The sequence below is a fragment of the Papaver somniferum genome, chromosome 7 (assembly GCF_003573695.1).
Source record: "Papaver somniferum cultivar HN1 chromosome 7, ASM357369v1, whole genome shotgun sequence".
Lineage (NCBI taxonomy): Eukaryota > Viridiplantae > Streptophyta > Magnoliopsida > Ranunculales > Papaveraceae > Papaver > Papaver somniferum.
In genome coordinates this window covers 214500871-214572798 of record NC_039364.1, presented here as the reverse complement: position 1 = coordinate 214572798, position 71928 = coordinate 214500871, and the positions used below count along the sequence as shown (strand labels likewise).

At 38.7% G+C, this 71928-nt stretch overlaps 5 protein-coding genes and 1 long non-coding RNA gene across 9 annotated transcripts; 3 read left to right on the top strand and 3 right to left on the bottom strand.

Annotated features, from left to right (window-relative positions):
* Nucleotides 1-17874: 17874 nt before the first annotated feature.
* Nucleotides 17875-23815, top strand: LOC113299533. 2 transcript variants are annotated; one of them, XM_026548565.1, is made up of 8 exons: nucleotides 17875-18175; nucleotides 18366-18785; nucleotides 19906-19985; nucleotides 20078-20473; nucleotides 20645-21962; nucleotides 22337-22434; nucleotides 22663-22804; nucleotides 22999-23815. In XM_026548565.1, the coding sequence occupies exons 1-8, from the start codon at nucleotides 17953-17955 to the stop codon at nucleotides 23703-23705; spliced, it is 3384 nt and encodes a 1127-aa protein (XP_026404350.1). In that variant the 5' UTR covers nucleotides 17875-17952; the 3' UTR covers nucleotides 23706-23815. The 2 variants fall into 2 exon arrangements, with proteins under 2 accessions (XP_026404350.1, XP_026404351.1); XM_026548566.1 differs by lacking the exon at nucleotides 17875-18175 and having other exon boundaries at nucleotides 18602-18785; nucleotides 19906-19971.
* Nucleotides 23816-31090: 7275 nt separating this feature from the next.
* On the bottom strand, nucleotides 31091-32685 carry LOC113293342. The gene is made up of 2 exons (XR_003332240.1): nucleotides 32230-32685; nucleotides 31091-31481 (listed from the first exon to the last, which is right to left on the bottom strand). It is a non-coding gene; the product is annotated as an uncharacterized LOC113293342 (long non-coding RNA).
* Nucleotides 32686-34565: 1880 nt separating this feature from the next.
* On the bottom strand, nucleotides 34566-36450 carry LOC113293341. The gene is made up of 4 exons (XM_026542000.1): nucleotides 36346-36450; nucleotides 35939-36205; nucleotides 35560-35633; nucleotides 34566-34932 (listed from the first exon to the last, which is right to left on the bottom strand). The coding sequence occupies exons 2-4, from the start codon at nucleotides 36176-36178 to the stop codon at nucleotides 34857-34859; spliced, it is 390 nt and encodes a 129-aa protein (XP_026397785.1). The 5' UTR covers nucleotides 36179-36205; nucleotides 36346-36450; the 3' UTR covers nucleotides 34566-34856.
* A 132-nt stretch (nucleotides 36451-36582) lies between these two features.
* LOC113299532 (probable splicing factor 3A subunit 1) lies at nucleotides 36583-40353 on the top strand. Of its 3 annotated transcripts, XR_003335099.1 has the most exons (5): nucleotides 36583-36749; nucleotides 36966-39074; nucleotides 39174-39527; nucleotides 39655-39727; nucleotides 39934-40353. XR_003335099.1 is itself a non-coding variant. In XM_026548564.1 (3 exons), the coding sequence occupies exons 2-3, from the start codon at nucleotides 36984-36986 to the stop codon at nucleotides 39444-39446; spliced, it is 2364 nt and encodes a 787-aa protein (XP_026404349.1). In that variant the 5' UTR covers nucleotides 36583-36749; nucleotides 36966-36983; the 3' UTR covers nucleotides 39447-39826. The 3 variants fall into 3 exon arrangements, 1 of the variants encoding a protein (XP_026404349.1); XR_003335098.1 differs by having other exon boundaries at nucleotides 39174-39727; XM_026548564.1 differs by lacking the exon at nucleotides 39934-40353 and having other exon boundaries at nucleotides 39174-39826.
* Nucleotides 40354-41526: 1173 nt separating this feature from the next.
* On the bottom strand, nucleotides 41527-42627 carry LOC113295917 (G-type lectin S-receptor-like serine/threonine-protein kinase RLK1). The gene has a single exon (XM_026544248.1). The coding sequence runs from the start codon at nucleotides 42625-42627 to the stop codon at nucleotides 41527-41529; it is 1101 nt and encodes a 366-aa protein (XP_026400033.1).
* A 4117-nt stretch (nucleotides 42628-46744) lies between these two features.
* Nucleotides 46745-48208, top strand: LOC113295916. The gene has a single exon (XM_026544247.1). It carries the CDS (start codon nucleotides 46745-46747, stop codon nucleotides 48206-48208), a length of 1464 nt encoding a protein of 487 aa, XP_026400032.1.
* Nucleotides 48209-71928: the final 23720 nt, after the last annotated feature.

Genomic DNA, 71928 nt, shown 5'->3' with positions numbered 1-71928 from the left:
TTGGTATCTTCTTCTAAATAGATCTGATGCATACAAATAGTAGGACTTATACCTTTAATGTCTGCTATGGTCCACCCTAAAGCTTCCTTGTTGTTTTGAAGGACATTCACTAGCCTACTTTCCTGATCACTATCCAAGTCGGAAGCAACAATCACAAGTAAAGTCTCAGACGGGCCTAAAAACACATACTTCAGGGTATCTGGCAATGGTTTTAGGTCCAACTTAGGAGGCTCTTCTAACGAAGGAACTAGGGTAGACTTAGAAACTGGTAGTGGTTCGAACTTAGGTTTCCATCCATTACTAGTGTCTAACAAAGGGGTTGAATATAACAAATCACTCACCTCATTAATCACATTATCATCATCGAAATCAATCCCAAAGTGAGCTAGGCATTTGTCTAATGGATCTTCTAACAAAGTGTTTGGTAATGACTCCTCGACTAATGTTCCTATCATGTTTACCTCTTCTATGCTCGAGTCATCTAGTTCAGAGGGTAGCTTACTAATATGAAAGACGTTCAGCTCAATAGTCATATTACCAAAAGACAATTTCATAATACCAGTTCGACAATTAATGATCGCATTGGATGTTGCTAAAAATGGGCGACCTAAAATCACTAGTATCTGGTTCTCTGGGTCAGGGACAGGTTGGGTATCTAGGATAACAAAATCCACTGGATAAATAAACTTGTCGACCTCAATAAGAACATCCTCGATCACACCACGAGGAATTTTAATGGACCTATCAGATAATTGAAGTATCATCTCACCAAGTCCTAGCTTAAGGTACACATGGTATGGGAGTAGGTTCACACTGGCTCCTAAGTCAAGCAACGCTTTCTCAACACGGTATTTACCTATTGTGCAAGAAATGGTAGGGGACCCTGGGTCTTTATACTTATGAGTAGTGGTATTCTGAATAATGGAACTCACGTGACTAGCTAGGAAGGCTTTCTTTTGGACATTAAGCTTACGCTTTCGTGTACACAAGTCCTTAAGAAACTTGGCATAAGCGGGAATCTGCTTAATCGCATCCAACAATGGTAGGTTGATAGTTACCTGCTTAAAAACCTCCAATATATCATTAAAGTTGGACTCCCTCTTAGTTGGAACTAGCAGCTGTGGGAATGGGGCTCTGGGAACAAAGCCGGGCTCAGCAGGACCCTCACTGGTCTCTTTGGAGACTCTATCAGTCTCCTCATTTTCGGTCTCAGAAGGGTGAACTACAACATGTTCACTATCAGGCATGGAAACCTTATTGTCAACTTTCTTTCCACTCCTAAGGGTTGTAATAGAATTCACATGATTGTTCGATTTCTCTCCTTTGGGATTAGGATCAGTATGACTAGGGAACCTTCCATCTTCTCTCTCAGTGAGAAACTTAGCTATTTGGCCGACTTGAAGTTCTAATTTAGCAAGAGACTGGGATTATTCTTCGAATCCTTCCTAGTTTCTTGTTGAAAGCTAAGGTGGCTAGCTGATAACATGTCATGGTTCTTTACTAACATAGTGAGAGCTTCTTCTAAGGTAGAGATCTTTTATCAGAAGTTTTCTGAAACGGGGGTTGACCGGAAGAGTTCTTAGCATAACCAAAACCTGGAGGAGGCTGAGAATTACTAGGCTGACCTTGATTCTGTCCCTTATACCAAGAAAAATTAGGATGGTTTCTCCAACCAGGGTTGTAGGTCTCTGAGTATGGGTCAAACTTCTGACGGTTCTCGAACCTAGCATTGTTATAGACAGCATGGGCTTTCTCTTCACTAACATGACCTTCCCAAAGTGAGTTATCGGGCTCTATTTCACAACTAGAGACTTGAGAGGCTCTATTAGGTTCAACAAGGGACCTATTTTTAGACTGCCCATTTCCAAAGCTTCTAACCTTCTAGACAAAGCAGGAAACTTAGCATCTGACGCAAAACTCGTATCTACCATATTGGTGCTACTTCTATTAACCAAGAGTCTTTTAGGGGGTTCAACACAAGATTCCCACTGTTGGGATTTCTCAGCAACAACTCCTAAGAAGGTAAAGGCATCCTCAGCACTTTTACTAGCGAACTCACCAGCGCACGTAGACTCGACCATGGCTTTGGTCGAATAGTCTAAACCATCATAAATAATCTCTACGAGTTTCATATTATCAAATCCATGGTGAGGACACTGGGATAGGAGATCATTGAATCTCTCTAAAAACCTATAAAGAGACTCTCCCTCTTGTTGCACACTAGCACTAATTTTCTGCCTAACAGCTGCAGTTTTATGCTTAGGGTAGAATTTCATATAGAAAGCAGCAATAAGTTCCTGCCATGTTTCAATGGATTCAGATGGTAGGTTGTTTAGCCAGGTCTTGGCTTTATCTTTCAAGGAAAAGGGGAACATCTTAAGTTTCAAAACTTCATCAGTAAGGTCTTTTATTCTAACTGTCCCACAAATTTCCTCAAAGTCCCTAAAATGAAAATAAGGGTTCTCATCATCTTTTCCTAAGAATATAGGGATCATCTGAAGAATACTAGGTTTTATCTCGAAATTAGCCGTATTGGCTGGCAATTTAATGCACGAAGCTTGGTTGGTCCTAGTTGGGAACATGAAATCTTTCAAAGTTTCCATCGCTGGCACAGCTGAAGTACTAGGGGTACTTTCCTCACGAAGAAACAGATTCTCAAAACTGAAGTTTCCAAAAACGGGGCTCTCAAAAGAAGAGTCTTCGAGCTCCCCGCCTTCACAGGAAGAACTACTAGGTTTGTCACTAATCAAACGACCTAGAGTGTTTGTTTTCCAAGCCCGTTCTCTAATGATCTGGGGCATACACTAGAAAAACAAAAAGAATAAAAATCCTAACAGGAAGGGAAGTTTTATGCAAACACAAACAAGGCTGACTCTACACAGCAAACCTATTGATTTGTAGCAAACAAAAAGCATGATGGATCCACTTAGATTGTTTCTAGACCAGCTTCTAATCCTTCGAAAGGGAATTCGTTACAATTTGAGAAAACCCCTCTGGAATCAATCCGAGTTAAAGTAAGTTGAATATAGGCGAGGGAATCTCAGTGGAGCTTTGATACCCAAGGCCTCACCGGCATTACAAGGCGGCGCAGTCACGCATTCAACTCACAGAAACCATCATGAACTTCGAAGTATTCTTAAAAGAGCAACCAATATTTTTCGAATGACTTTCCTATTAAGCTCGTTACCCTATCGGTCTCGTTCTAGTCAGTATTTTAAGCTTAGGTTCGCGTTTGGTATCGTTTTCCTAAGGCGGGCAAGAAGAGAACGGTGATGAAATCCGAACCCTTATCTTGTATGGACAGTCCTTGCCCTTTACTAGGAAATTAAAGCAGCCGTTTTCAGTTCCTCGACATATATTCACACGAAGGAAGACAGTAACTCGCTGACAGGGGATTCGCGAGTGTTTCGACAAACTTACCTCCCGTTCCAGACGGGGTACGAACCGTTGTAGTCGACTCGGGCCACGACTCCTATGTCATCTACGAACCCGAGGGGCCGAGACGATATCGTAATCGTCGTCCTTCTCTGCACACAGTTTATATTTAAACTACCCTTCCGTAGGGTTTAAAAAAAAAGTAAAAATAATGTCCAAGTCCAAAGTCCAAAAATAAAGTGCAAAAGAAAAGGAAAGTCTAAAAAAAATCAAAAAAAATAAAAATGTCTCTCTTTTTTTTTTATAAAATAAAAAATATCTTCTTCTTTCGCTCCTTTCGCTTTGCCTTTTACTCCAAGTCTTTAAGTATTCACCAAAACCTTTGGCAAAATTTTCTTTCGCTCCAAATTCCAAATTCTGTAAGGAAAAGACAAAAACTCAAAAACGTAAAGAAGAACAAAATAAAAAGAAAAAAAAACCTAAAAAAGAAAAAAAAAATGAAAAAAAAATCTACAAACTCTAGCCTAAAAACAAGCCCGCGTCGGCGGCGCCAAAAATTGATGTGATCTCAATAATGTTGTAGTAATAAGTTCGTTGAGGCTTGTGAAAGCAAAAGATTCTAGACTTAATAAAAACTTAAAAATAAAGAAAACTTAACAAAATATTTGATTTCAAGATATTAGGATTAACCAAGACATTGATTCCACTATTACACATGAATAAACTATGGTAAATAATTCAAAACTCTAATTATCTTTTAAGTCCCTTATTTCTTAATTCACATATAATCAGGCAAATTCTCAAATATTAATTGTATCCCCTAAGCATAGATTATCTAAAAAAAGTATAACCTATCTAATTGTATCACAACTAATGAAGAAAATTATGCAGACAATTTAAAACTCTGCAAAAGCAGTGATTGAGTGAATTATAAATTATAAATTAGAGAAAATAAAATAGTTATCATTTATTCATGCGTAAATAGCTTCCTCATTGCCTTGGTTATGGGAGAATTAGCTCATCATCATGTTGGAAACACGCTCGAAATTCATTATTATTGCTCAAAAATGGTTTACAAATGATGAAAAGGGAGAAATAATGAAAATTACAGAGAATGATATATATAAAATGTCGTTGTTGCTGTAACTTTAAGATCCACATCTCTGTGTCGCTGTTACTGTAGCATGAACGACAGATGGGCGTGGGTCGATGTTCTTCGTGTTCTTCCCAAAAGCAGCAGAAATGGTGGTTTCCTGCTACTTGATTATCTCGACTTTCTGATGCTCTGCAACTCTCCCAATCTCTCTATCAATCTTGATGATTCAGCCAATTATGATCAAAATAATCAACCATACCACGCCTGTGAAGCTCTAACAAGTCTTCCCAATCAATTTTAACCGTTGAGTCTCACTGAATCGCGCAAAATCTCCAACCCTAATTTTGGTTGTTTCACCCTTAGTTTTCCCGCCAATTATGTTCTTCCTGTTTTCGTCGAACCATGATTATGCAGCCAAATTTAACAGAGTCAAAGTACATAACCATCCCTATTAAGACCCTAGGAATATGCCCAATTGATTCTAGCCCTTTAGTCTCACTGCAACAAGCTCAAATTCGCAACCCCAATTCTGCCATTGAAACCAAATATTTCCCGCCAAATCTTAATTTTTGATATGAAGAAGATGGGTGTTGTGGACAAAAAATGGGTGCTGTGGACAAAATTGGGCTATATATAGCCGTGGGTGACCGTTAGAAAAAATGGGTCCGTATAACAACTGTCCTCCGGGGTGCTCCGAGCAACTTTTCGAGCCGAATTTTCCAACAATATTTATTTCCAAAAAATGCCTAAAAACACACATAACACCATAATAAGTACGAAAACGAGTACTAACAATACGAAACATTGAGGACAAATTAGACATATAAATGCGTCTATCAGTCGTTAACCTGGTTTAGAAGAAGAAACCAAAGGTTAAAGGAGAATCGACTCTAGCTTAGCACAACTAGTATCACACGGAAGGTGTGGGGATTAGGTTTCCCAGTTGCTAGAGTTATCCCTTATATAGTCTTTCAAATCAGGGTTTGCAATCAATGTTAGCTTGGTAACAAAGCATTTAATATTTACCGTTAGATGAAAACCGGATTAGATTCAAGCTAGTATCTTTCAACTGTTAGATCGAAAACTAGCTTGTTACACACAAATGAAATGCACGTTTCTAGTCTTGTCTAACCGTACCCAAACTTGTACATTTGTTGGTTCAATAATAGTCAAACAAATGGTTAGCCACATGATCACTTTCATATCAACCATATTCGTCTTCACCATAACTAGTTCAAGTGACTCAAATGAACTAGTTAGAGAGTTGTTAAATTGCAAGGAAATCTTATGTAACTACACAAGACACAATTGAAGCAAAAACGATTTGATTCACTCGAATCTGTTCATGAACTATATAGCCACGGTTTGCAATTTGCATTCCTTAGTTTATATAAGGATAAGTTCACAAACATCGTTTTTAGATATAACCTACTCAAGTTCGCGGACGGAGTTCACAAACTCCAGCAGAATTTTTCGGGACGAGAACTTCCGCCAGTTCGCGGACTTGGCTCACGCCACCATTCCGGTTCTCTTGATCAACAAAGTTCACAAACTTCGGTTCAAGGAAAAAAGACTAATACATATATGTGTTTCCACCACAATGTTTATATCCTCCAATGGTTATATAATCTAAAATCTCATTTCAATCATTAAAATATTCTTAGAGGACGTTGATATTCTATAGTTGTTATTCACAAACTATTTTTCGTCAAAGTAAGAAATTTTCAAAGTGATTGAAACTTGTCATGACTTTCGTCACTAGGTAAAGATGAACTTGGCTAAAGAGAAAGCTTACCAACACATATTTCGAGAAATAGATAGACGAGATAAACTCGGCTCAAAATAGCAAATGTGTATAATCTAAGTCTATATAGCAAAACGACTTTTTCCTCAAGATAGGAGATAAATAGACTTTTGAGTGATAGATAAGTTCAAGTCTCCACATACCTTTTAATCGATGAAGATCCACCGGTTCCTTGAGTAGTCTTTCGTCTTGTATGATGATTGCCTTGGAGTTCTTGAGCTCAACTACACTTTCTATCCTAGTCCGAGAGCTTAGCTGTAGTAGACTAGAAATCAAGACTTATAGTTTTGATCACTAACATTGACAAACATGCTTGAGATAGAAACGCATGCGAGTTCGACCGATCAATGCTCTAACAGTATCCATAGTCAATCACACAAGCTATCTTGTTGTCGTATTGTCTCGATCTCGTATCCATAGACAATCACACGAAGTGTGAACCGATTAGTTGTATTGTCTCGACTCAGTCCATAGACAATCACTTTCGGAGAAAGGACTTATAGGTGGAAAAGTTTTAGATTGAGGTATATTTGGGTACCCTCGTCTTTTCAATTGGTATCAGAGCAGGCAAACACAAAAATATCTAACAATTTTTTTTTGGTGCGATCCAACCTATAAGAAATTGAATCTATGTTTGATTCAGTTAACGTTATGCAAGAGTATGAATACTCAAAAGTTGAATATGTCACCACTTCGTTAACTCATAATCCAGGAGTTGCGAAAACATATGTGTCGTGCTTTGATGAAAAAGAAGATGCTGATAAAGAGTTGGTAAAACTCCTAAAGCCTATAAAATCTCTGTCTACAAAAGTGTTGATATTAAAGACGGAGTCAAATCTTCTTAAGAATGAGATCAGAGATAAAGACATTCAACTGAATATTCTAGCCAAAGAGAATATGGATCTCACTGTCAAATTAGAAGCTCTTGGTAAATCTCTTACTCAAGATAAAGAGACGCGTCCTATGACTATGACTAATGATGCTGTTGTAATTTCTTTTGATATTGAGGAAACTAAAAGTCCTTGCTCTACTTTTACGCATTGTGATAAAACCCGTTTAGTCACATCTAAAACAGATCAAGATGATGGTAGTTTGCCTAACTACATCAAGTCAGAATAGGATGAGAAACCATCTTCTATATCTATTGATGATCAGAAGAAATCTTGTCCAAAGGAAACTTTGAACCGATTCCGTGAACGTGATCTTAAGGAATACAGCTTTCAGTCACTTGACAGAAAACTTATACTTCTTCAAAATACGGTGGTAAAGATATTGAAAGAAGTTTCTTGTCTTAAAAAACTGAAATACCGTTCCTCAGTAGAAAGACAAAATATACCACTACCCGATAAGATCAACTCAAAAGAATCAGAAGATAGAGTTGATAATCGCTTCTGGGAAAAGGTTCCCCCTCACCCATAATTGCTTCGATGAAAAATGATTCCAGAAGAAAGGGAAAGAGAGAGTCTCTGCCAAAGAAAACAATCAGGAATTTCCCATAATTGTTTCAGATGGTCATACTGATGTGAATCATAAGGAAATCCTTATAATGACAAAATCTTATGAAAATCTCATTGACAGAATTAAGAGAGATTTATCTATCTCTGAAAATTCTCACATCAGTACATCTTCTCCACATGATCATATCCGAGAGTTAGAAAAGATCATTATTCTCGGAGAAGATATTTTGGGCAGAAATTCCCAAGGAGAAACATGAACTATGGTTCTGATACTCACTGTAAGCTAGAAAAATCTTACTCCGATACAACTTAGTTGTATGAAATTATGCACTCTCATCCTCTTATGTGCTCTTAATTATGGATGAGAAAAGCACAATAAAATGAAGAGCACATTTTTTTTGTGTTTGTTTATCAGAAAAATCTGTGACATTGTATGGAGGACTGTTAATCCATGCCTGTCTAAAAAGTGTTCATGTTTATCATGATCTTCCAAAAATAGGATTTATTTAGAATTTTCGAATTTTAATAAACCTTCCAGCATGAGAAGTTCGGACAAAGGAAATAGAATATATTCTTTTATATTTTCGAAATTTCCTGATATTTTTCGGTCCAAAAGTTGTCTCTTCTTAAAGAGAAACTATCTCTTGCTTGTATTCTGAAACCCTGATTAATCCCTATTTAAATAACGAGCATGCCTCCAGTAACTCGCAGTATCTCAAAGGATAATAAGGAGGAAGCTCAAAAGGTTAAGGATTGTCAAGGAATCAATACAGAAAAGAAGAAGAAAAATATATCAAAAATCATGTCTGATTATGATTCTGATAGTTCAGTTGGATCACAAGATGAGTCATGTCTCTTGGCTTACAATTTACAAGATCCAACCAAAACCAAGTGGATTCATTCTGATAGTATGATTGACTATATCCAAGGTTTTGAAGAACTAAGAACCAACCTTGTAATGACGGTTCGAATCAATATTGGCTCAAAGATGAAATTAAGGAGACAAAAGCTGATCTTGCTGATATGAAGGTTCAGGTTGAAAAACTTGAGAAATAAGAAGTGGTTGCAGACAAGTCTATTGAGACATACTTCAAAAGTTTGAACACTGAAGAAACCTCAGTGAAAAACAAGAGCACCACTAGGGATTAAGTTATTTGCTGTAATACTTAATCAAAAGAAAATAGACATCAGTTTTTTATTTCTTTCAATAATTGTTTAAGGTTTATTTTGAATAAAACTGTCTTATTTATGAATAAAAATATTATATTATAATTTTCTTGTGATAGTTTTTTATTACATAGCATGTGCTTGAATGCTTTATCTTATTGCTATGTATGTTGATGGGATGTCTGCTTTAGGCTTTCATGATCTTAATATTCGATCTCATATTGAGTGAACCCTTAAGGTTTGGGTGACTTTTTGATTTAGCGGGATTGAGTTCTAGCCCATGTTGGTAGGCTTTATCAAAGGATCATGAGGGGTTCAATATGTTAAAAAGTCACAATATGTTGAATCGTTTGGTTTAACATAAAAGCATATGTGTTTCGGGGTTTCAACTTTTGCATTGCAATAGTTAAAACCGGTTTTCAACCTTTCTCTGGTAAAGGTTGCTCTTTGTTGTTGTTCTTTTGTTTTGCGAGAGGATGACAACATAATGGGGGAGAGTTCTAGTGTGAACTTGCGCTTAATGACATATCTTTTGGGGGTCAAGAGGATGCGGAATTTGAGGTAACGAATTTGTTAGTTAATCGTTTTCCTGTTTAAGAAAAGCCTGATTTTATTGCATATATTTATTGCTTTTGCTTAAAAAAATTTCGGTACAATTGATGTTTTATTCTATTATTTGTGTATGGATGTGTGTGATTCAATTCTTTCCGGCTAAGACAAACTATTATTATCTTGCTTTATTGTTTGGTATCAATTGTTTAGACTAACGAAATTTCGGTGCAATTGCGGTACTTAATGTCTATGTTGTTTCAATTCCTTCCGGTTGAGGTAAATAATTATGCAAGTTGATTTATTTGGTTTGTATGAATTGTTTATGGCTTAACAAAAGAGTTTTCGACGAATTGTTTAGTCCAATTCGATTCTGGATAAGAGAAACTAAGTTAATTCTTATCTTAGTTAGACTTATCAAAGTGGAGGTTCGGTTATTCAAGTCTAATCGAATGCCTTAACAAGAAATGCTAGTTAACTAACCTAGTACTTTTGTCTTGTTTAAAAGTGAAAGGTATTAGTTATTGATGAGAATAACTAGAGCCTGATGAGAAAAATAAAGTTAATTCTGATCTTTATTTTGGTCTTATCAAACAAGCGGTTGTATTTGTACAATCGGTTTAGCAAAGGAACTAAGGTGCTTAATCGATTTTTGGTTTGCTAAACTATTAGGTAAAATTTCTTCGGGCAGTTGTTTCCTTGGTAACATATCAAAACAAAATTACTTTGTAGTTTCAGTTTTGATATTGATTATCAAAAATGGTGTGTGGAACCCTCATGCTTAAATCTTATAGGTTTTGCAAGTCTCTTTGTAAGATATGTAAGATCCTTTCTGTTTGTCCTTTATTTGCTCGTACCTTTGTCATTTTGTGAAAAAAAGGGGGAGAAATATATGGAGTAAACAAGTGATATTGATATTGATTTGGTATCACTAAGGAAAGGACAATGGTGTTTAAATGTTATATCTAACGAAAAGAGTAAAGCATAGACTAAGGGGCAGTAACATATCATATGATCATGGAAATAACAAAGACGTGCGGATTTAAAATCTAACTATCTTACCTTTAGGGGGGAGTATTAGCTTTGTTATTATAATATCAACAACGGCATTTAAAGGATTGAATGTATACAGGTTATAGTGTTGTTGAATTTGGGAATCAAGCATATGTGTAATGAATTCTTGTAATTTGTTTATCCATATGATGTAAGAGTTTTGTCACGAAAATTGACAAAGGGGGAGATTGTTAGAGAATAGCTCGATTGAACCCACCAAGCATTGGTATGTCAAGTTTGGTTGTCATATTTTAGTGAACCAAAACTCATTTAAAGAGTCGCTTGATTATTTACTAGAGTCAACTTCGTATAGGTTAGCTTGAAATTATTAGGATATGAGACATTACAAGTATTACGTGAAGACTTGAAGAATGTGAAGAAGTAAGAAGCTACAACGACGACATCATCCTTCCACTTGAGGTTAGTAATATTTGACTTGCACTGTTTCATTCCCTAACGTATCTTTCAAGTCGTGCATATTAAAAACATAACTGCGAAGTTGTGAATGATTATACTCTAGTTAGACATAATATTAAGGAATACAATATGAAGTATAACGTTTATATTTTGAACTCCGTATATAAGACATCGACATAATCGTATGAATGCTATTGTGATTATGTATGGGTATGAGTGAAGATTTCGTCCTAGGAAACAATGTTTTACATTGGTTTAAAGGAAGTACAATTCATAAACTTGTTTTAAGAATCGAAAGGGAAATAGCTAGGCTTATTGGTATTGTTATTCATTTCAAATCTTTGGATTACCAATATGTGTGTTTAGTATAACAGCTCATGACTTGCTTATGTTCTTGGTAAAACTATTCACAAGGCCTGACTTATGTATTGGTATGACTTTTATTAGTGAAACCGATCTTAAGTAATCACCTGAGATGGTATGATCGATTTGTTGTAATTGGTATGACCAACTCTAGACATTGGGGGATCGATCCTAGTAAGAGGTGAAACCGATCACAAAAGGGGAATCGATCCTTGTAAGAGGTGCAACAGTTTTTAGTTATTGGGAACCGATCCTATGAACATGTGCAACACGTTTTAGTTATTTGGAACCGATCCCATGAACATGTGCAACAAATAAAAGTTAGATACCATATATATGTGGGAAGCGATCCTAGTACCTAGTCAACCAAGTTTTGGTAACTGGCGTGACTAATTATAGTACCCACATGGAGGTAGAACCGAAACTTGTTTTGGTAGAACCGTGAAACCCATGATTTGTGATTTGATAGGATAATCAATCACATAGTTCTTGGAAGTCAAATGAACCAATTCTAAACTTGTTAGCAAGTGTGGAAAATCGATTCCAAGATTGTAAATATGAAAAAGGATTTACAAAGTAAAGATGTCGACATACTTTGAACACGTGCAGTAACTCTTATCATTTATTGTTCAAAGATATTCCTTAATAGCTAAAGGAAAATCCCGGATCGAAATAAATTGAGAATCTTTTAATTAAGGTTTTTAGTTTTATATGCTTTTAATTTCCAGCAGCTAAAATGCATATCTTTAGAAAATAAAAATTAGTAATGTGCATTTACTAGTTGGATATTTTCTACTGAGATTTCGGTCATTAATTGGACAGATCATTTCCAGGAATTATGAAAACCGATTTGTTATTGCATATCTTTGAGAATATTCGGTTTTGGAAATTCCTTGGTGTCCAAACTTCCTTGGTCTATAAGTATTGAAGTTTTCATTTCAAGCAAACTAATCCTCAGAGCCAGCAAAACTACCTAGTTGTGTTGTTACTGGTGGAGCCACCTATTCGGAGAGGAAAGTAACCTAATTATGCGAAATCTCTTACGGCTGCTCAGTTTAAAGACTTATTTGGGATTGAGAAGATCTATTAGTACCGTTGGTGGGAAACTAGATAATTGCAGTTTATTATTAGTTTTCGATTGATTTGTTTGACTAAGGGTTATTGAACTTTGATTGCACCTAGTTTGTTTATGCTTGAGAATTTTCTCTTCTTATATAAGATTCACTCAAACTAGATCGAAGTTTCGACGGGGATCTTTAGACTGTTTGTAGTTCTAAAGACGTCTTGTGATAATCCATTGTTAACAGACTCCGTTTTGTGTGTGATTGATCACAAGAGATTCAAGTTGATTGTGTGCAGGTGTTTATTGAAGATCTAAGAAGATTTGAAGACGAAGAAGATTTTTGATTTGGGTTCATAATTTTTGGTGTGCACAATACTTGTTTCGGCTAGAAAAGGATCCAACTATGATCGGTTTATCCCTGTGATAGATTTGATTGATTAGTTGAGTAGATCGGAATCAATACAATTCTTTGTGATTTAAAGTATTGATTGCAAAATCTTGACAATTACTTTGGTAATTGTTATTGGATAGATCTAAGGACCTGACGAAGGAGTTTATTGGGGTAAACAGAAGAGTCTTTTGTCATACTCATATCACTTGGTTGAAAAGAGTTGTCACCGAACAGATTTGTTGTTCCTTTACTGTTTGGAATAAAAAAAAAAGGAATTGTTCCAAGTGCGTGACTTATTGCAAGTTGGAGGCGCAGGGATACAGACGGAACTAGGTGAACTATAGGTTTAGTTGCTTGGTCTCAACTATACGAAGTTGGTTTAGCTTTTGTAAAACGGCTTAATCCCGAGAGTATTCAATTCTGGACAAGGTCCCGGGGCTTTTCTGCATTTGCGGTTTCCTCGTTATAAAGATACAAGATAACCCCTAAATAATTCCACAGCCGCACTCCCCACAAATACTGAGAATGAAACTAAATTGATTGAAGTTGTTGAAGACCCAATTGAGATTGTCAAGGAACATAATGATGTTGAGGTTTCGGTTGAATCAGAAATTGAAAGTTTGATAGAGGACCACAATATACTTGAGGTAAATAATTCACTAGAGATAAAAGATGAGGATCTCGAACAAGGTTTGTCTAATCCTTTGCGTAATTCTATATCTATTGATCATTTCCATCTAATTGAAGTAGTTCCCAAAAGAGTTGTTAACCCAGCTTTTAGGAAAATACCTCACTTAGGATTGGAATTGTGCGCTTCCAAAGTTTTAACGAATTATTTTGCTTCTAAGTATCCACCACTTGGTGTGTTTGATTCTAGTATTGTGCAGGTTCACCAAGCTGAGGAACCTTTTGAAGTTCCCGAATTCTATGTTCTCTATCCACTTCCGAGTGTAGAAAGGACTAAGTGTGGGGAAACTTCAATAAAGTGATAGCTTCAATATTTATATCCTGTGATAATGTTTTTATGAAGTTGTTACTAGAATTGCAGATTGTTTTCTGGGTGGACTACCAGATTTTCAGATTGTTGGTTTACGAACGATAACAAGAAGGTCAGTCTGAGGACGTTAAACTAAGCGCTGCATGGGAGACAACCCATAGGTTTTGTATTTCTATCCTTTTATTTTTAATTTTCTTCTTTTGCATATCATATTAGGATTTTCCACCTTGATTTTACTTAGGACGATTCAATTACATTGAGGACAATGTAGAGTTTAAGTATGGAGGAGTGTTTGGATATTTTGCATATTAAGTTTTTAGCCTTTTTGAGTTGATTTTTCAAAATTTTGCACAAAAAAAACTCCAACTTGTAGAGATTTTAGAGTCACTAGCATACTTCTAGGTATGTTTACATAGAGATTCTGACCGACATAACTGAACTTGGAAGTGTTAGGGAACTACGTTGGATTTCTTGTTTGTTAGAGTGCTAAATAACGGATTTAATCATGCCGATGATGCAAATGAGGAGCAGGCAGAAATGCATTATTAGAGTTGTTGATCAATCATTAGTGGAGACTACCTATTTTCAAATCAACAGAGGAACCAAACCAAATTTTCTTTATAACTGACTAAAGAGCTTTCTTTTGAGTGTGTGTCACCGTACATTAATTCCGGGTAGAATGGTGAGCTATACCCAACCTCCCACCAATAGAAGCGCTATTCTTTGATCTCTTTAGTGTTAATTTTGTCAATCATGAGGGTGACGTCTATAGATAAAAACCACCTTCTTGTAGTTTGATTTGCAGTTAGCACCATTCTCTCTCTCGCCAACAACAGGTCTATATGCATAGAAACACCATCATCATCAACAAGTGGAGCGACATCAAAATCTACAAGGAAAGTTGAAGACGTTTGAGGTTTACAAGCAACAATATTAAGAACAACAAAAATTTCATATCCAAGTAAAGCAACATACAATGAGCGGATTTATATATACATGTTGAAGACTTACATATAATGAGCATAATTCTATATCAAAATTGAAGATTTAAGTACAAGAGCGAAGAAAATCAAAAGATGAGAGTTATTGAAGTTTATGATACGAGACAATACAAGTTGTGAAGAATCAAGCGGTAAAGTACTTCACCATGGCCATTTTCATTGTTGTTTTTGTATTATTTTTCTTGTCTTAATTAAAAAAAAATAAAAAAAGTAAAAAAAAAAGACAAGAAAAATTTGTTATTTTGTTTTTATTTATTTAATAAGGCCATGGGGAAGGAAGAAAAATCTATAAGGAAGTTTCAAGCAACAAGGAGAGGAAAAGAGTTACAATTGTCAAAGTTTTATGAAGTTCAAGAGTTTATCATCAATAGTTAAAGACCGAAGACGAAGACCAAGAAGATGAAGAAGACGAGCCGAAGGAAGGAAGACTACGTTTTTATTGGATGCTGTGAGAGTGGTGTTATCATCATTGCAATCAGATGTGAAGGTGGTAAGTACTCCCATCATCGCAATAGTGGTTGATTTCCTTTCTTAGAGATCATCAAAAAAGATTTTTTATTTCCCACGATCTTGTGGGGTCTCCAGAAATAATTCGGAAGGTTTCCTTCTCACCATTCAACGTGTGTAGGATTTCTCTCTTCATTCCTACCTGCACACATGTGAGATCCATAAAAAAGCCGTCTTATTGAGTGCAATTATTATAAAATCCTTTTAAGTGAGGCAGAAGTTGAGGCGAAATGCTTCTTGATCGCTCTCAAACACGCGTTCTCTCATTATGGTGTGGTTATTTCTCACTCAACATTTAAGAATGAGAATATGTTCTTTGGTATTTCTAACTTCTTATTACTAGCATGCAGAAAGTCTATGTCCTCATAGCTCTTTGGATGCTTGGGACGCTGGGGCGCTTTGAAGTTGGAGTAGGTTTTGTGGGTATACCTCTCGTAAGCCCTCACGAGACTATAACTCGTCCACTAGCGACACCTAGGGGTTTAAAGGCATGTTGCATTTTCTAAGTGCATCCATACCCTCGACGACATGGAGTTGTTGTACTTTAGGTAGTTTTCTCGAGGACTAGCAAAATCTAAGTGTGGGATGATTTGATAAGTGCTTAATTTACATGTTTATAATGTCAATTCCATACTTGTTTTAGCTATAATTCTTGTATACTACTTGTTATTATGATTATTTTCTATTTTATGTGTCAAATCAGGTGAATCGTCCTAAGAAGAGTGAAAATGGCTGCAAAAGAGCTATAAAGTGAAGTTCTCAAAGATCCAAGTGTCTAAAGCCGAAAGAAGTGGAAGAAGTGCGACGAAAAGGAGCAAAGAAGGTCGAAGCCATAAGAAGGACTATAAGACCAAGCTCAATTCATCCAAATTCAGGATTTCTTATCACCATCTTGAAGAGAATTCAATTATCAAGATAACGGCGAAAGAATGAGGTCATTCCGAGTTCGGACGAAGAAGTTAAGGCCAAAACAGTCGAGACGAAAAACAACGATCTACAATACCACTTTCGGCATTGCTAAAGCAATACCGAAAGTGGCCATATTTCTGGCAGAGAAGATGTATTTTCGACCCCAACTTTCTACATTGCTTTGGGGTATTCGACAATGCCGACTGAGACAAAGCTATGGGTCCCTTTTGACGTATTTTGACTTCCAAATCAAGGAAACTTGGTCCCGGATGGATTCTAATACCTAGATCTCATGAGAACTATATAAGAGGACTTCCACAACAAGTAGAGGGGAACACATCTCATATTATACTTTTGTTCTTCATAAAATATTCTAAGGTTTACCCTTTAGGGGGAAACCGGGTAATTGTGTAATCATGAGTTGCTAAACTTTTGTTGATTAAGGATGAATTCAATTTTCTAGACGTGAAGCTTTATGAGTAATTCTTAGATTGATTTAAGTTTGATTTATTATAAAAGTTTGTTCGGAGTTTTAATCATCATCGTTTGTTTTCACCATATCTATTGTTTATGAGTAATTCTTAGATTGATTTAAGATGCATACTAGATTAGTCTATTGATTGTTCTATTGCTAGTAGAAGTTATGAGATAAGTAATCGTCGATTGACTCTCTACACAAGTAGACATCGCGAGACCTTGCAGAGGGATTCTGTGGAGCAATTGCGAGTGAAGATAACATCAGAAAGTGGACCTTGATCTAAGAGTTCAACTACTGGGATCAACCTAAATTCACAAAGCTTAAAGCGTTCGATTGGATTACACCTTGAGTGATCTACTACTTGGTGGTTCGTTGAATAGAATCTAGTAGTCGAGAACTTCCGTATCCAGTGATAGAAGGAGTTTTGAGGATAACACTGATCTAGCTGTTATTCTACGGTTGGTGATGAATGGTTCTAACGAAAGATAGATAAGTATTCTAACCCGGTTAACGCTTGGTAACAACGAAGGATTCCTTGATCAATCTCTTTTCTTTATTTGTTTCATTACTTTAATTCAACAATCCCCCTTTGTCTTTTATTATTTTGTTGAACTAAATAACCTATCAATTACACAGCTCTTTGTGGAAATGATCTCTTACTACCGCTATATTACCAGTTAATTAGTGGAAAATATCTTGATTAATTTGTTGTGGTTACGACACACATCAATATTTTTGCATTATTTTATGCTTTTAAAGTGTGGGGTTATTTTGTGAAGGCTTTTAAGGCTTCTCGGACTTGTCCTCAAAATCTGATAGAAAGGTAATTTATGTTATTTCGTGGCATTTGTGGAATGAGGTGAATGGTAGGATTTTTGGAGATATAAATAAAAAGGATGTTAAATTCTCTCCGTTGATGGATCAAACTATTTTGTTTTTGTTTTACGCTAGAGATATTTTTAAAGGTTATACTATAAATCAAGCGTTGTTCAATTGGTAATTTGGGATACAATTATTCACCATCAATTATTATGATAATAATTTACTTTTTTTTTTGAAGCAATAATGTGATAATTTATATTGAGGCTTGTACATTTTTTTCTTTTAAATAAACTTTTTTTTCACAGAAAAACAAAATAAAAATAATTAAAAATTGCACTCCTAAATATTACAGTGTATAATCCACATCAGCCCATAAATAGACTCGTAGTCGACAAAGTTTGCCGGATCTCATTGTGGCTCCAATTCTGTAGCAACTCTTTCTAAGTTCTAACCGAGAGTTTGGGATTTGCTTTCCCCCACGAAAATTAATAACCGATAGATCAATGTTGTATTTGAAGAGAAACCCTAATTCCACACCTGATCTTCACTTTTCATGGCGATTTCTGCTCATTACTTTGTTCCTAATCCTATTTGCGTCTCCCGGATACGGCCTTTTAGAAGATTCTGGACGAAATCAAAGTCTCCAATGGCAAGTACTCACCAAGATGAATTTCTCATCTCAAATACGACTTCATCCTCATATTCTGCTCCTAATAACAGTTCCCTGTAAGTCATTTTGTTCTTTCCCTGTAAAATATACTTCCTAGTTGCATTTTCAAGTTCCCATACTCGAATTTGTCTGAAATTTCGTCTTAATTCAATTTTATTGTTCAAATATTAGTTGATTGATGAGATTGAGATGACATATTAGCTGTTATTCATTGTTCTTTGCATTTGATACTATTTTATTTGATAGGGTGTGGTGAGTCTCGAGCCCTAATGAAGGAAGTAGCTCATTTGGTGGCTAGTAAGCCAATGGATTTTGGTTTGCTAGAGCTAATGGTTATATATAGAAATACTGAGAAAGTGCTTGCAGATGCCATTGGTGCTACTGAGAGCACGTCTGTTATCATTTATCAGCATTCAGTATCATATAAATATCAGGGAAGACTTCGTGCTCAGAGTATACTACATTCTGTTTCCCATCTTATGTCGCTGCGGCAAGAAGATATACCCCTGAAATTGCTTAGTACTCCTGAGGATCTAACGTCATTTTCCGAGTCTACCGATAAGGCTGTGTTTCTCTTTGAATTTTGTGGATGGACGCGCATGTTGTTAAACAAAGGAAAACATAATGGAAGTGGAAATGCTTTTGGGCAGGATATTTCAGACAATGGTAGGTACCTTTCTGCAGCATTACTCTTTATGCTGATTATCCATCAATTGTATTTCCAGTATCTTACAACTGATTCTGCATCAGCACATTTACATCTCTCAGCAGTCTTACTAGTTTAAGATGCATTGAACAATGCCATTCTTTCATGCATGCGGTTTCAAAAAATGCATAACATTATGTTGTGCTTTTACATTGATATCGAGGCAATACAACTAAAAGAAATTAAAACTTAAAATAATCGAAGTTCAACTGTAGTACAGCCAGTGATTGAGTTAACTTTGCGGTTGTAAGGCAGCTTGAGCTGTATTTCCCCTCGATCTTCAGTCCAGGTAGTATTTTAGCCAACCATACTTTGTCTCGCTTCTTCGAACCTTTAACATGTAAAGAAAACACTCCTCATCACCCCATTGGAGTTGGAGTTACCCTTTGGTCGGCATTCTCTTAGTCTCCTACCACTCAATTAACTTTCTTTTGGTTAGGACTGTACTTGCAAGCTAGAAATCCCGAGAGGCCGAACAACGGGCAGAAGCTATTACACACATAGGTGTGAGGGATGCTAGTGGGTCCCACCTGCAACAAATCTCTGCCCTTTGTTAGAACCTGCAGGAATATCTGTTTGCTCCCTGGTGTTATCCGAATTCGTTCTACGAGCAAAATGAAACTTTTCCCTTTGGAAAAACGAAATGAATTTTTATGGGTTTTTGATAGACGAGCAAAATGAAACTACTCCCTTTGGGCTTTTCTGGTTTTGCTTTAGCTCGAGCTATTATTCTTTGGTGTCTGGTCACATCCATACATGTGTGATTTTAGCAGGATAAGCAAAGAAATCATGAGTTTTATATTCATAAGATTGGTGGAATACAGTAAATGATATTCTTTATGAAGATATAAAGTTATTCTTTTTCATGTGAATCAATTGCTCATTTAACTGTACTGAATATCGATTCGCGTTTTACTTGAATTTGTCTTTAGTTACTCTCAAAATTCTACTTCAGAAACACATTAGATACAATTCTTCATATGCTGAAACTTTCAATTATTTGTATTTCAATGCTTTTGTATACTGACATGAGATGAAACTGTTAACATTTAAGATATTGACTTCGATTTCTTACCTCAGATATCTTTTTTGGAGAAAATGTTGATGGAAAAACGAATCAAACACTTACGTCAAGCTGGAAGAAAAGTGAGAAGTTTGATGTTAGTATATAAATTTGAATTGATGTGAAATTGAGATTAGAAGATTCAAGCTGTTGGAATTTGATTAACAGTTCATGTTGACTTAAAAACAGGGAATGGGAAATGAAAAGCTAACTTGTGGGATGGAAAGTGGGCTTAGCGGAACTCCTTGGTTGGGGGATCTGACATTTACAAACAAAACTGCACCATCAGAGGCTGTGAATACGCGACTTGATCTGGGGGTATCCTGTACACTTGAAGAGTTTCAGCGGTATGGGTTGTTCTTCTCACAGTTGAAAACAGCTGCTAGGGAGTTTTTTCTGCCTCCTGAGAAGCAAAGGTTTGCTCTAATTTCAGAAAGATCTCTACTATCATCACTGGGTGTTGAAGATCCTCGCTCATGGCTCGTAATGCTCAACTATGCTGGATGTCCAAATTGTTCAAAGATACTTAAGGATGAAGATGACGTCAAAAATGAGCTGCAAATGCATCAATCATTCATAACTGAGGTGGGATTTCTTGTTCTAATCATTCACTGTTTGTAGTTGACTATATTCTGAAGCTTTAGAAGTTTTACTTTTATTTCTTTTTCAATTTGCAACACATATTGTGAGTTTCTGAAAAGTTTTCTCAGCATTTGTGCTTGGCTTAACATTGCCATGACTTCTCTGTCTATGTAGCTGGAAGGTGAGGGGCACGATACTGATCCTGGTTTACCTGCCAACAAACCATCAGTTATTCTTTTTGTAGATAGATCGTCTGAATCGCCAGAGACTACACGAAAGAGCAAAGAAGCTCTTGATGCGTTTAGAAAATTAGCAATAAACAACAGTGCTACTCATAAATTCTCAGCCCTAGCTTCTCAAGGGAAGAAGGGTATGGGTACTTCAAACCCGTCTGACCATTCAGCAACAATATCATCACTAGTAACTCAAGTCGACAATCTGAAGAAGAAAGTTTCTGTTATGATTATAAATGAGGGAGGAACTGCTACTTTAGATGATATCTCTGTAGGTGAGCAAAGCAAGTCTATCCAGAAAATTTTGAAGTACCTGCTTCAGCAAAAGAAGGAAGCAAAATTAAGCGTGCTTGCAGAAAAAGTAGGTTTTCAGCTTCTATCTGAGGATTTGAATGTTGATCTAGCAAATATGTTGCCATCCCAGATAGAGAATAATCAGTCAGAGGAGTCACACGAACCTCCTACCGAAGCTATTTCTGAAATTAGTCTTAACCTGGATGATGGTAGCTCAGTAACTGATGCAATTAGATCCGCAGAGGATCTTAAAAACAAGCCTGGAGTTACTGAAAGTGAAGTTAGTACTCATACCTATGAAAAAAAAATCATTCTGAAGAATACGGATTTAAGTCCTCTTTTACCAAAGCAGGGGGTTGTCTCTGACACTCCTGGTGTCACAGAGGATATGACAGAGGAGGGACAAAGTTCATCACGGGTAGATAATATGAAAAAACATCAAATCACCCCCTTTACAGGCTTGTTTTACTTTTCTGATGGTGATTACCAGTTACCTAGATCCCTTACTGGTGAAACAAAAGTTCCGTCATTGGTTATACTTGATCCCGTTTCTCAGCAACATTATGTATACCCTGAAGAAGCGAGTTTTAGCTATTCTTCTTTAGTTGATTTTCTTGATGGGTTTCTTAACAGAACTCTTCCTCCGTATCAGCGTTCAGAATCTGTTCTTAAAGCTTCGAGGGAAGCCACCCGACCTCCATTCATAAATCTGGATTTCCATGAAGCAGATTCAATACCCCGAGTCACGGCAAACAAGTTCTCTGAGATGGTTTTAGGTTTTAATCACACTGACACCGACAATGTTAGCCTTGCTTGGAAGAAGGATGTGTTGGTGTTGTTTAGCAACAGTTGGTGTGCATTTTGCCAAAGAATGGAACTTGTGGTTCGTGAGGTATCCCGTGCCTTCGAAAACTATATGAAGATGTTGAAGAGTGAGACTAGGAACCATGGGTCTATTATCGATGGTATGTAACTCCCCGATATATTTTGGTTTTTCCATATCTGTTGTTTATGTTTTGGCCTTATTTGCATTTGTCTCAACATCATAAATATTAACAATATCTATTTTCAACCGGAATTTGGAAACCCACTGAAAAGATCACAACCATCCACGATAGGGTTGTCAAATGTGAAGCAGTTGAGATAATCAGGTTTGTATCTTGGGTGTTATCAATGGTGATATAATGTGATTTAGTTAGTCTCACCACTTCGAGAATAAGTCAGCCTGTGTATGTATCGAATTAGTGAACGGAAATTACCAAAAATTTCTCTTATAAACTAAACAAGCGAATTAGTATGAACTTTCTGTATCTGTTTTTAATGGTTATAATTATGGCAGAAAACAGGGAAGAGGTTGCAACATATGAGCTTCCATTGGTTTACTTGATGGATTGCACATTGAATGACTGTAGCTCGCTCTTAAAACCGATGGGTCAGGTAACTCTTCCAAAGACACCTACTTGATTATCTTTTCTTTTGATATGTCACATGTTCTGATGCATTCTGCTTCTTAGTACTGTGACATTTTGTATATTTAGAGTCGGAGCTTATCAAATGGCTGTTTGAATTTGCAGGAAACTAGTGAGCTACTTGACTATCACAGAGCTACGTTTTTCACGTCGATAATTACTACTTCTAACTAAGCTCTGTTCCTGACTTGTGTAGAGGGAGCTCTATCCAGCTCTGATACTATTCCCAGCTCTGAGGAAGACCGCTGTTTCTTATCAAGGAGATGCTTCAGTAGCTGATATAATAAAGTTTGTAGCTGATCATGGAAGCAATTCTCATCATCTCAGCAGAGGCAAAGGTACACTAATATACTATTTGAATCCTCTCTTCTTATTTTATCTGACCAAGTTCTATTATTTTATTTTTTTGTAAGCATGGAATAAAATGTCCCTGTTAATCTGGTGTTGTAGGTTTTCATTGAGATCACTTGGTTACGATGTTGATTAGACTGGATTCTTTATTCCCTGACAGCTTATTTGCTCGTTTCTGTAGGTTTTATATGGACACAAGGCCAGGAACCAGGCACGAATGAGGTTCCATTAATAGACTTAGCCTCAATTCCCAACTTAGGCCTGATGGAAAAAAGTGAATCCCATGAAGTCTTGCTGAATAACAGGATACCAGCGAGAAATGTTGAACTCAGCCAATCTGTTGGATCTCATCCATCTGTTGAACTACACAGTGGCGCTATCCTTATTTCCACCGACAAGCTTCTGAATGCACCCCCATTTGAGCAATCCAAGATTCTCATCGTTCAGGCAGATCAACAGACAGGATTTCATGGTCTGATCATCAACAAGCACATCAACTGGGATTCTTTGCAAGGGTTAGAAACAGGATTTGATCTAGTAAAACAGGCCCAATTATCATTTGGTGGTCCACTAGTGGCACCTGAAATGCCTCTGGTCAGCTTGTCGCGAAAGTCAACTCCCCCCAACAAAGTTGGATACAAGGAGATATTCCCAAGTGTGTACTTTCTCAATCATTTGGCGACTCTTAGAGAAATCGAAGGCCTGAAGGTCGGGAATTTGTCATCTAGTGATTGTTGGTTTTTCTTAGGTTATTCAAGTTGGGGCTGGGACCAACTTTTTGATGAAATTGCTGAAGGAGCTTGGTATATAAGCGATGATCCAGTGGGTGAGTTCAAATGGCCTGACAGTTTACCTACGTTAAATGTTGAAGTAGACACCCAAGTTTGATGAGCTGGCTTCAGCAAAAGAAACATTTTGTTGGTTTTAAAATCTTAAGAATGTGTACAATATTAGTTGTTGGTTACAAAGCAGAAGGGAATGACTACCAGATTTTTGGTCAGAGCAAAGAGTTTAGCGTGAACCAACTATATTTGCCACTAGCTAGTAGCTGGTCATATCAGAATGAGAAATTTTTTTTTAAAAAATACGAAATAGAAATCCAGATTTTCTGGTGCAAACCAAGGGCAAGTAGTTATGGAACCTCCAAAGAGTGGAGAACAAGTACTGGCGTTAATATCTGCTTGTCTAGTTCAAGATCCTTAGTTGAGAGTTACCTCGAGATCAAATTTCCTAGTTGATAACAGAGAATAAGTATTCTGTTATAATCTGCTTGTCTAGTTCAAGATCCTTGGTCGAGAGTTACCTCGAGATCAAATTTCCTAGTTGATAACAGACGTTGCTGGGAACAGAAGTTGCAACGATTCTGCAGCAAGTTTGTGCTGTGATTTGGTTCTGTACCGAAATTTGGTTGCTGAAGTCTAGGGTAGTGAAGTTGAACATGGACATGACAAGTTAAGCTCGGACAGACACCAATAAACGAGGAAACGGAGGTGGAGGCGCAATGACTTCGAGCAGCATGCCCACTGGTTCGATTGTTATTGTGCCTCAAAATGATAACTAATAAGGGGAAAACCGCTTTTACTAAAGGGAAAGTTAATTTTGGGGCTATTTAAAAATTTTAATTTTAAAAAGAGAGAAAAAAGCTTTCCGTATAATCACTTAAGGGCACATTAATTATATGCCCTTGATTTTGATGCCCTTCAAATATACCCTTATCCCAAAATAACCATACCCTCCCTTTTTTAGAAGTTAGAAACCCGAAATAATACATTACGAAAATATCCTTCTACATATCGCATATTACACTCGTGACAAACACATTAATAATCATCTGGCCGTTTTCTTCTTCTTCTGTCTCTTTATGTCTCTTCTTTCTCCCTCTCAAGAACAAATCTGAAAATCGAAAAAAAGTCGTCGATCTACAACAAAAGGAAATAAAATCACTGCAAAACCAAGTTACAGAGATCAGTTTTAGTTCAAAGAAGATCAAAATCGCCACAAAGATCATCAAAATTAGGTTTCTTCCTGTTTGATATTGAAATCAAATCAATTTTTATTTCTGAAAAACATGATGCAAACAAAAGGTAAACAACGATTTACTCATGATTTATTTGAAATTAGTTTAAAACATGTTTGGTTTTGATTTATGTTCGTCAATTTTGAAATCTGTTATCGTTTACATTTGATTTTGAAGTTTGTTCTTCATTTCTGAAAACTTGATGCATGTCTAGCTTGATATTATTTACTGTTGAATTAGAGTTTAATTTTAGGGTGAAATACAGATGTACCCCTGTTTTTTTGGGCGCATACGGATGTACCCCCGTTTTTTTCACATTTACAAATCTACTCCTGTTTTGACCGTTTTTTTTAAGAAACAGCTAACGGAAAGTTAACCTCCATGTCAGCAGTTAAATCATCCAACTCACTAGCCAACTCGTCTATTCTTCCACGTAAGTTGTGTACACGTTGCTGGTCCCTTAACAATCAACAGTGCTTCAAAGAGAACTGTAATTCCAAACTCAAATTGAACTTGTGTAAGTCTCAGCCTGTGGAGAAGACAATCAATCCTTACTATTTTCAAAATTGTTCACTTAACAATCAACAGTGCTCCAAAGAGAATTGTAATTCCAAACTCAAATTGAACTTGTGTAAGATGCAATAGTTATAGAAATAATAGTATATGAAGTATGCAAGGAATTCAAGAAAAATCTGCAAATGTAACTGCAATAGTAATAAAAGACTATCTATTTCAGTAACTCTCCACTGTCTTATCTTAACATAACATTGCAGAAATTGTCTTAACATTCAAATATAAAATAGAGTCATCATAAACAAAAACCAACATAAAATAGGTACATCTAAAGCTTCATATACTTCTTTGCTCTCTTATTTCCTTTTGGGTTTGGAGCTGTAAAGGTTATGTTGTTGCTAACAGATCCAACTTACATTCCGTCTTCTTACAATTAACACATACTGCTCTTTGTTGCTTATTATCACATTTATTCCATACCAATTCATGTCCATTCATTACACAGAAATGCCTAACATGTTTCTTAAATTCATTTTTATCTACATATTTGGTACCAACTACAAGTTTAATAGGATTAAATTCCTCACCTATCTCCTCTTGGAACAAGTCTTCCTCTTCTTCTTGCCTAAAGTGCTCTGCATATTCTTTCTCAAATTCTGCTGCGGGACAGGGCTCATTAGCTTGAGGTCCATTAAACTGGTGAGGTGCATTACATTCAGGCCCACCTGGTTTAGCTTGTTCTTGTCCACCTAACAAACAAACAAACAAATCCTACCAGTCAGTACCTTCATCTTAACTTGTTTTGAAAATACAATAACTAACAATAATGAACTGAAACAAATTAAACAAGCATATTATTACCTTCATCTTCTCCATCAGAGCTCACTATATCCCCATAATGATCCTCTGAAACAACACATAAAACAACCATACAAAATTCATTTTTAAGATACTTGAGATACTATAACAAACACAAAACAAAACACAAACAAACAATCAAATACCCAAGAAAGAGAACATTACCTTCATTGTCATTATCAACCTCCACCTCACCAAAGTTAGGATCATCAAAATTATCTGCCAAGCCACCATCCGCAGCCTTTATCAAAAATTCCTCATAGTCCTTTGCATGTTGTTCTTCTTTATCATACCCACAGTTGAAGTTTTCTAAATCCTGCTCAGGGTGACACTCATCAGGTTCTTCATTTGGAAGTTGTACAACATACTGATCATCCTCAACAACGCTTGCTGCCTGTGTTGCTTCAAACCAAAAGTCATGATTAAATGTTTCAAATTGTTCTTCAGGTATGTTACCAGCTACACTAGACTGTGTTTGTTGTGTAAATTGAGGAACATACTTCTTCTTTATCTAAGTCAAAGTATAACTTCTTGTTTGCTGCATGACATTGGTTCTTCTTCTTAGATAGTCTAGGACTGTTCTTATAGGAATTTGCTTGGTTTTGCTCACTGGTTTCTTTGGTGTTGAAGACTTTGTTGGTGTCAAATACTTGTGTGGAATAGCTACCTCTGTTAACCCTTCAGAATACTCATGTGGAATGATAACTTGCATATGCAGTGTAGTCCAATTCTCATGTACTTCTGCATTATCCCAAAACCTCCAAAATTCTTCTTCAGTAAGCAATGAATCTGGTAAACAGGGGTCACTATACCATATTAAATCCACTTCCTCATTAGGCTGCAATCTAATTAGGGGCTTGATCTTTTCTTTCAATTGAAGGAGACCCATATCTGTTCTAGCTAACCCTTTGAATTCAAAACTCATCACAATGTTCATAACCTTCACCTTTATGTCTCTCTTAAGAAACTTATCTTCAACTTCAGGTCTGCACCAAATGTACATAAACAGTGTTAGTTCAAACATTCATATACAGAAACACATACACATATAATATAAGAGATTCATGTTCAAAAATTAGAGATTCCACAAAAATGAAATAACAATCACTGGTTGCTTTTATAACATTATAATTTTTTCCACAAGCCATATACATAAAGACATTTTCATTTGCAGATTATTCACTGGCAGTTTCTATAACAATTTTTGCACGTTTCATTTGAGTAAATTAAACATTCCAGCTTTCAAAGAGAATAGTAATAGCAACAGTAATCAAAAAATAAACCCAAAATCCATACATCTACTGTCATACACACAACACCATTTAATCAAAAAAAAAAAAATACATACAATAACAGTTTCTAAATTAAACAGAACACCCTATAATCAAAAACATGTACAGAACACCCATAAATCAATAACAGTTTCAAAATCGTAAAAAAAATTACCCTAGAAATAAACCCTAAAACTGTATTTCACTCAATAATCATGAACTCTAATAGAAGACTCAAAATCGAAAAAAATTTTAAAAACCCTAAATAATCATAACAATTTACATAATACCCAAAATTGAAAAACAAATTAACGGAAACCCTACATCATTGTCATACACGAATACCCTATTTCATGAAATAGAAGAAAACCCTTTCTTTCCCAAAATCGAAAAAAAAATGAAAACCCTAAATCTCTGTGTACAAGAAAACATTGGTGTTGCTAACACCATAAACCTTTCTTTCCCTAACCTTTCCTTTTCTTTTTTTGGTTTCTTCTTCTCCTTTTTCTTTCCACGCCTTAGCTTCACCATCTTTCCTGGTCCTTGAAACAGAGAGAAAAGAGAGAGACGAGGGAAAAAGATGAGAGAAAAGAGATTAGGTCGACCCTTCCTTCTTCTTTCCCCCTTCTTAGTTTTTTCTTTAATCTCACACCGTCCATTTAGGAGATCTCGTTAAGATGTACGGTTAGCATTAGCCCACATGTTATGATTAACGGTCCAAATATCACACACGTGTTGGCGGAGAAAAACATAAATACTACACGTGTTGGCGGAGGTAACAAATACACTAAATCCGAACCCTTGATTTTCAACGAGATCTCCTTTACCCAGATGTGTGACTGAGATCTTTGCACGTGGTACACGTATACGTGGCACTATTTTCTCACACGATTTAAACACGTGGCGTCAATTTCTCACGATAAATTGACCAGTGACGAGAAATTGACGATTCTAACAGTTTTGGATGGAAAACATCCAACAGGCCTATATTTGTAAATGTGAAAAAAACGGGGGTACATTATTAAGTCGGGTACAAAAACAGGGGTACATCTGTTTATAACCCTTAATTTTATATCTAACTTATTTGGTTCACTGATTTTGATTTATGTTTTCAATTTTTTTCTGAAGCGTTATTGATTTTTGATCAATTTCATACTAATTTTTTTGTTGTTTACTGTTGCATATAATCGAAACAAAAATTGACTACCCTGTTGGTGTAAATAATAGAGCAAAAATCAATTTTACAGGCAAAAATCAATACCAATTTAGGTAGTAACAAAAATCAACTTAAGTTGTTAATTGTGATGTTAATGTGATGTAGTAGATTATTGTTCCTTGTTTAATTTTTTTATGTTAAATGTTTCTTAGTTAAAATTATGATCATTATGAGATTTTAGGAAACAATATGTATAGCAGTCACTAATACGATTACAACGAGAGTGGGACCTTATAGTTTTAGTCACTAGATCATTGGTATGTATATTATGTGTGAGGCATCATATTCTCTAGTATACTAGCAAGTTGTTAGTTTTCATCAGAAAGTTGTCTATTAGTGCAAAATGCAAGAAGCTAGTGATACTATGAACTCTGCAAATAATTCTTTGTGGTCAAGCTTTTTTCTATTTAGTTTCTCAGTGAAGCATAAGGTGACACATCTTTGTGTGCAAAAGAATTCAATGATTTGACATATTGTAACTATTTTCTAGCATGGATAAATGAATGACGAATAGAAGCATAAAAAATAATTCCAGATACTAAACATTGTTAGTATGTGAATGAATGAATGACATATATATAAAGTATATGCATACAAATAGAAAGCATGCAATTTTTTTTTAGAAAACTGGTGTCAACAACCAAAATTGATACAATAACTAGGATCAACAACCGAAGTTGATACCAAAAAACTGGAATCCAGGAACATGTTCTTCCAGGAATTGGCGTCAACAACCAAAGTTGAGACACCAATAACTGGGATCAACAACTGAAGTTGATACCAAAGTCCATTTGAAATAAAAATGTATTTAGTAAATGAAAATTATATGCTTTGTGATGCTGACTATTTTTGTTGTTTGACAGCAGATTGAAGAAACAAAAATGAGGATACCACCAGAAGAAAATACAAGAAGATACGGAATCACCAGAAGTTAAGAAAGGTGCAACACCAAAAGCAAAGACGAAGAAGAAAATACAAGGAGAGGAGGTATCCCCATAAGTTCTAAAAGGTAAAGCTGATTGATTCGTATATGTGCATAGTTGACTTAACTAAGAAGATGCAAACAAGGAAAGTCAACATGGTGGTTCGCATTATGATAGAAAAAGGTGCATGAAAGTTAGAGGAGAACCACCAACAACAGCAGGAGGAGCAACTAGACCAACAAGATACCTATACCGACTTTGTCCAAGAGATATTTACCTCGACCGACTCAGTTGAAGACATAGTCTAATGTAGGTTTTAAACATGTTAATATAGGTATGATAGTGATATTTAACATCTTATAATGTATAGGTCTGAAAAACACCTTATTGTGTAATAAACATCTTAATGTACGTATGAAGAAGTTATAGAATTAAATGACTGACATATTGTTACTTACTTTTTACTATTTTCTAGCATGAATGCATGAATTATAGAAGATTGTTGGTATGTATAGCTTACAGATAACTTCAAATACAGGTAAACCCACGCAAAAAAAAAAAAAAAGTTTTCAACGACCAAAGTTGACACGAGGAACTGGCATCAACAACCAAAGTTGACATCAATAATTCATGTCAACAATGAAAGTTGATCTTACAAATTGATGTCAGTAATCGAAGTTTACCTTAAACTTGGAACCCAGGAATACCTTGTTACTCTGGCATCTTACCCCAAACTTGTAACCCAGGAATATCTTGTTACTCTGGCATCGTATCAACAACCAAAGTTGATACCGGTAACTTGTGTCAACGACAAAAGTTGGTCCCGAAACCTGATGTCAACAACCAAAGTTGACACCAATGATTCTTGTCAACAATGGAAGTTGATCCTGCAAATTGATGTCAATAATCAAAGTTGACCCTAAATTTTGAAGCCAAGAATACTTTGTTACTCTGGTATCATGTCAACAACCAAAGTTGATACCAATATCTCGTGTCAACAACAGAAGTTGATCCCGAAACCTGATGTCAACAACCAAAGTTGGCACCATTTACAATAGTTTGTTTCTTGTAAAAAAACAATAAACATGGAGCTTGCAAACTGATATATTTATTAGAGATACAAAAATAAAATTCATAAACAAGATGAATTGTATATTAACAAGCAAAAAAAAATCATTTTGATATGCACGAACGAGTGAACTTGGCGTGATTCGAACACGCATCATCTGACGTGGAGTCAGTCGTGCTACCATTGCACCACAAATTCAGTGTAAGAACATGACATAAACTAAGGCCATAAAAAAGACAGAACTAAAAACAAGATGCTATAAATACAGAGTTCAAAAATGGAATCATTTCTGTCTTAATTAACTAATATAGTGTTTCTAATTTTGTACCTCTAATGTGATATTTGTAGAGTATGCTTAGTGTTTCCGATAATATCCAGCAATAGCTGGACACAATCAAAGCACCCATTAAGTGCAGCCATATAAATGTATTTCTTCCAATAACATGGAATAGATGGACAAAACAAAAAAAATTACAAACCTAGAACAATAATTTGGAGCGAACTATATTTCTGGTTGTTAAACATCCATTTATATCCTTCCATCACTAACTGATGAGCACATCAAAATGTAATCCAAATTGTTTGCATGATTTAGCCATGTTTCCACCAAACAAGAACCCTGCACCACGAGGGCTTAAACCCCAACCATCACGAGAAATTAAGTACCTTGAATTAGGGTACACTAATCCAATCATGTATCCATGCCACTTCCACCGCCCACGTCCACTGCCATGATCTCCCCCACCTTGGTATTCACCATCACCTCATGCCAAAACAATTTAACGACGATTGGAAACCTAAATTCATAACAATTTACATTAAACTAGATGACCGCGCTGTGGGGGGCCGACGGAAATTCTAAACCTGCTTGCATTTCTTACTCTAGCTTCATGAATCAAAATTATTTAGCAAAGAACATTGTCAAGGAACAACTGAAATACACATTTAACTAGTTGAATATTCTCTTCCGTCATCCTAACAACCAAAATTAAAAGTTTTGTGCCACTCAAACTGTGTAAACCCACAATTAATCGACCCTTAAAATCAAAGGATGCATTTCTCTCATTTATCCTATCAAAAAACAACTATAGAATTACCAAAACACTCATAGTTGGCTTACATTTCTGCAAGCATTATGTCGATATGAACAACATCAGTTAACCCATTTGCTGATAACAAAATGTAGTTGTGAAAGAGAACATAATAATCTGCTTTTACAAGCTATAAGAAACTAATTTAAAGCATCAAAGGGATAATCGGTTCTTTTTAGGGATGATCAGTCACTTATAAACAGTTCAAAAATCTAAGATTATTTGATTAGTTAGTTTTTCTTTATGCTTCAAAAAAAAAAAAAAGTTAGTTTTTCTTTTAGGACTTAACACAAACATAAAACATTCATTAACAATTAGTCATTGTTTAACTAAATAATTTGATTGCATTCACCATCACTTCCTGCCAAAAGAATCTAAACTATATCATAAGTTCATAACAATCTACATTAAATGGATGAAAAACAGATCAATACACTAATTGAATACCAATCACCTTATTGGATTTGTGAATTCCATCATATCCATCATTTTCACCACCACCATTTCCTTCTCTCCAACCGCCACCTCCACCTCCTCACATCAAACTTTCTTATTTACCGACTCAAACTGATGAAATCATTATCAAATCATAAAAGAAATATTAATAAAACAAATGCACTAAATTTATACTCGCACATATCGTTGTTTACCTTTGATTTTGAATCTTCAAACTTCTGTTGTTGAACAAGACAGTAAACTCGCTAAGAAATCGATTTGTGAACCCTAATTTTTCAGGTTTTGATTATTTTATTTCTTTTGATTTCTTTGTTAAATTGATCTCGTTCATGTTCTTGCACAATCAGAAACTCAATTTTAGGTTCGATTTTGCACAATTTTCATTTAGTTTTTCTGGATCTAGTTTCTTTTCCGGACGGAGTCGTTGCGAAGAGAGAGAGAAAAGGCAAAAACATGAAATGAGAAAAAATGGCCGAATTAATTCGTGTATGTATGTTATGTTATTGATGAAATCGGGTATTTACGAAGGCCGTGAGAAATCGGGTATTTACGAAGGCCGTGAGAAATCGGGTTATTTATTTAATTTCCACTAATTTTGGGCTAATCCTATCATTCCTTCCATAAACATATTTTAAAACACAGTCAGTTTGGGAATCTTCAACAAACCATAGGTATGTACAAATCTGGCAACGTAGGTACAATTTCATTTTTGACAGTATCACCGAAATCTTACGGATGATGTTTGCAGACGGGGTATGTAGACTCGTTAAATTTAGTCGAAATTGGTCCAGTCTGCATCATAGTTTGCAGTGGATTTTTTTTTAACCCCAACAAGGCTAATGATATGGATATCACTCTTTTGAAAAATAAGAGAATAATGGTTACCAAAAAAAATGGAGGCAGCATGAGAGAGGGATACATATGCTGACCATAAGCAGTGAATGTATTTGAAAGACGCAATACATGTGAAGGAACACGGATTTCTTGAACTCGAGATGCAAACGAACTCAAGCTAGTTGCCACCTCCATGCACTCTTTTTCTTCGTTTAGTTGAATTATCAGTTGGACTTTCTTCGTCCCAAAACTCATAATATGCAACATAGAGCACACAGGGATAGGTTTAATTTCAAAATATTTTTCTATGTAACTGTAGATGCTAATACGAAAATCAAGACCGAAAAAGACTTATTGATCGGGGGAGAATTAGTTTTATTTTTTAAATCCACCCCGAAGCCAGCTTTCTCTTTAGTAAAAGTGGCTTTCCCTCTAATAATTATCCTCAAAATGGGTGTTGGTGGAGTTCTATGAAAAATTAATAACACATCCGATAAATTCCAACTGTTCCTAGGCGTTCATTTTTTTTGTACCAAATGTCCCTCGCCAAATCTGTAACCATCTAAAGATGTCCTAGAAATTACTGTTCACTCACTATAGATACATGTGCTAGACCTTCTATTGATCAAACTAGATGTTGAAACAGGTTAGCAATAAAGGTTGGGACGTTTTATAGACTACTTTTATGACTCAAGATCATCACAGATTTGTAGGATAGGAAGAGATGTTTTACATTCTGATCAGAAAATTGTATGCAGCAAACATGCGTGCCCAAATACATTTATCAGTAGCGTAACAGCTTAAGATGCGCAAAGATGCACATTCAATTTAACATTGCGCAAAGATGAGAATGGCCATATTACTACGGACAAGATCTAGACTTAATATTTATCCCATCCATTTCTGAGTAACTAATACCTATTAGTGTTCAAGACCAGTTGATTAGGTTTCCTAGTGGTTAGATTCAGATTTGAAAAACAAACAATCAGAAGAAGAAAATTATGACTTGTTGCAAATTAAAATTTCTCCATTGATGAAAGTTCTTGATAACGACAACAACTGAACTGGTATTACTGAATCATGTAACAACAAACTCATCATGGTGCTGGACAGAGGCGCCTAAATGTATATCCTATAGGCTATAGCTACATCTATCACCTCTACAAGACAAAGCCCAAGAGCTAACTACACAACACATCACAGGCATAGACTTGTTTCAGATACGATGCTATCAAATTCAAATCTCTGAGGTCACTCTCAAATAGGTTACAATAACAAACACTACAAGCAACAAATTAACCTGATTAACCCACATTATGCAACGAATTCTGGTTAGTAGACAAAACATTTATATATGGTACGTGATGAGCCAAGATGACTAGCGAAACATGTAAACAAGGCAGTGGTGTTCACTAGATGGATGATCATTGTTGTACAAGTTTTTTCACTTAACAGCATCAGAGTTCCTTTCCCCTAAGAGAAGAGTGTTGTATCACATGGTGCAGAAGAAATAAAAAAATTAGCCAAAATTCAGAATATACTGTGTGAATAGACATTTCTGTTCCTTGTGATAGTAAACACATGTCAAATAAAATGGGGTGGCTACAGCAAGTAACACAAAACAGTTTTATGTCATAAACTTGAAGACGAACTTATATCAGACCAAAATGTTTTGTAGATCAGCACTAGACGCACTAAAATGAATTGGAAAACGTAATTTCTCAAAATCCATAAGTTATACCACCTATACTCGATTTCTCCTTAACCTTCGACCAACTTTCAGTTGCTAGGCTAATTTTGTTCACCAGGGATCCCTCTTTCTCCACTGCAACAAAAAAAGTGTGGGAGCTTAACTCGACCACAACCCCTACATCGCAAAAAGGAATATGAAACAGAAGTTTAGACAGTGGGCATTGTATATCATTAGTTCACAAGTAAAATGGTAAGTGAGATGACCTAATGCCTGCCTTACAAAGCAATGTTTATTGTCATGATTAATCTGTGGAGGACTAGAAGCCAATGGAAATTAGCTGAGAACAATAAACATGGGTGGAAAAAATCAGATTGGCTCGCAAGTCTGCTACAAGTTCTCCTACTACTATATAAAAAAGAAGTCGGGCCATGTAATCTGCAACCTTAATGTGGGTGATTCATGGGTTAACGACCTACCAAAAACATTGTGAGAGTACCTTTTTAAGCTAGCCAAGCCAAGTGGAAGGCCTCCATTACTTACCATAAATTGGATTCCAGTAGGACTCCTACTTTAAGACCTTAAGTTTGACACTATTGTTCAAGGAGTGTTAATGAACCCCAAGGGAACAAAAACTAAAGACCAAGATTGAGAACAAAATCAAAAGACCAAGATTGAGAACAAAATCAACCGAAACAACAGCACATTTTCTGGCAGTACTTAAACCTCACATCCTTAGGAAGTTTGAAAATGTGCAATATTAAAAAAAAAACTCTGTGCAACGGAGAACGATCGAAAGCTTACCTGCAACGTATTATCACCGGTATTGGTTTCAGCGCCTTTGGTCCATTTCTTATGCCTCTCCTAAACTTAGAGATCTGCACATTTTTTACAAAGGTTATCAACCATTACCCACCCTTTAAGAATTTTCCGAATCCAAATACGACAACTATGCAAACACTAAACATCAAAATACCATAAACAAAAAGAAGCTCAAAAACCCTCTTCAAACATCTAAAAAAAAAGAGTGCATCTACAGATTGCTCATACATAATCAAAAGGAAACCAAGACTCGGAAACACACAGGAAGCAACATAAATGTACTAAAATCAAAACCAAATCATATTTGTCAACTGCCTAGCATGGTGGAGATGAACATTAGGGATCAAGACCAAAAGATCACCTTTTTCTTTGGGACAGCCATAAGTTCCATTGAACCACCAAAACCGAAAGTCGGCACTTCAATTCTATTATCATTCTCCATTTCTCGATCACAACCAGGGAACACAAACTGATTTTCAATTGGACGAGCCATTGCATTTTCCAACGGAGCAGGTGCAGCATGAACACACCGTATGCAACTTAATCTACACCCTAAACTCCCCATTGCATTTTTCAGCACATTCGTTGTTCTCAACGCCATTGTCCAAACAGTATCAAAACAAAAATCCTGGATAAACAAACAAAGAACGCCCAATTCACAGTAAGAATATTGGATAAAATTGTAGGGTTTCCGTATATTCAAAAGATTTAGAGCAGAAATACACAAGATTAGATATATACATATATAAAGAGCGAGAAAAATCATACCTTACTCACTCAGAGCTTTCGCAATAGGAGAAGAAGAATTGGAGAGAAATGATTTGAGATTTTAGGTCTGAGGGTTTTTCTTTTTTTTCTCCGCTGCTGCTAGAGGGGAAACTGATTTCCTAGTCACTTCTAAAAGCGAGTCGGTCCCGTGGTCTTAGGTCTTTGACCAGGTCTGGTACCCCTTGTATATAAATAGGTACCCCTAATATCAGCCGTGTGCTTATAATAAAGAGAGCGAATAGCTTCCCCAATCACCAAACCTAAAACATCTGTGCGGGAGAGAAAGAAAAATTGAAAACCCATCTTCAGAAACTTTCGTCTCCCAAAACCCTAGAGTTCCTACTCACTCATGCTTAAACCCTTATAAATATATACAAAGGTCAAGCAGATCCGAGGATACTTAGGTAAGCTTCGTCTTGATTCTCGTTTTGATTCTTCTTGGTTAGATTTACAGTTAATTTTCTTCTGTTCTACTTCTATTTTTAGGTTCGCTGTATAGATTTATAAAGCGCTCGTTGTTTATTGTTTGATTTCAATATTGTTTTTGTTCTATTTTGTATTTGTCTGTGTAATTGATGTTTGCGAATGTGAACCCTAAATTTTGATTCGATTTGTTGCAGGTATTTTCAAATAAAAGGATGTTGGGGTCATTGCCAATATTGCCCCTTCCAGCACCGCCATCAGATGGAAATTTAGGACCGCTTCCATTATCTCAAGTTACTGCTGAAGACTCACCACCACATGACAATGTTACTCCTCCTCCTCCACCAGCATCTGTTGCTACACATACAAGAACGATAGGTATTATTCATCCTCCTCCGGACATTCGAACAATTGTTGATAAGACTGCGCACTTTGTTGCGAAGAATGGGCCTGATTTCGAGAAGAGGATTATTGCAAATAATGCTGGAAATGCCAAATTCAATTTCTTGAATGGTTCTGATCCTTATAATGCATATTACCAACATCGGTTGTCTGAATTCCGTGCCCAAAATGAGCTAACCCCACAAGCTGATGATTCCTCTGGACAAGAGGTAGTACCGAGTGCTGATTCTGCTGGAGATGCTAATGAATTAGCTGAAACTAAGCCTGATCCGTCAGCCCAGTTTAAACCTGTCCGAAAAGTTCTTGTGCCCCCGGAACCTGAGACGTATACAGTTCGGCTACCGGAAGGTATTACAGGTGAAGAGTTGGATATTATCAAGCTTACTGCTCAGTTTGTTGCTAGAAACGGGAAATCGTTCTTGACAGGTTTGACTAGTAGGGAGATTAATAACTATCAATTCCATTTTCTAAAACCTACTCATAGTATGTTTATGTTCTTTACTGCACTTGCGGATGCCTATTCAAAGGTTTTGATGCCTCCGAAAGGTTTGACGGAGAAACTTCGTAATAGTGTGGTGGATATGACCACTGTTCTTGAGAGGTGTTTGCATAGACTTGAGTGGGAAAGGTCACAGGAACAAGCTAGGTTGAAAGCTGAAGATGAGATTGAACAGGAACGCATGCAGATGGCGATGATTGATTGGCATGATTTTGTTGTGGTTGAGGCAATTGATTTTGTAGATGATGAGGATGAGGATTTGCCTCCTCCGATGACATTGGAGGAAGTTATTAGAAGGAGCAAGATAACATCTATGGATGAAGATGTGGTACCTGTTGAGCCTGGAAAGGAGGCAGATATGGAGATGGATGAAGAAGAAGTGAAACTTGTTGAGGAGGGTATGAGAGCGGCTAGTATGGATGATAATGACAATGAGAAGAAGCGTGAAAATAAATCAGCAGCTTCCGAGGAGCCAGAAGCGCCAATGAGAATCGTAAAGAATTGGAAGAGACCGGAAGAGAGGATCCCAGCAGAAAGAGATCCCACAAAGTTTGTTGTTTCTCCAATTACTGGAGAATTGATTCATATAAGTGAAATGGCAGAGCATATGAGGATTTCCCTAATTGATCCAAAGTACAAGGAACAAAAAGAGAGGATGATGGCTAAGATTCGGGAGACCACTCTTGCTCAAGATGATGAGATATCAAGGAACATTGTGGGTCTTGCTCGAACACGTCCTGATATTTTTGGAACGACAGAAGAAGAAGTATCTAATGCTGTTAAGGCAGAGATTGAAAAGAAGAAAGAGGAGCAACCTAAGCAGGTCATATGGGATGGCCACACAGGAAGCATTGGTAGAACCGCAAACCAGGCAATGTCACAGAGTCTCGAGGATCAAATGGAGAATGGTAACAATTTACCTGGTCCTGCTGCACCTCCTCCAAAACCTGGTGTGCCATCAGTTCGTCCTCTACCTCCACCACCAGGGTTAGTGTTGAATATGCCTAGAATGGGGCAAAATACAATGCAATACCCTAATAGCGGACAGTACATGCAGCCTAGACCTCCTATTATGCAGAATATGCAGGGAGTTAGGGCTCCTCTTCCTCCTATGACGATGAACCCTGGTCCGCCTATGATGATGAACCGACCACCCCAACAAGTTTCCGTGAACCCTTCAAGTATACCTCCTCCTCCTGGGTCACTCTACCCACCTTTGGGAATGCCTAGGCCCTTCTCACACCTTCCACCTCCACCTATGCAAGTGATGCCACCACAAATGATGCCGCCACCACCACCACCACCGGAGGAAGCTCCTCCTCCACTTCCTGAGGAACCAGAGCCAAAAAGGCAAAAGGTTGAAGATCAGCTTATACCAGAAGCGCAGTTCTTGGCTCAACATCCGGTACTTGATCTTTCTCACTTTTTGCTGTCCTTTTTCTTTTCGTTATTTTAATTTGGTATCCTTTTCTTGACTGTCCTTTTCTTTTATCTATTCTCGCAGGGACCTGCCCGCATTGTTGTAGCTATTCCGAATGTGGATGAATTGAACCTTAACGGACGACTTTTGGAGATTACCGTACAATCTCTATCCGAGACTATTGGTAATTTGAAGGAGAAGATCGCTGGGGAGACTCAGATTGCTGCAAACAAACAGAAACTGAGTGGGCGAGGTGGTGTTGTCCTTAAGGATCATTGGTCACTCGCACATTGGAACATCGGAGCTGGGGAAACTCTTACCCTTGCTTTTAAAGAACGTGGTGGCAGAAAGAGATAGATCATTTTCCTTCCTTACATGCAGAGTTGGGGTTTAATATTCAGTTTACTTACTACTAGATGAAAGTATCCAGTTGAAAATGTTGTGCAACATGTATTCTACCTTGTTTTATTCCTGTTGTTTTAGATCTTTGATATGATTCATATCTAGATCTGCACCAGACTATTATTTTGGTTTAAACTGATAGCAAGTCTGGCATATACTACAGATGCGGTGCCTAGGTGATTATCTTTCAGCGTCGACATGGAAAGTCACAAGTTCATTGTGCTTATGGAGACCAAGTCAGTAGTGGCTACTTTTTTAATGTGATAAACTACTATTACATTCCTCAGTTTCCAGTTGTTTGTTTTATGGTTAGGTGTTGAATGCTTGAAATTCCACTTGCTTACTGTGTGTGCTGTAGCCAAAGTAGTTTGAGGCTAGTATTTGTGTCGCTTCTCTCATACTTTTGCAGGTTAACATTTCTGATGAAGGTAATCTTTTGCAGGTTTGTGCTTAAATAACCATCTTCTGCTGCTTTCGTTTTAGAAGGGACTCTAATGCCAGTACAGGAGAAAGGAGCTTCCTTCGTGTGCAATGGGTTCTTGTTTTTGGGACAAATATGTCTTTTCGTTTGGCATAGGATTTATGATGTTCTACTTTTAACAAATTGTATCTGGTTTGAATTAAGTAAAAGAAGAATGGTTAGCTATAGTACAGGTCTATTTTTGGACCAGGCATCCTGTTGGAGCAACTTAATTTTGTCAGCACTCGGAGCTGTGCCAACGGAACTGATGTAGACTAGGTTTGAAATACCCAATTTCATTTTCCTACTTCAGTTCCCTACACTTTTGTGTCATTGGAAATAAATTGCTCTCCCAGAATAAGGGTTTGGAGTTTTGCAACCTTATCCTAGGTTTTCTCCCTACACTCTATAATTGTGGATTCTAGAGGATTTCAGTTTGAAAGTGCATAGAAATTTTCTTATAGATTTTTGATATTTTAAGATGACGTTATGGTACTACTCTTGTTAGAATAAAAAATCTTTATATGCCATGCCCAGCCCAACATTGTAGTGATGATGTGTTGGCTTGCTGATGAGCTTCGAGCTGAAGTTAAAAGCAACAGAATGTGAACCTGGTTCTGGAATATCTTTGATTGAACTTGTCTTGTGTAAGAGCGCAAATCTTGTTCAGTTAAAGACTTCTTTAGACACTGTATAGAGCAGAATGATAACAAATAGGAAGTGTGAGTTCCTAAACTTCAGTTGAAACTGCCCTGTGATCCAATGTCGATGTAAATAGCTTTGTAGGAACACATTAATATGAATGTTAAAAATTGCACATAAATGCACCACTGTAACTTGTAATGAGCGAGTGAGAGCACCAGGCAAGAAGTGGTCAGAGTGCTAAGAGATTTCAAAGAGTGAAATAAAATCCGTTCTTTTTTAAACCTAGTCGGTGTGTTCAACTCCATGTTCATTTCCAACAGCTGTCCTGGACAGGTGGTCCAGATTTGTTAAAAAAAATTTAAACCCAAAATCTTAGACAACAAATTCAAAGAAATTCTGTATACCTACCTTCACAATCTGGGAATTCATGCTTTCAAAAAATAATAATCTGGGAATTCATTTGTTGCATGTATTAGATCTAAAACATTAATCAGGTCACCTGGTAAACTAGATCCTCTTTTTCTAAGTGGAATTGTATGTTCTCGAAACGATCTTTTGTAAACATATAATTTAGTCGAACATCTACAAAATAAAAAAATAATAAAAAAAAAAAAAAAAATCAAATTTATTGAACAAATGGAAGAAGAATTGCAAGATATGGGGTAAAATAGCAAAATCTTCCTAAAGAACGAACATGACACAAAATAAAGGCTGACTAGCCATAGCGCGCTCCATGCATAGCAAATAAAAAACTAAGAACAGTACTTAAAACAGAATCGAAGAAAGACATTCAAACCTCTACTTATCAACGAAAATACAAATTCCAATCTAAATTATAGTTACGCACACTTCACGACGATTCAGACTCTTTTTCTAGTTCTAAATGTGACGATCGGTTCCTTCTTTGTTTTCCACCACCTCTTAGGTCTTTCAGACTAAATTAAAAAAAAATATTGCTATCAGAAAACAAGCAAAACCGACAACGATAATGCCAATAGTGATGCAGACAACAAGGAGGCCAGTGTTTTGTCTAGTTTCCCATTCACCGTACGGCCACCATACTGCCAGAGTAATAGAATTCCCATTATCACTGATATTTCCTCCATCAATTCTTTCCTTGCACAAACTAAATCTCCCATATAAATCAAGTGTTGCTCTGTACATATAAACAGTACTATTAGTACTACCATCAGTTACCTCAAGACCATCATGTCCTCCTTGTTTTTCATATAAATTTGCGTCTTCGTATAATGTTCTAAGTACTACATCATCAGAACCTACAAGACTTAACTTACCAGTAATGTCCAAATTTAGGGTTATTGGACTTCTTCGTCTATATTGCCTCCGGCCGTATGATACTACATCAAAAGGACCTATCCTTCGACTGCCATACATGTTGTGTATATCAACTAATCCGTCAGCCTGCCTAACTGACAATTTGTAAAAACCGTAGCCAAGATTGAATGAGGTCATACTAGAGATTAAACCATCTCCGTTTTGTAACTTTTGACCGCCTAGAATGGTATCAGTTGGATAATCAAAACTCTCCCAGATAACTCTAGAATTTGAACCATATAGAACAAAGTTGCCATTATCATGCATCACGGCATATAACCCTGGTTCCGGTACATCGTGCAGCAAGGGTTTATCCTTATTATCTGCCATCTGCAGTATGAGGTTTCCTTCGTCGGTAAACAGAATCGAAGATGGTGCGTATAACGGTGGATCATTACGGTTAGCAGTCCAAACTAGGGTTTTTGTTGGCGAATTAAAAAACCATATGCCAACAACGTATCGGTCCTGAGTACAGTTGGAAGAAGAATAATTGTTACTGCATGGTAATTTGTAGAAACCGAAAGCAATGTTACCCGAAGGAGAGCGCCAATAACTGGTATTGTTAGTATTAGAAGAAGTAGAAAGAGATGAACCTCTTGTAATGTTACTGCTGAAATCATTAGAAGATTCAACAACTACTAGTAGAACAAGAATTAGGGTTATGGAGAAAATTATCAGTAGAAGGTGAAGCTTCATTGCTTCGATGGTATTAGAAAAATTAAAGAGCAAGAGAATTTGGGACGAATATTAAGAGAAATCAGTTTCTTACGTACCCTTCATATTAAGAAGATCAAAGAAAACAATGAGAATGAAGTCGGCCCTTTTTATGGATTTTGGCCGGTTAACTTCAATACTCGGGTTTTGGTTTGGCTAATCCCCGTGGGCTAAATTGAACTGATAGATTGGTCAAAAAGTGTTGCAAATCAAGAAAAAAATATGGGAAAAAAGTTAACACTATTTTTGGATACTTCTCTCTCCTAGCATTTGCTCGCAGTTCAACTAGCAGCGAGATTGAAACGATGAATGGTTCGGTGCTCAAAAAGTGACCAAAACGCTGAATGATTCGACGCTCAGAAAAATCACAAAAATCTAACGGCTGAGATGAAAGCGCTGAATGGTTCGGCGCTCAGAAAGTGACCAAAACGCTGAATTGTTCGGCGCTCAGTGATCCCAGATGACGTGGACTGCTAATCTCGCTGCTAGATTAACATCCCATAGGACTTAGGAGGTTGCCCTATTTGACGTGGATGGCCAATCTAGCAGCTAGATATCTAGCCCATATGACTTAGCCTTGGGTCCCGAGGTCCCGACTGTGCAAGTCATCACTCAAAAATTATATGTGAAAGAAAATATATTAAGGGCAAAATTGAAGCTGCCACGCGGCAAATTCGGTTGTTATGTCGGATAAGATGCGACGGGGATGTACGAGAATATATGAGAAGCGGTACAGATGAGCCATTTAAAAATATTAAAAAAAAAAAACTTACCACTTCAGGTTCAATAAATTGCTCAGTAATTTCGTATCAAAAAAAAAAGTTGCTCAGTAATTTCATTTACTGACCAAGACCAAGTATCGAAAAACTATCGACATCTGGAACACTAGTGTCTTATCAAACGTAGATGGTATGGCTACCTTAGCTGAACATATTGAATATTGATAGTTTTTGAGTCATTACGATTATATATATACTGTTTATATACACGCAAAATTCTCATATAAATCACAAAATACGTATTACAGAACGTACCTAATAGAAATCATGATGCTTTACTGATTCTCTTGCGGTTGCTTTACTGATTCTCTTGGGGTAATCACCCATCCTGCGGGTAAACTATTGCTGTTTGATCCATAAAACCGTTGAAAATCATGACTATCATCAAATTTAATAATTTCTCCTGCAGGAATAAAGGTTTTCGGAGAACGTCTGTGTAGGTGTAAATAATCCACAGGGCTAGGTGGCAAGATCCTAAGCTATGATACACCGAAGAGGAAAAAGCGGCGAAGCACAGGATATAACCAAATAGCGCAAAGAGCGAGGTGTCACGTGGGTCGGACGTGATGGCCCTACAGTTGCCGGATGGGACGTGACCCTTATCCTCTGACAAGTCGGACGGACGATCAGAAAGCACTCGGTCAGACAAAAGGAGCTGGTCAAACAATGGGACGATAAGAAAGAAGGACGACATCGTGTCAACCAGACGATCAGGACTCGGCCTCGGGTGAAGAACTATCAAAGACCAAGACTCTATCGGCCATACCAGAAAGATGGGTGAGCGCCAACACAAGCCCGATAGGGAACAACTAAACTGATGTAATGTGACCAACACTGTAATTCTGTTATGTTTCGACCTTGGCCTATAAATACAAGGGCTGGTCGAGAGAGAGTGGCAGGTGAGAAGGGAGAGAAACTAGACACTGCATTTGAGAGTTTGAGAGTTATACCGTTGGAGAAGGGAGAGAAAATAGACACTACATTTGAGAGTTTGAGAGTTATACAGTTGGAGAAGGAGAGAACACCTTGTAATCAAAGAAAAGAAATAATAACATTCATCCTTTCACCTCGTGGACGTAGGTAATCATACCGAACCACGTATATCTTTGTGTCTATGTTTGGTTGTGCATCTTTACTTAGTGATTAATTCATATTCTACACCATTGGATGTAGTGTGTGGTTTTATGCCACTACATTTTTGACGCCGAATAAGGGGAACGTCTAAGTTCTCCGGATACCTTGGCCGTGTGTGCCAACAGAGACGATCCAAAAGCTCCTAAGAACACCTTGTGTGTTAGTTGATGCTATGGGATGAACTCTGTTTGGCGAGGTCTGTTTATGTTTGTTTAGTTTTGAAGTTTGTTGGTATGGTTGAGTTTTCATTGTTGAAGTCGTGTCTTTAGCAAGTATTTTCATTTGGGTCAATTCCGAGCAGTCGAGTTGATAGGGAATCCTTCAAGAGCTCCCAAATAACGCTGTTAGCGTTTGGTCGAGGCCAGGGAAGGATCCTGATAACAGATCGACTAGCCATGCTCGGAGGCGAGTCTGTTTTCATGTTTCAATCTTCGTTTTCGTATTAGTTTTCGCACTTATCTCCGTATTTCAATCTTAGTTTTCGTCGTACGAGTTCAACAACGGAATACCTCTAAAACTCCCAAATAACATCTTCGATGTGTGGTTCAAGTTGCTTGAGGTTCCATGTTGGCTTGTGAAAATGCCAAAACAATAGCACAACGAGATTATCAGTCGCCGTCGAAAGAACCTAAGGAATTCAGGGAAGACATCCCAGTATAGTTCCAAGGAAGTTCATAAGTTTTGATCCAAATTTTGACGTAGTGTGCGTACCTCATAAAAAGTACGAATTTGGATCTTTTACTCGCAAAAAACTAGGAGTTAATGATTTGGAGTCTAGGGAATGCAGGACAAATTGTAGTTAATGCAGAGCCGTGGTACTGAAAGCGACGTCGTGCTACCTTGAAAGCGACGTAGCATGATACCCGTCTAAAAGAAACACTTAGAGTCAAAACAGGGCGGACTGGCGAGGTCAGCATGATAGAGTAGAGGGAATCGTACTTTTGAAACTTAGTTTTGGTGTCAGTCACCTTTTTCCTTTAAAACCGTACGTACTAGAGAAACTTTGCAAAAACAGGTCAAAGTAAGGTGTTGTCTGTTTCTGCTGACGTAGGTAGGGATGACTCTCGGACTTACAACATATTGTGTCCGATGGCTAGCACGTCAAGGATGGGGAGAACTCTGAGGAACCGCACGATCACCGGCAGTAGCATGCAAGGAGGAGTAACGGGGCCGAGGCAGGGAAGTGATGGGCATCCACCACCTGAGGAATCACGAGCAGCTGTAAGGGGTATGCCGACTGTAGATGAGGAAATCGATCTGGGACGAGACGATGACCCCTCGCCTCTGGAGCGAATCGTCCCAACTCAGAGGAGGGATGATCAAATAAATGGACTCACGGCATCAGACACAGAAGATGATGAGGAGGCGCTAATCCTGCATGCCCAGAGACGAAACGCCAGGCGAAAAGTTGAGTATCAAGAAGCACTCGGACGAGAGAAAGAGCGACTTAGGCGAGTACAGTTAGGACGAGAAACAACTATCGGAGTCGATCCAGCGGCATTGACCCAGATACCCCCTACAGTACCACCTCCTCTACCAATGATGACGGCGCCACCCCCTGCTTATTTAGGCCATCCAAATGGTCACTCTAGCCATGAGAGTACGGATCCAATGCTACTCGCAATTCTAGAAAGTCAAAGAAGGCAAGAGGCGGCTTTAAGGGATCTTCAGCAGAGGAACCTAGATTTAGAGTTTAAGAACTATCATCTACGGAACTTGAGGTAAAGGTCGAGAGGGTCTTCCGGCCGAGGGACATCGGGTCACCAAGGTCGAGCCGGGCGAGCACCACCAACGACAAGACCGAGCAATTCTGGCCGATCAGGACAACCCCCGACGCCACCTATCCGGGGGTACGGTCCACCCGAGGATTCATCAACAGAAGACCAAGGGAGCAAGATGAATCATCAACAGAGAGACACAAGGGCCGACAATGCAACTGAAGCCAAGCTAAGGGAGTTAGAAGAAAGATAAGGAAGTTGTCAGGAAGAGGCGAAGAAGATAAGATAGCCGAGGTCATAAGCGAGGCCGAGAGGACCCATTTCACCCAAGAACTAGAACTAAGGGCCTTCCCACCCAAGTGCACGCTCCCCACATTTCCATATAGGTTCGACGGTACGGGAGACGCAGTCGAGCATTTGAAGATGTACACTATGTCCCTAATCCAATGGAAGAACCATGAGGTGGTAATGTGTAAATTCTTCCTAGCAAGCCTGGAGGGCGAGGCAAGGAAGTGGTTCTACAATCTCCCACCAGGAACAATCGACAGTTATGAGACTCTAGTCGAAGCTTTCCTCGAAACTTACATGCACAACAGCAGACCTCGGCCCAAGGTCAACAGGTTATTCACCTTGGCCCGACGGTTTAGAGAACCACTCAGGTCGTTGACCGATCGATGGAGAAATTTGTGCACAGAAATAGGGAAAGTATCAGTCGACCAACAAATATTTGGGTTCGAAAACACATTAGGGAGGTTGGACCCCATCTGGATAGCCATGTTTACTGAAAAACCACAGACATTGAAAGAAATGAGGAAAATGCAAGAGCATTTCATCGCCCTAAAAGAAATTAAGGAGGAATCAAGGGATAGGGGAGTGCAAGAGGCTAGCGCATCACCCAAGTCGACATCAGACGACGTGCAAAGACGGCCCGAGAAGAGACCGAGCCCACCTACACGAGGAAATGGGAAGAAGGAATGGGTAGCCAAAGGAAAGAGGCCGAGGCACGAGGCGAAAACATACACTCCTTTGAATGCTCCACTAGAAGAACTCTTCAAAGAGGTCGAAAAAAGGAATGGCATCATATACCCAGCATCAAGAGGGATACAGTTCGAGGAGACCAAGGATCACCTGGAGTATTTCCATTATCATCAGTATCGAGGCCACTCTACAAATAACTGCCGAGAAGTAAAAGACATCGTGCAACACCTTATTCGAGATGGTTACCTGAGACAATTCGTCCGACACCCAGCCCAGGCAATCGCTACGCCCGATGCACCTATCCATCAGGTCCGAATCGATAGATCCACTCAGTTTGTCAACACGATTTCGCATTCAGCCACTCAAGAGTACAATCTGAATCCTGGGATCATGTCTAGAATCCACAAAAGGGACCATAACGGGAAAGAAATTTTCAGTGTAGCAAAAACTTTGCCAATGAAACCTTGGATGGTGCAACCTATCTTTTTCTCGGCTCAGAATGTCCCAATGAATGTCCAGGCTCGCAGTGATCCCTTGGTCATCACCCAATGGGGGGTAAGAAGGATACTGGTAGATAGTGGGAGCTCAGTCGAAGTACTCTTCTATGATACGTTCAAGAGGATGGAGCTATCAGAAGATATACTCGTCCCATCAACATATCGTATCTACGGATTTAATGGGACCGTAACCATCCCAAAGGGCGAAGTAACCCTAAGGGTATCAGACGGAGGTGGTTACCTAGACACATTGACTACATTCTGTGTGGTCGATGTCGCCTCGCCCTATGAAGCTATTATCGGGAGACCATGGATCGCTGGAATCAAAGGAGTGGCCTCAGCCTATCATCAAAGGCTGGGATTTCCAACGTACAAGGGAATAGCCGAGGTCATAGGCGATTCACAGGCAGCCCGACAGTGCATGCAGGTCTATGCCCAAATAAATGAGGAGCGGTGAGCACGACAAAGGAGAGAGAAGAACAAGGCTAAAGAAGCCAAAGCGGCAGAGGACTTGGAAAAAGTTATTTCGCAGGCGGTCATGGCATATGAAACACAAGGAAGCGAACCTTCGTAACAATTAAAGGAGACGACACTGATGAAGGAACCAAAACCAAGCTTCTCGTCCATAGAACCTACTCGGGAGATTAATTTGGGAACTGTAGAAGAACCAAGTATAGTAAGGATCGGGTCGTTACTATCAGACGAGCAAATAAACCAGCTCGTGGCGGTGCTAAAGGAGAACATGGACGCATTTGCATGGAGCGTGCACGATATGGAGGGCATAGACCCGGAGGTATGCTGTCACCATTTAAAGATCCACCCAAGCTTCAAACCGGTCCGACAAAAGATGAGGCGAGTCGCGCCAGAATTACAGACGGCCGTCGAGAAGGAGTTAAAGAAGTTACAGGAATCGGGAATAATTAGGAAATCGCACTACTGGTGTGCCAATGGAAAACACACAGAAACTTGCAAGTATACAAGGCCAAGTTTATAGAATAGAAGGAAAGCAGGGGAAAGTCCACAGGGAGTGGGAGCACTATAAGAGAAACCTAAGCTAACAATGGAGACAGTGAGCAGGACAAAGCAATATGGCATACAAAGTGGCAGAAGTAAAGAACCAAAGCAGCAAGGTAAAGCAAAGCAGCAAAGAAAACAGCTAAGAACCAAGGCTTGGAAGCCAAGGGCAGAGGGAGATTTTGTGCACTGTTTTCAGTGCACAGAGACTACAAATTGCAAGACAATAGCTAAGAAAAATAAACTGAATTTGAAGCAAAGCAATACTGAAAATGTAAGTGACTGAGAAGGAAATTGTGGCTAAGCCAAGGCTTAGGATCCACCTTGTGTCCTAATCAAACAACATGTTTCTAGGTTGAGTTAAAAATCCTATGCATACATCTAGAATGGGAGGAAGACTAATTTGCTCACTAGGTTGCCCCTAGCATTGACTGTCTTTTGACAGTACAATCAATCACAGGCACTAAGAGCATTAGTCTCTTCCCATTGCTCAATCAAAACACACATCAGGATAACTATCCTAGCAACTCATCATCCAACCATGCACTAAGGCTTCATCTGAGCCTTAGCTGCAGTAACTTAGCTCATGAAAAACATGTTAACAGCATCAACATTCATCATGCAAAATAATTCAAACATAACATACACACAACAATCAACTGTTAACTGCATAAGAAGACTGAAATTGGAATTGCATAATATTTTGGTTTAATTCTCTACTGGCTAGTCCAGAGATCATCCCCCTCCCTTCTCTCACACAAAACATTACAAATATATACTCCCCCTATCAGAATTAGGGTTCCAACCCCTTTTCCCCAAAAACAGAAAATTAGGTAAAATTGATTTACCTAATGTGTTGAGATACTCACTCCATCTCGTCGACCCACTCTCCAATTACTTCTTCTCGTTCATCTCATGCTCCAATTGTTGCTTTAACATCACTTATATCCCCAATTTCTCACCTAGGGTTTCAGTGAGAAGAGAGATGAGAAATTGGAGAAATTAGTGGTTGATAAAGAGATAGCACGTGATGGTGATGATGGGCTTAGGTTTAGGGTTGGTTTGGTGGCGTAGATGGTGGAGTGATTTGGGGAGAAGATGGTGGTGATGGAGACGGACATGGTGGTGGTACGGGTTCTGAAGGAAGAAGAGATGGAGAAGAAAGAAGAAAGGTGCGCTTGGCTGGGTATAGGGTGTTCGATACTTGGGTGTTAGGCGGGTTCAGCGAGGTTTGATGATCTGCGACAAGGAGCGATGGATGGGAAGATGGTAGGTGGATCCAACGGCGATACGGAGGTAAGCGTGTAGCGACCGTCGGATGAAGGGATGTAGCAAAACGGACGACCCAAGATGGAGATGGGCGTTGTGATGTAAAGCGGGGGCTTCGGAGTTTGATGTGCGATGATGGAGCGACCGTAGGATGCTGAAATGCTTCGATCTGACGGCTGAAATCCGAGACGGGCTTGGATATAGAAAATGGGTTTGGGTAAGGGTTTTGGGCCTTGGGTATGCCAAGCCCATATCTTCTTTCAGAACAATTCTTCCTCTTCAAGCCCACTTCTAGCCTTTTGGTCTTGTGCACGAAATTCTTCGCGGCTTCCTTGCGTAATTCCTCCCGGCTTTTCATTACTTTTCTGCTCTATTCCGCTCCGCAATTCATCCAAACTTTATTTATTACCTAAAAATATAAAATTAAGTAAGAAAAATATTTATTCTTGAAAACAATGAAAATACAGAATATGGGATAAAATGTAGAATTAATGCACAAAAGATGAGTTAAATGCCAACAAAAGGGATAAATATATGCAATATTTGGCACTCATCAAATACCCCCAAACCTGAATTTTACTTGTCCTCAAGTAAAACAAAACTAAGGAAATCCTAACTATACCACTGTCGCTGGTCTCTCGAATGCATTTAGCGTATGCACTAAGCCTTTTAAACCACTAAGTGTCCCTAATGGACGAGTGAAGTCTCGTGAAGGTTTGCTTAGAACGTACCTACAAAGTTCTAGGTCAAAATATAAGCTCATATTCCATCAAATGTGACATGTGCAAGACAGTTTAAGCTCACAGCAAAATGGAGATGTCAATCTAGCTATTAAAGGCACAATCCTAGCACTGATAACAAAAAAAAAAAAAAAAAGACATGTGATAAGAGTGTAAAGTGTATCTACACATGTGTAAAGAAATATCGGATGTTATGACTACTAATCACCAAGAGATAGTTTCTCAGGCTAAGAACTGAGGTCGAAATCTAGCTAGCTGTCCGGACTTTACGAGAATTGTGAATGAGTTGGAGGTATTTCACAATTACTCGCGTTGTACATCAATGGCATACACCCTCCTTGCTTATTACAATAAACAACAAAATGACTATTTACATGACTCTTATTTACATTGAACTCTCTTTTATTTTTGGAACAAGAGAGATGGAATTGATAAATACTACTTGATTTTTTTGTATTTTCTGATATTTTTTTTTTTTTTTTTTTGAATATACATCGTTTTTTTTTTTTTTTTTTTTGGAAACACTTTTGATACATACAAAAGAAACAAAAGATTACATGACACTTTGCAAGAGGTAGCCCTTTTTGATGCACCCAGTTAAATTCGATGGTTGTCTTTCTTAATGTAACCTCCACCTTCTATCCCAACCAACCAAAGAACAAGCTAGTCAAGTTTCGTTCAGTATTCTAAAGTGATTGGCAATCGTAACTTCCTATCAAACACCTTGAAGATCGAGGCCATACATGTATTGGTAGATCGTGCGCGTGCAAATTTCTTATCACTATGTGAATTGTGCTAGAATCAGGGTGCCTAAATATCTAGACTAAGACTCCTAATAATTACATATTTGCACAAGAGTCAACATTTCAAGGTAAATGAGCTCCATTTTTTATGTTTTTTCAATTTTTTAATTTTTTTTTTGATTTTCAATTTTTTTTTTTGGAATTTTTCAATTTTTTCAAAAAGAAGGAGTTCGTTTTCAATTATGCAATTATCATGGTATCTACTCTATACCCCCAAACCTAAACTAAACATTGTCCTCAATGTTTCAAAATATGGAAAGAATTAAAAAAACATTATGAAGAGGAACATGCTGAGTAGAGTAAAAGGAGAGAGAATACCCGATTGTACGGCGAGCTCGATTAAAACTCCGTTATTCAAGGCAAAAATCCATCATATTAGGAGTCACAATGGATGAGCACAATATATACAAAAGGAAATTTAACTAACACATTATCTACAAGAAAATTTGGTTTTTAATGGGATTGGACTTTTTGGGAAAAATTTGGTTTTGTTGGGAAAAAGACAAATTTTGGTTTTTAGGGAAAGATTTGGAAAACTTTTTGGTTATTTAGGGAAAGAGTGGACCAGTTTAGTCCACATAGACTGGGTCCTCCAGGTTGGTTGTTTCAATGTCGGGTGGAAATGGCTCAAGGAATGGCTTTAATCTCTGCCCGTTGACTTTGAAAACGTTCTTGTTGGAGACATCCTCCAGCTCTACAGCTCCATGAGGAAAAACTGTGCGTACTAGGTACGGACCCTTCCATCTGGAACGCAGTTTTCCTGGAAAAAGATGTAATCGGGAGTCATACAGCAAGACTTTCTGACCAGGAGTGAAGGATTTGCGCAGAATACGCTTATCATGAAATTCTTCATCTTTGCTTATATAACTTGGCACTATCATAAGCCTCATTTCTCAATTCTTCCAACTCGTTGAGTTGAAGTTTCCTTTGAATTCCAGCTTCGTCCAGAGAAAAGTTCAGCTCTTTGATTGCCCAGTAGGCACGATGTTCTAATTCCACAGGTAGATGGCACGGCTTTCCATACACTAGACGATAGGGGGACATGCCAATTGGTGTCTTATAAGCTGTTCTATAGGCCCACAAAGCATCATTCAATCTCAATGACCAATCTTTCCTGACGGGTTGACCGTCTTCTCCAGAATGTGCTTAATTCCCTATTAGAAACTTCCACTTGTCCACTAGTCTGAGGGTGGTACGGAGTAGCAACCTTGTGAGTTATGCCATACTTGCGTACTAAAGACTCAAAGTACTTGTTACGAAAATGTGAACCACCGTCACTGATGATAGCTCTAGGGGTACCAAAACGTGAAATATGTTTCCTTTAGAAATGAAAGTACCACCTTGTGGTCATTTGTTCTGGTTGCTATGGCTTCTACCCACTTAGAAACGTAATCAACTGCGACTAGGATGTACAACTTGCTGTCAGACATGGGAAATGGACCCATGAAGTCTATCCCCCAAACATCAAAAATCTCCACAATCAAAATGGGGTTCAATGGCATCATGTTTCTCCTCGAAATGCTTCCTAGCTTTTGACAGCGTTCACAAGCAACACAATAATCATGGCAATCCTTGAACAATGATGGCCAATAGAATCCACACTGCAAGATCTTTGCAGCGGTTTTCTTGGCACTGAAATGGCCTCCACATGCTTGGTCATGACAGAAAGATATCACATCTTTCTGTTCAGTGTTGGGGACACATCTCCTAATGATTTGGTCTGGGCAGTACTTAAACAAATATGGGTCATCCCAAAGGAAATGTTTAACTTCAGCCAGGAATTTAGCGGTCTTGTCTCGACCAACGTGAGGGCATCCTACCTGTAGCGAGGTAGTTAACAATATCAGCAAACCAAGGAAGGTCTGAGATAGACATCAGCTGTTCATCTGGGAATGATTCTCTAATCAGCTCAAATTCATCAATAGACTCTAAAGTTAATCTAGACAATGATCAGCAACCACATTCTCACAACCTTTCTTATCACGGATTTCGAGATCGAATTCCTGTAATAAGAGTATCCATCGAATAAGGCGAGCTTTAGCATCCTTCTTGGAAAGAAGATACTTCAAAGCCGCATGGTCTGTGTATATGATGATCTTAGACCTATCAGATAAGATCTAAACTTGTCTAATGCGAAAACGACGGCAAGCAATTCCTTCTCGGTAGTTGAATAATTGAGTTGGGCATCATTAAGGGTTTTGCTAGCATAGTATATCACATATGGTAGTCTATCAACTCGCTGTCCTAAAACAGCACCAACAGCATAATCAGAGGCATCACACATAAGTTCGAACGGAAGCTTCCAATCGGGTGGTCGGACTATAGGAGCGGTGGTGAGAAGGGTTTTTAATTCCTCCCATGCCTTCACACAAGCAGCATCGAAATTGAAGGCAACATCTTTGGAGAGAAGACTGCACAGAGGTCTGGAGATTTTGCTGAAATCTTTGATGAATCGCCGGTAAAAACCAGCATGACCTAGAAATGATCTGATCTCCTTCACAGAGCAAGGTTGTGGTAGATGTTGAATGAGGTCAACTTTAGCTTTATCCACTTCAATTCCTTTTTCTGAGATGATGTGTCCTAGAACTATTCCTGAATTCACCATAAAATGGCATTTTTCCCAATTTAGAACAAGGTTCTTTTCTTTACATCTGGATATCACGAGGGCAAGATGCTTCAAACATTCGTCAAACGAGGAACCAAAAACAGAGAAATCATCCATAAAGATCTCGAGAAAACTATCTATCATGTCAGAAAAAATGCTCATCATGCAACGCTGAAAAGTAGCAGGTGCATTACACAACCCGAAGGGCATACGTCTATAAGCAAACGTCCCAAATGGACACGTGAATGTAGTTTTTTCCTGATCTTCTGGAGCAATGTGAATTTGGTTATAACCGGAAAAGCCATCTAGAAAACAGTAGTGACTGTGTCCAGACACACGTTCTAGCATTTGGTCAATGAAAGGGAGCGGGAAGTGATCCTTCCTTGTTACTGTGTTCAACTTCCTGTAGTCGATGCATACTCGCCATCCTGTGGTTGTACGAGTAGGGACTAATTCATTCTTGTCGTTCTGAACTACAGTAATGCCTGACTTCTTAGGCACAACTTGAATGGGACTAACCCATTTGCTATCGGGAATTGGGTATATGATACCCGCATCAAGTAGTTTCAGGATCTCTCCTTTGACTACATCTCTCATGTTAGGATTAAGTCTCCTTTGCATTTCCCTAGATGGTTTGGCATTCTCTTCAAGGTTAATGTGGTGCATGCAAATGGTGGGACTAATTCCTTTGAGATCTGAGATGGTCCATCCTAAGGCCTCTTTGTGTTCCTTAAGTACTTCTAAAAGCTTACTTTCCTGTTCCGTGTCTAAACATGATGAAATAATGACGGGTAAAGTATCAGAAGAACCTAGGAATGCGTACTTCAACGTACTAGGCAATGTTTTCAATTCAAGCTTGGGTGGCTCAACAATGGATGGAATAAGCTTGGAATCAGAGAGTAAGGGTGGTTCCACTTCATATTTCCTTTCAGTGATGTCCATTTGAGGTACAGATTCGAGCAGAGATAGGACGTCACTACAGTATGCATCATCATAGGAATCTGGGTTAAAGTTCTCCATACATGCTTGAAAGGGGTCGACGGATAGAATGTTAGTCAACGAATCTTGCATTAATCCTTCAATCATATTAACTTCATGCACATCATCATCATCAAGATTCACAGGTTGTTGACTAATATCGAACACATTCAATTCTACCGTCATGTTACCAAAAGACAGTTTCAACACTCCATTACGACAATTAATGATCGCGTTGGACGTAGCCAAGAAAGGACGTCCTAAGATGACAGGAATGTGACAGTCTGGGTTTTGTACAGGTTGAGTGTCTAAGACAATGAAGTCTACGGGAAAATAGAATTTGTCAACCTTGATCAAAACGTCTTCGACCACTCCACGAGGAATCTTGACAGATCGGTCTGCCAGTTGTAGAGTGATAGATGTTGGTTTCAACTCCCCAAGACCTAACTGCTCATAAACAGAATATGGCAGTAGGTTAACACTTGCACCTAGGTCTAATAACGCTTTATTGACCGTGTGTTCTCCTATAGTGCAAGAAATTGTTGGACATCCTGGATCCCTAAACTTGGGTGGAGTTTTGTTCAGAATGATGGAACTCACCTGCTCAGCTAAGAAAGCACGTTTTTGCACATTGAGCTTGCGCTTTTGAGTACACAAGTCTTTGAGGAATTTGGCATAAGCAGGGATTTGCTTGATTGCTTCAAGAAAAGGAATGTTGATGTTGACTCTCTTGAACAGATCTAACATCTCATTGTAATGGGTACTTTTCTGTTGATAGATCAATCTTTGAGGAAATGGGGCAACAGGAGAATGAGTTGGCAAAGGGACATTCACAGCAGTAGAATTGTCAGATTTTCCAACTTGCTCAGGTTCTTTGGTTTTCTGGGGTTGTGGAGACAGCGTGGAATTTGTATCAGATTCATTAGGTTCGCCCACGTTGTTCTCGATGACTTTACCACTTCGGAGGGTGGTAATGGCATGGACTTGATCAGGTGAGGTTTCAGTGCAGGATGTTGTGCCTGTTTGAAATATCCTCTTTGGATTTTGTTGGGGTTGGCTCGGAAGTTTACCCTTTTCTCTCTCACACATTTGATCCATCTTTTGATCTAGATTTTTCTGACTTTGCATCAAACTCTGGAACATTTCCTCTAGGGTGGATAATCTCTTGTCGGTATTGTGTTGAGGATATGATTGTTGTTGAGAGTTTGATTGTTGTTGAGGGTTTCTCGGGTGTTGATAACCTTGATTGTTCTGATATCCCTGATTGTTTTGATAGCTCTGATTGGGTTGAGATGGTCCTCCCTGAGTGGGTCCTTTTGACCATGAAAAGTTAGGGTGGTTTCTCCATCCTGGATTGTAGGTCTGTGAATAAGGGTTATGCTTGGTTTTTGAAACATGGCATGTGCCTGTTCAAGCCTAGATTCCTGGACTGCAAGCAAATCGGGACAATTTTGGAATTGATGGTTGGGTCGTTACAAGCAGCACAAACAGACGAAGCGACATGTTCTCGGAGAGTAGTGGTGGAAGGTTTTGAATTTTTATGTAGTTCTAACTCTTCTAATCTCCTAACTATTGATGCCATGTTTGCTCTTCCCTCGAAATCCGCTTCAATCCTAAAAGCCTTTGCTTCGGATGTAGTCTTTCTGGTTTCACGGATGGATTCCCACTGTTGCGTCTTTTCAGCTACTTCAATCAAGAAGTCCCAAGACGCATCAGCAGTTTTGTCTACGAATAGACCATTACACATCGACTCAACCGTTGTTCGGGTGGACACATCTAGACCTTCATACAAAATTTGCACAAGTCTCCATTTTTCAAAACCATGATGGGGACATTGGAGCAATAATTCATTGAATCTCTCCAGGTATCTAGCTAAGGTCTCACCTTCTAATTGCACAAAGCTATTCAGACTTTGACGAATTGTCGCAGTCTTGTGGTTCGGGAAAAACTTTTTGAAAAACTCCTTTATGAGGTCATCCCATGTCATGATGGATTGAGGCTGTAAAGCATAGAGCCAGGCCTTTGCCTTATCTTTCAGGGAGAAAGGAAAAAGCCTTAACTTAGGGTTTCGTCGGACATTTGAGTGAAACGCAGAGTTCCACAAATTTCCTCGAATTCTCTCACGTGGTGGTACGGGTTTTCATTCTCAACACCTCTAAAAATAGGAAGCATCTGTATTGTGCTTGATTTCAGCTCATAATGGCCATTAGCCTCGGGTAGCACAATACAAGAAGGTTGACTGGCTCTAGTTGGGTACATATAATCCTTGAGGGTACGGGGTTCTCCCATTGTTTCTGGTTGATCTGGACTGTCTCCCTCAGAACTTAGAATTTCGATAGGTTCGTCTGGGTTAATTCTAACAAGTCTGTTTGTTTGGTCTCTGTAGGTCACAATCATGTCCTAGTAGGTACCTTAACTAACATGTTGGTCAGACAGAGCAATCGGAAACAATTTGGCCCACAAGGGTTATGAAGATTTGGTTTTGAATGGGTGTTGGACTAACAAGGGATTTTGGTTTTTGGTTTAAAATTGGGCTTTGGAAAATTTTGAACTAAACCTAGCATAAATTAGCACAACTCATAAAAGAAAATAAAAACAATAATAATAATTAAGACAAGCCCATAAAAGAAAAAGAAAAAAAAAAAAAAAAAAAAAAAAAAAAAAAAAAAAAAAAAATAATTACAGTCCCAAATATAAAAAAAAAAGAGAAAATAAATAAAAATTATTACAATCCCAAATAAATAATTAAATTAATTATTACAAGCCCGAATTTGAATTTAAATGAGGCCCAAGTGGGTTAACTCATGGGTTAGGCTTACTTGGTTTTTGGAGGGAAGCCCAAAAATAGGCTTTTAGTCCCCTTTTAGTTGCACAGCCCAGTTGGGCTTTAGGATCGTCCTAAGCAGCTCACGCTCAAGCCCAGCAACAACAGTTGGGTTAGCAGCCCAGCAGAGCAACAGCAACGAAGCCACCTCAGTTGGAAGCCCAGAACAGTTGAAGTGACTCAGCAACACAGGCCCAGCAGAATCTGCAGCGAAGCCCAGCAGAAAAGGCAAGCCCAGCAACAAAAGAAGGCAGAGCCCAGCAGCGCTTGGCAAGCCCAGTTCAGTTGAAGTTGGTGAAGCCCAGTTCAGAGAAGTACAAGCCCACCAGTAGAAGGCAGAGCCCAGCAGCTTCAGTTGGCAGCCCAGTTGCTTTGGCTTGGCAGCAGCAGGCTTGGTTCACCAGCTCCAGCAACAGCAGCAGCAGCAGCAACTCAGTACAGCAACAGCAACAACAAAAATACAGCACAGCTCTAGCAACAGAAGCTGCACCAGCTCCCCGGCAGCGGCGCCAAAAACTTGGTGTGCCAATGGAAAACACACAGAAACTTGCAAGTATACAAGGCCAAGTTTATAGAATAGAAGGAAAGCAGGGGAAAGTCCACAGGGAGTGGGAGCACTATAAGAGAAACCTAAGCTAACAATGGAGACAGTGAGCAGGACAAAGCAATATGGCATACAAAGTGGCATAAGTAAAGAACCAAAGCAGCAAGGTAAAGCAAAGCAGCAAAGAAAACAGCTAAGAACCAAGGCTTGGAAGCCAAGGGCAGAGGGAGATTTTGTGCACTGTTTTCAGTGCACAGAGACTACAAATTGCAAGACAATAGCTAAGAAAAATAAACTGAATTTGAAGCAAAGCAATACTGAAAATGTAAGTGACTGAGAAGGAAATTGTGGCTAAGCCAAGGCTTAGGATCCACCTTGTGTCCTAATCAAACAACATGTTTCTAGGTTGAGTTAAAAATCCTATGCAACATCTAGAATGGGAGGAAGACTAATTTGCTCACTAGGTTGCCCCTAGCATTGACTGTCTTTTGACAGTACAATCAATCACAGGCACTAAGAGCATTAGTCTCTTCCCATTGCTCAATCAAAACACACATCAGGATAACTATCCTAGCAACTCATCATCCAACCATGCACTAAGGCTTCATCTGAGCCTTAGCTGCAGTAACTTAGCTCATGAAAAACATGTTAACAGCATCAACATTCATCATGCAAATAATTCAAACATAACATACACACAACAATCAACTGTTAACTGCATAAGAAGACTGAAATTGGAATTGCATAATATTTTGGTTTAATTCTCTAGGCTAGTCCAGAGATCATCCCCCTACCTTCTCTCACACAAAACATTACAAATATATACTCCCCCTATCAGAATTAGGGTTCCAACCCCTTTTCCCCCAAAACAGAAAATTAGGTAAAATTGATTTACCTAATGTGTTGAGATACTCACTCCATCTCGCGACCCACTCTCCAATTACTTTTCTCGTTCATCTCATGCTCCTATTGTTGCTTTAACATCACTTATATCCCCAATTTCTCACCTAGGGTTTCAGTGAGAAGAGATATGAGAAATTGGAGAAATTAGTGGTTGATAAAGAGATAGCACGTGATGGTGATGATGGGCTTAGGTTTAGGGTTGGTTTGGTGGCGTAGATGGTGGAGTGATTTGGGGAGAAGATGGTGGTGATGGAGATGGACATGGTGGTGGTACGGGTTCTGAAGGAAGAAGAGATGGAGAAGAAAGAAGAAAGGTGCGCTTGGCTGGGTATAGGGTGTTCGATACTTGGGTGTTAGGCGGGTTCAGCGAGGTTTGATGATCTGCGACAAGGAGCGATGGATGGGAAGATGGTAGGTGGATCCAACGGCGATATGGAGGTAAGCGTGTAGCGACCGTCGGATGAAGGGATGTAGCAAAACGGACGACCCAAGATGGAGATGGGCGTTGTGATGTAAAGCGGGGGCTTCGGAGTTTGATGTGCGATGATGGAGCGACCGTAGGATGCTGAAATGCTTCGATCTGACGGCTGAAATCCGAGACGGGCTTGGATATAGAAAATGGGTTTGGGTAAGGGTTTTGGGCCTTGGGTATGCCAAGCCCATATCTTCTTTAAGAACAATTCTTCCTCTTCAAGCCCACTTCTAGCCTTTTGGTCTTGTGCACGACATTCTTCGCGGCTTCCTTGCGTAATTCCTCCCGGCTTTTCATTACTTTTCTGCTCTATTCCGCTCCGCAATTCATCCAAACTTTATTTATTACCTAAAAATATAAAATTAAGTAAGAAAAATATTTATTCTTGAAAACAATGAAAATACAGAATATGGGATAAAATGTAGAATTAATGCACAAAAGATGAGTTAAATGCCAACAAAAAGGGATAAATATATGCAATATTTGGCACTCATCAACTACCCACAGTGGATATCTAACATGGTCGTGGTACCAAAGCAAAACAGAGGAGTCAGAATATGCATCGACTTCAGCGACCTGAACAAAGCTTGTCCGAAGGACAGTTTCCCTCTCCCAAGCATCGATTAACTGGTGGAATCTATAGTGGGGTACGAGGCACTAACGTTGATGGACGGATACGTGGGGTATAACCAGATCCCGCTGGCCCCCAAGGATCAAGAACACACCTCCTTCTTCACACCAAGGGGCCTATACTGCTACACCAAGATGCCGTTTGGGCTGAAGAATGCAGGCGCCACATATCAAAGATTGGTGGGCGACATGTTTGAAGACCATATCCACAACACCATCGAGGTCTATGTCGACGATATGCTATTAAAAAGTCGCCTAGCCAAGAATCACATCCGAGACTTGCGGGAAATTTTCCGGACGATGAGAGAATATAAAATGAAAGTTAACCCGACCAAATGCGATTTTTGGGTCACAGCGGGCAAATTTTTGGGATATATCATCACTCCAAAGGGGATAGAAGCAGATCCCGAGAAAGTTAGAGCCATCCTCGAGATGCCGTCACCAGCCACAATAAAAGACGTACAAAAGCTGAAGGAAAGTATAGCAGCGTTGGGGCGATTCATATCTCGGTCGTCCGACAAATGCAAGGATTTCTTTAGCACTCTTAAAAAGGGAGAGAAATTCAAATGGACAGACGCCTGTGAGGAGGCGTTTCAGAATATTAAGCTACATCTTGCAAGTCTTCCAGTATTACAAAGACCTGAGCCATCGGAGGTCCTCACGTTATACCTCGGAGCAACTTCATATGCTATCAGTGCAGTTTTAGTTCGAAATGAAGGGAGTGAGGAAAAACCTGTTTACTTCATCAGCAAAACATTATGTCCGACCGAGAAAAATTATACAAGGATGGAACAGATGATTTTAGCGCTAGATTTCTCCACCCTGAAGCTAAGGACGTATTTCCAAGCCCATCGGATCCGCGTGCTCACAAAAACACCTATTGAGGCGGTACTGGACAATGCAGGCCGATCTGGAAGGATCTCCAAATGAGGGGCGCAAATTAAATAGTTCAATGTTTTCTACGAAATGAGGACAGCAGTGAAGGCACAAGTAGTGGCAGATTTCTTGGCGGATTTTCCGTTAAGCGACGAAGATGAGGTCGAGGATATACCCGGATTAGAGGAAGATCGGGAAGATCCGGCTGACTTACTTGAAGCAAGTAGCCCAACACGTTGGGAAGTATTCGTCGATGGAGCGTCGAACAAAGATGGATCGGGACTTGAAATAGTCTTTACCACGCCAAAGGGACGAAAAATAGTCCATTCGTTCAGATTGGAATTCACGGCAACAAACAACGTCACCGAGTATGAAGCAGCGATTCACGCCCTGAGGCTAATCGTCGAGATGGGCCTACAAGATGTAAGATTAACCAGTGACTCACGGTTGGTGATCCGACAAATTACGGGCAAATACGCCATCCACGACCCGATTTTATAAAAGTACCGGGAGCTCGCCCAATTCTACATCGACCAGATCCCCAACATCAAATTTCTCCACATATGCAGAAAAGACAATCGACACTCGGACGCATTGTCATACATTGCATCCCATCTCACAGACCCAAGTGTAGAGGGTATTCGTGTCATGAAACTCCTCACCCTATCCGTACCAGAGACTCCCGAGGTACACATCGACGTGGCTATCAACACGGGCGATAGGTATCCGGACGGAGATTGGATAAAGCCGATTCATTCGTACTTGGAGACAGGCGAGTTACCCAAGGGACGACCCGAGATCAACAAGATCAAAAGAAAATCGGCCGCTTATGACCTGAGGGATGGAATTCTATATAGGAAATCGTACCTGGTACCACTCTTAAGATGCTTAAGCAAGGAGGAAGGCCAGACAATCTTGAATGAACTACACTATGGAGCAGCCAGAAATCACAGCTCAGGACGAAGTCTGTCAGCAAGAGCAAAAACAATGGGATACTTCTGTCCGTATATGAATGGTTATGCAAAACAAATGGCGCAAGCTTGTGAAGAATGCCAACGGTTTGGTAAGAAGATACATGCGCCATCAGTAAATCTAAACTCGGTGGTGAGCCCTTGGCCCTTCGCCAAGTGGGGGATCGATATCGTGGGACCACTACATGTGGGATCGGGGCAGAGAAAATACCGGATCGTAGCAACGGATTACTTCACTAAATGGATGGAGGCGGCACCATTAAGGCATATCCGTGATAAGGACGTCTTCAGGTTCATTTGGGGGCACATCATATGTCGTTTCGGAGTACCGGCGGCCATCGTCTCAGATAATGGAAAATAACTCCAGGGGGAGAACATCGATCTACTATTTAACACCTACAACATCAGAAAAAGCAAGGTTACCCCCATATATCCTCAAATCAATGGGCAGGACGAGATCACAAACAAAACCATCGCCGACAATATGAAGAAAAAATTGGATGGGGAATATGGTGATTGGTGCGAAGAACTCTACAACGTCTTATGGGCCTATCGAACTACTCGAAGGCAAGCAACTGGGCTATCACCTTTCATGCTGACCTATGGAACTGAAGCGATACTACCAACTGAAGCGATGATACCGACCACAAGAACCGAAGCCTCGAGGCGAAACATATCGGAAGATCTAATATTGGCCAAGCTCGATGATTTGGCGGAAACAAGGGAGATGGCGTTACAAAAAAATGGAGAACTACCAAAGGAGACTACAACGAGAATACAAAAAACGAGTTCGACCAAGAGAGTTTCAATCGGGACAGTTAGTGTTGAAATATCTAGCCGATTGGGAACGTGACAAAAAGAGCGGTAAATTAGCGGCAAAATGGGGAGGACCATACACAATCGTGTCTAAAGCGGGCGAGGGAGCTTGTCGATTACTCAAGCCAGACGGCAAACCCGAGTTAAAACCGTGGAACGCTCAACATCTGAAGCTCTATTACCCATGAGGGGTTCGAGGAAAACAGGTAAACATACTTGTCATTCATTTCTTTAAAACCGCGAGGGGTAGGAAATATGACATGAGCGACCAATGGTCATTCGTACTCGGGGAAAATCCAGTGAGGAAGTGCCGAGGTGAGTTACACTCGAATGGTCATTCGTACTCGGGGAAAATCCAGTGAGGAAGTGCCGAGGTAACTTACACTAGAATGGTCATTCGTACTCGGGGCAAAGCCAGTGTGGAAGTGTCGAGGTGACTTACAGTCGACTGGCTATTCGATACTTGGGGCAATGGAAGTGTGCAAGTGCCGAGGTAGCCTAAGGGTACTGGTGGTTGGAAGCCAGTTACCAAAGGTTGTTAAGATACAATTTCTTCTCAGCTAGGTAACCTACTTACATTTGAAAGGTTTCCCCCATCGCAGGTGGCCGTGACCACTTGCCCGAGTTGGTTGGTCGATAACCACTCGGGATTATCGGGCCTAGAACTAGGAAGACTACTACCCTTCCACTGAATCTAAAAGATAGTGATGAGATACCTCGGCTGGGACATGGCATCGGGCCCGATGACCCTTCTTGTTGAGTGTGTTCGACAGAAAAGGCATTAATACTAATACGTATGACATAAAATGCAGGTATGGAACACACACAACAAGATAGCAATCAAAAAACCAAACATCGTCAACACAATGAAAAAAGCAGAAATTGTCAAGTAGAAAATAAGCTCGGCGACGCAGCACTCCATTCAAAGAAGTTGTTAAAATAAAATGGGTCAAGTGTTCAAACGAATTACAACCCAAGACAAAGGGTGAATTAGTGGCGCAGCACTACAAAAGACACGATCAACCCCTGGGTGGAACAACACCAGCCCCTCCCCTCCTATGAGCGACCTCCCGGCGTTTGTGCTCAATGTAATCGTTCACACCGGCGGTGATCGCCTCAGCAAACTCGTTCTGATGAGCAGTTCTCTCTTCCTAAATTTGCTGAGAAAGCTGCTGGGACCTTTCCTCGGCAGAGTGGAGCTTAACCTTCACATTACCTTCGGCCTTCTTCCACTGATCCACTTCCTGCCCGAGATTTTCCACATCTCGCTCCAGATCCTTGACACGACCTTGCTCGGCTACAACAAAACATCATCAACACATTAAACACGGAACATGGCAGAATACGAGGTAAAAGCAATAAACTAGCTAAGTCCCAAGGTCGCCCCAGCATGCGCTCTAGAGACCTGAAAGAATTGGCAGTACAGGTTTTAACGACTCCACAGACTTGGCCAAATTGTCTTCGGCCTTGGAAAGCTTCAAGGTTAACTCATTATAGTACTGTTCGTTGAACTCATTCGAGGGGCAATATTTCTTGTGATCACTCCACTCGGTCCTCTAACGGTTATAAGACCCCTGTAGTATCGATAATTGGGCTTGGGTCCACTCTAGGTCACTGGACAGTTTGTCGAAACTCTTAGTCCTTTCAAGAAGATCTCAGTTGGCCACAACGTTTTCCCTCAAAATTCGTCGCCGATCCTCGTGAAGATCTCGATTTTGAAGCTTCAGGGAGCCACTCTGACTTTCCAGATGTAGATGGTGGATTTTCGACAAAGGCTAAAATCGTAAACTCATAATTATACGAAGCTCTGATCCAGCAATCAGACGTGAGTATTGAGACACGGGTTTCTCATCGAATTCTCAACGGAGAGTACTTTCTCTCAGAGTACATGTAGATATGTAGTCTCACGACTGGACAACGACATATCTCATGAATACTGAACATTTTCAGTGATTATTTTTATGTAGTATCACGAGATAGACGGCTCCTAGACAGCTTGCTCTGCTAGTATAGAGCGATAACGTCTTCAGGAACAAACAACGAGTTTACCCTGACTATATAAAGGATATGACTTACCGACAAGCTCATATCGGGATAATTAATGCTCATAGACAGCTTGCTCTACTAGTATAGAGCCACAAAGTTAATTATTCCTAATTACAATTGCTCCTATTCCATGGTCTCCACGACTGGTCCCATGGAATGGCAATAACAATTGCTCCTATTCCATGGTAAAATCCATGACTGGTCCCATGGAATGGCAATAACAATTGCTCCTATTCCATGGTCGAATCTGCTACTGGTCCCACAGAATGGAAATAAACAATTGTTCTGATTCTATGATCGAATCCACGGCTTGATCTCATAGAATAGCAATAACTATATTATCTCATTACTCCGATTTCATGATCGAACCCACAACTGGTCTCATAAATGGTAATAGATAAATCTTAATTACTCCGGTCCCATGGTCGAATCTACGATCCCATGGAATGGTAATACTCGCTTTATTATTCTGATTCGTAGTCGAAACCTCAGCTGATCCTATGAATTAATAATAAACATCTTATTACTCAGTTTTGTGAATTATTCTCCACTGAATTCCACAATTAGTAATAAATAATCAACAAACGGGCGTCTAAGCTACCTCTAAGTAAGCCCCGATTTAAATGGTGAAAGTGTATTCAACGATGATACACTAATAGTCACCGCACGAACGAGTATTTCAAAATACAACGAAACGATGAACCTATGCAAAATAGGGAAGAAAATAATAAATAATTAAAAATATTGACCAAGGTGCTGGGAACACGGACACACGACCTACCGACCATGCCGTAGTCAGTTCCATGCCAGTTTTATATTTTTAATACATTTTTATTATTTTCCATGATTTGATGAAAATTCTCTCATCTGATCAAATCTCCTTCTTCTCGAGGAAGCTTCTCGTTTTCATGGTACTTCCATAAATCCATAACAAATAATATAAAATTAAGGAAAGGAGTGTGGGGCGTGACCATTGGCCAACCGGCCATGCCTTGGTCCCAGCCGGCCCCACACCCCACGGTTCCTTATTATTTTATTATTATTATTTCTCTAATTTCATGAAAAACTCCTTGATTTCATGGTATTTTTTTGCACATATCATCATATAATAATAAAATAAAATAAAATTATGAAAACTTGTGGGACCGGGCCATAGCCGTCCGGCCATGCCCTAGCCGGTCCCACACGCCCTTTGCTTTATTATTTTATTATTATTTATCCTATTTTTCCTTGAATTCATCAAATTCCTTGATTTTATGGTATTTATCTCAAATTAAGAAAAATTCCCTCAAATCATCAAAAATACCTAAAAATATTAAAAAATTATGAAAAACTCGTGGGACCGGGCCATAGCCGGCCGGCCATGCCTCCATGGTCCCACACACCAGTGTTTTTATTATTTTTATATTTTTCTTCCATGAACTCATGAAAACTCCTTCAATTCATGGAAACTCCCTAAATTCATCAAATTTCTCAAAATTCATGAATTTTTCATAAAATCATCAAAATATTATAAAATTAAGGAAAAGGCACCACGGGACCGTGGTCACGACCGGCCGACCATGCCTTAACCGTGGTCATGGATTAGAAGAAATCGACGTTAACAAAATGTTCATATTCAGAAGAAAAGTCTAATTGAAGTAAAGTCATTTAAACAGTCAAAAGAAAGATATCCACTATGAAGACTAAAAGGGAATGCTCTAACGTTTAAAGAAGATGGAAGTAAAACTACTCGTCGGACTCATCCAAATTTTCAGATTCATCATCACTATCCTTCTCGGAATCATCTTCTTCAGAGTCACTGTCAGAATTATTGGTGAAGTCCGGTGGATGGAAGATAATATCATCATAATCTGAATCCGAGTCATCTTCTGCTGCAGCTTCAGCTTCAATTTTCTTCATCACCCTCTGATGCTCTCTTTCATATCGATCAGGCTTAATGTAACGCTCGGATGGTTCCCATGTGATCTCTTCTTCAGAAGCATCAGCATCGGAATCAGAAGGCACTCCATCCAAGAATCGACGCTTCTCCTCAACCCTCTGTCTCTTACGCCGGGTGAGATCTTTCTCACGTTGACGGGCATCCTCCTTTTTGTCTTCAACTCATCTTTTCTTGAGTTCAGGAAAGGAGACTTTTCGCTCACCCAAGGGAACATTAGGCTTCTCCCCTTCATGGGGAACCCTAGAATTTGATTTTGCTACAGGAGCATCGGAATCCTCATCAGAAGAGCCAGAGGAAGAATAGGAATACCAGTAATCGTAATTGTTGTTGTTGTTGGTCGACATTTTCTGGAACCGGAAGATCAAAGATTACTACTATGTAAACAAACCAACATCAGAAAAAAAGGTAACTCTAAACTCTTACCTCTTTATAATTCTACTAATGGTAGTAGTTATGCCGTAAGAGTTAACACCTCAAAATCGTTCGTCTCTTCGAAAACTGCAAAAACGAACGAAACTTTATTTAATTTCCGAAACTGATTTTTCATAAAATCACGGACACAATTTTCATAATGTGAACATTCACACGACTGTTCTATGAAGTTTATAACAATAAAATATTTCATTACAAATATATTGTCTATCTTCGAAGGTTCCTCAAAACACACACTTTGATTTTTCGAAAAAAGCAGCAATTAATGCAACTTGCATACATAAAATCTCAAGGATTTTATTTAATGAAAACAAACTCATGAAAATAAAATATACCATCATATTTTACACAATATATGTCACGGCTGCATATAAAAATAAAACTTTTTTTCCTTCGTATCATCGTTATTTGTCTTTAAAACGAAGGCTTATTTCAAAAATATTGTGAAAGCTCACATTTCATACATATGATAAAGTTTTGTATTTACATGAAAGCTCATAAGCAAAATTTTATCACTGGACACAAGTTCATCATATGAATTCTCCTTCGAGTCGTCGTAATTTGTCTTTAAAACGAAGGATTATTTCGATTTCGTGAAAATTTACTCCTTTTATGATAAAACCGTGGTACACATGAAAGCTCATACACTAAGTTTTATCACTGGACCTAAGTTCATATATTAAAAAAAAAATCTCCTAAATCAGGGATTATAGTTAGTTTTCAAAACTAACGATCGAACGAACATACGTTTTCAAAAACGAGGTTTTTTTTCATAAAACTCACACTAATATATACACATGTATATAATTTCATCTTGATCAAGGCATGAACAATTCATGAAGGTCATAGAATCAGAAAACATCAAAAATAAAAATAAAATAAACGTACCTGGGAGCGCCGGCCGGAAATTGGCCGACGGCGGCAACGACGACGACTGGCGGCGGCATGTGGATCGGGCGGCGGCGAAAAATAAACTTCTCCTACTCGTGAAGATGGAGAGGTGATGAAGAGTTGGTCGTGAAAAAATAAAAAAAATAGGAGGGTTAATCTCTTTTATGCTAATTTTTACTTCCAAAACCTAATTTTCTAAGGATTTCCTTATTGGGGCCGGCCCGCGAATCCTAACCAACCACGGACTCGTCATCCAAACCAGCGGTTCAACACTAATTTATTATCATAAAACAACGCTCTAATCATGACATTGAAGCCTTCATCAAGTCGTGGTTTTCTCATGCTCTCTAAATCCGGTAACGTCTTAACTTACGACTAAGTTCAATTACTGGTATTATTTATGGCCGGAAAATCACCATTTAATGCTGATTGAGGAACACAGCTTTCCTCAGTAAGCAGGGGACTTAATGTAGATGGTGGATTTTCGACAAGGGATAAAATCGTAAACTCATAATTATACGAAGCTCTAATCCAGCAATCAGACGTGAGTATTGAGACACGGGTCTCTCATCGAATTCTCAACGGAGAGTACTTTCTCTCAGAGTACATGTAGATATGTAGTCTCACGACTGGACAACGACATATCTCATGAATACTGAACACTTTCAGTGATTATTTTTATATAGTATCACGAGATAGACGGCTCCTAGACAGCTTGCTCTGCTAGTATAGAGCGATAACGTCTTCAGGAACAAACAACGAGTTTACCCTGACTATATAAAGGATATGACTTACCGACAAGCTCATATCGGGATAATTAATGCTCCTAGACAGCTTTCTCTGCTAGTATAGAGCCACAAAGTTAATTATTCCTAATTACAATTGCTCTTATTCCATGGTCGAACCCACGACTGGTCCCATGGAATGGAAATAACAATTGCTCATATTCCATGGTCGAATCCATGACTGGTCCAATGGAATGGCAATAACAATTGCTCTTATTCCATGGTCGAATCTGCGACTGGTTCCACAGAATGGAAATAAACAATTGTTCTGATTCTATGATCGAATCCATGGCTTGATCTCATAGAATAGCAATAAATATATTATCTCATTACTCCGATTTCATGATTGAACCCACAACTGGTCTCATAAATGGTAATAGATAAATCTTAATTACTCCGATTCTATGGTCGAATCTACGATCCCATGGAATGGTAATGCTCACTTTATTATTCTGATTCGTAGTCGAATCCTCAGCTGATCCTATGAATTAATAATAAACATCTTATTACTCAGTTTTGTGAATTATTCTCCACTGAATTCCACAATTAGTAATAAATAATCAACAACCGGGCGTCTGAGCTACCTCTAAGTAAGCCCCGATTCAAATGGTGAAAGTGTATTCAACGACGATACACTAACAGTCAACGCACGAACGAGTATTTCAAAATACAACGAAACGATGAACCTATGCAAAATAGGGAAGAAAATAATAAATAATTAAAAATATTGACCAAAGTGCTGGGAACACGGACACACGACCTACCGACCGTGCCATGGTCAGTTCCACGCCAGTTTTATATTTTTAATACATTTTTATTATTTTCCATGATTTGGTGAAAATTCTCTCATCTGATCAAATCTCCTTCGTCTCGAGGAAGCTCCTCGGTTTCATGGTACTTCCATAAATCCATAACAAATAATATAAAATTAAGGAAAGGAGTGTGGGGCGTGACCATTAGCCAACCGGCCATGCCTTGGTCCCAGCCGGCCCCACACCCCACGGTTCCTTATTATTTTATTATTATTATTATTATTTCTCTAATTTCATGAAAAAACTCCTTGATTTCATGGTATTTTTTGCACAAATCATCATATAATAATAAAATAAAATAATAAAAACTTGTGGGACCGGGCCACTAGCCGGACTGCCATGCCCTAGCCGGTCCCACACGCCCTTTGCTTTATTATTTTGTTATTATTTATCCTATTTTTCCTTGAATTCATCAAATTCCTTGATTTTATGGTATTTCTCTCAAATTAGGAAAAATTCCCTCAAATCATCAAAAATACCTAAAAATATTAAAAAATTATGAAAAACTCTTGGGACCGGGCCATAGCCGGCCGGCCATGCCTCCATGGCCCCACACCCCCGTGTTTTTATTATTTTAATATTTTGCTTCCATGAACTCATGAAAACTCCTTCAATTCATGGAAACTCCCTAAATTCATCAAATTTCTCAAAATTCATGAATTTTTCATAAAATCATCAAAATATTATAAAATTAAGGAAAAGGCACCACGGGACCGTGGTCACGACCGGCCTACCATGCCTTGACCACGGCGGTCCCACGCCTCCTCATTCCTTATTTTATAATTATTTTTCATCATCTCATGGTGTTTTCCTCAGTTTCGTCGAAACCCTAATTTTGACATATTTTCTCGAATGGATGCTCAATTGCACGCCAGAAAATATCAAAATTCTCAGGACTGAGACGCGGATGCATTGTGGACACAAGCAAGCTATCTTGACCGACCAAGATTGGCTCTTTGGCACACGGAAGCCGGTCCCATCAATTTTCACAGTTTTGACCTAATTTTCACAATTGCTCGTATTAGGTCCAAAACTCTTCCAAACACTTTGGATTTTCATGAAGTGATCGTCAGGCAGTCACGTGACTACCCAGGGTCGGTTTCATGACCCCATGGTCGGTCCCTCACTCCGTCATAATTAATTAGGTTTTCTCACCTAAGGCTCAGACGAGCATTTTTGAATAAATGATTAAACCAGCATTTAATCATTCTTTCACCAACAAATCATCAACTCTTCAGGAGTTCTTTGTATTTGCTCACGTGAGCATATGGACACTACATGGTTGATCCACGGTCCATGTAGTGGCTCCCTCTTTCGTCCCATGGTTAAAATTCTGACGAACCATGAATTGATCATCAATTGATCAAATTAGGGTTTCTGAATCCAAGGATCATCATTACAGATTCCAACCTTAATAATTTTAAGATGACCTCATGGAAATTAAATTTATTAATTATGCTCGGTTCAACGACCAGTATTCTAATTAATATTTTTGGTACGCTACCAATAATCCATCAAATGAGCAACACATGCTTAGACGATCAAATATTCAACAATTCATCACATGAGCAACACTTGCTCAGATGATAAATATTTTCTCAAACCAAAGAATATTGGTTCAACAATCAATATTCAACGATCCATCGAATGAGCAATACTTGCTCACTTCATCGTAAGAATTATACCTCTGTCTCATGACATGTTCAATTCATGAGTTTCAGAACATCATGTTCGACACTCAGAAACTACATGGACTCATCATCCCATCAAACCACGAAGTCATCAATTGACTAACAAACCACGAGACGTCAATCGTGTCACTTG

Bases quoted from the DNA above. Each gene is read 5' to 3' on its own strand.
- LOC113299533 (XM_026548565.1), top strand. From the start codon at position 17,953: ATGTTGTATTTGAAGAGAAACCCTAATTCCACACCTGATCTTCACTTT. The intron at 18,786-19,905 runs GTAGGTACCTTT...TTCTTACCTCAG, and splicing joins GCAGGATATTTCAGACAATG to ATATCTTTTTTGGAGAAAAT. The intron at 20,474-20,644 runs GTGGGATTTCTT...CTGTCTATGTAG, and splicing joins ATCAATCATTCATAACTGAG to CTGGAAGGTGAGGGGCACGA.
- LOC113293341 (XM_026542000.1), bottom strand. From the start codon at position 36,178: ATGGCGTTGAGAACAACGAATGTGCTGAAAAATGCAATGGGGAGTTTA. The intron at 35,634-35,938 runs GTGATCTTTTGG...AAAAATGTGCAG, and splicing joins TGGCTGTCCCAAAGAAAAAG to ATCTCTAAGTTTAGGAGAGG. The intron at 34,933-35,559 runs GTAAGCTTTCGA...TTTGCGATGTAG, and splicing joins CCGGTGATAATACGTTGCAG to GGGTTGTGGTCGAGTTAAGC.
- LOC113299532 (XM_026548564.1), top strand. From the start codon at position 36,984: ATGTTGGGGTCATTGCCAATATTGCCCCTTCCAGCACCGCCATCAGAT. The intron at 39,075-39,173 runs GTACTTGATCTT...CTATTCTCGCAG, and splicing joins AGTTCTTGGCTCAACATCCG to GGACCTGCCCGCATTGTTGT.
- LOC113295917 (XM_026544248.1), bottom strand. From the start codon at position 42,627: ATGAAGCTTCACCTTCTACTGATAATTTTCTCCATAACCCTAATTCTT.
- LOC113295916 (XM_026544247.1), top strand. From the start codon at position 46,745: ATGTGTAAATTCTTCCTAGCAAGCCTGGAGGGCGAGGCAAGGAAGTGG.